We start from the raw sequence: 72,089 nt of genomic DNA, 5'->3' as shown, positions 1-72,089 counted from the left end.
ATTTATCATTATGAGCTTGTTTTGCAAAAGACCATTTGGGAATTAAGCCAACCAAGTTCGATTGGCAAGAAGCACTAATGGAGTCAAGCAGAAGATAAAGCACTTGTGGAATGCTTATTGGAGCTTATTGCTTGTAAAAAGTGGGCTAGAGACAATGGCACATTCAAAGCTAGATATACCAAATAATTGGAGAAGGGGATTCACCAAAAGATGCAAGGTTGTGGCTTGATGGCATCCCTACATATTGAATCAAGAGTTAAGAATGTAACGCGCCCGGATTTTTTGGTAAAAATATTTAATTTACTATACATGGATATATATAGGTTTTCCACGTGTTTGTATGATTGATTATTGATGAGGACGTGTATTAGGTGATGGTGTAAATGCGTGAGATGATTATGGATGCGTACAAGTGTGTTTGAATATGTTTGAGACCTGATTGAAAAATTGGCTAAGTGTCAGGTGTAGGGTGTTCTTGCTGCAGCGAGAGATGTCTCGCTGGAGCGAGAGAGTTCTGGGAAGAAGGCGTGAAACCGTCGCCTTCTTGCTGTAGCGAGATGTCCTCACTGCAACAACAAAGCGACAGTTTAGGGTGCAGTCTTGTTGTAGCGAGCGTGTCACAATTAGAGGGGTATTTGAAGGGTTTAGGGTTCAGGAAACCTATATCTCCTCTTGCCCTTTGAAATCCTTTCAATTCTCTCTACTCCCAACCCATTCCTACCGATTAAATTGCTTCCAAAGCCATTTGGAAGCTAGATTAAATGTTGAAATCAAGTTTGGGATGCTTGGAGGTAAGTTTATAAGTTAGGGTTTCAGTTTCTCACCCTATCTTCTTGTATTCTCAGTTTCTCATGGGAATTTCTATGGTTTAGGGATGAAGGATCCGTGTGGGGAGCTATTCTACCACTGATTTAGTGGTGGGTCTCCATTCTAATGTAAGGGGAGTAAATTCCAAACCCTAACCTTTTTTGGGTAGCTAAAATGAGTGATTTGTAACTATTTTGTTTACTATCTAAATGTAAATTGTAATAAAGGCTGTGAATAAATCTGTTCTTGAAGGAATATTACACTTTTAATGCGAAAACATCATTTGGGAGTAGTTAGAATAATGCCCAACCTTAGGATAGATGACTTTATGGCTATTATTGAGAAATGTGAGTGATGGATTGTACGACTGGGTTGAACCCAGAGGTGTCCGACCTCCGGCACCTTGTATTGATTGTGTGACATGTGAACTTGTGTGATAAATTTATGTGTTGGATGAATATTAAATGATGATAAAGGTATGTTGAGATTGGTTGATAATGCTTGCATGATGAATGACATGATTATTGTATATGTGTTGTTTAATAATTGGAGTATGCCAAATGAGTGAACCGGTGACATAAATGCAAGTGCGTGTGAGCATGTCGATGATTGAATAAAGCAAATGGTTATAAATGGGGGTAGATGACATATTGAATGTTGTTAAAAATGAATATAGGTTGTGTGCCGTGTGCTGTGATTGAATGTGGACACTGTGTGTCGTATGCAAATATGAATGTGAATGAAATGCTGGAAAGAGTAATTGTAATACGGGAGTCAGGATAGATGAATGGATGTAATTGCAATACAGGTATTATGGTACGGTCTAAAGGATGTACTCATAATATATGTATTGTAATACTTCAAATTATTTAGTTAAGGTTTACGTATTATGACTCGTTGCTTTATAAAAGAGTGTGGAAAAAATGAGAAATGTGGTGGTAAGTTTAGATAGCTACAGTGATACAACTGGGAGTATAGAGTCCGGAGAAGATTTGAGAAATCTTGGGAAAATGAGAATGATGAATGCTTGTGTGGATAATGCACAATGATTTGCTGAAAATAAAAGCATTCACAGGCCACACACTCATTTCCTGACGAGATTCCTAATTATGCCTTTGCTAGAAGGAGCTGGATCAACACACGTGTATCCGTGTTGCTGCGGCTAACCGACGACTATCTAAACTGTGAAGTCCTCAAGGGATCCCAGGGGCATTAAATGTGAATGTGAATGTGTGATATGTATGAATTAGTATAGAAATTGTACAATCATAATATATGTATTGTAACATGTCGGTTGGTGTTGTTATGATATATGTGTTGTAATACATCGACGGGTGCTATTAAGGCACATGTGTTATGACATGCTGATTGACGTAGTATAATACGTGTAGTATGGCATGCAAATTAGTAAAAAGATGAATGATCTGAAGTGATGAGTATGATTGATGGCTTGTTCTGTGCGTGCTCTTTTGTAATAATAACTTGGATGATTTGAGTGTTATTGTTGATTTAATCCATGTCAATTGGTATATTGTTAAATATTGTATATGCATGTGAGTATTTATTTATGTTAAACCAGAGATTTAGTGGAGCGGGAGATACTCACCCTTACTAACATTTTTAGTTGATGGATGTCAAGAAAGAAAGGTATTTGCCCGTCCTAGAATCATAGTCCAAAGGTATTGAAGGGAAGGTTGCTCTATAGAGATTAAAAATGTTTGAGAAATTGTACTATTTTATTCAAATTGTAATTTGTGATAACTAAACTGTATAAAGGATTTTAAAGGCCGGATTTAGAATTTATGGTACTTGGGTCAATTTTGTTGAAATTATTTCCTTAACGTTCCTAGTAAAAATTCTAATTTTATATGTATTCGTAGTGAACTACATGTTCTGTTAAAATAAAGTTAAATTTTATACAATTATCTCAAGTTTCAAAATTTTACCCTTGGAATAATATGAAACTTTTGCAAGAAGAGATTTGTAAATTTTGTTGTTATGTTACTATGGAGTTTAAGAATGAAACTAAGTAAATTATTTTCTATTCACATAAAAATTTGTTTATTTAGATAAAAAAAAATGAAGGTGTTACAAAGAATCTTAAGAAACAATATGGTGCTATACCTAAAATGTTAAAAGCAAGTAGATTTATTTGGATAGAATGATGAAAATAAGATAGTTGTGAAGAAGTCTATCTTTGATGAATGGGTGATCATTTTGTTATTAACTTATTGTAACTTTTGCTATGTTGGACTATAGTCACATACAAATGCTAAAGGATTGTACAATAAGTCATTCCTTCACTATGATAACTTGACATTAGTTTATAGAAAAGACATGGCTAATGGAGAAGATATCGAAGATCCTTTTGATTCTGTTGAGGCAATGGATAAAGAAATGGTAGAAGAAGATTATGTAACTATGGATGATGAAATCCACATTGAAGAGACTTCTATTGGTTCTGTGGCTGGGACTCAAACTCAATCTCCAGGCCAATCTTCTACTCATAATGGTCAAAGTTCTGCCTCTACTTCAAGGGAAAAAGGAAGAGAACTACATGAGTTGATGGTGTCATTGATTAACTTGTGGAGACTATGAAAGAGTTGAGAAAAATGTATAGGGCAACCAAAGATAACATTGGTGATCTTGTGAGCTGTTTCAAGCATGAAAAGCAAATCGTTGATAAAAGGATGCAAGTGTTTCAAGAATTGAAAAAGCTAGAGGGGTTGGCTGATATCCAAAGGGTTAGAGTTTGAGCTTTAATTACAAACAACCTAAATGCTATTTATTTTCTCTTTACACCTGATAATCCTAAGTTTAAGACTCTTTATGTGAATGATCTTTCTAAAGGTATGTTTGCTAGGATTTGTATTAAACTATACCTTAGAAAACAACTTATCCCAGCAAAGAGTTTAGAGTAGAATATGAGGGACTTCATTTAATCTGTTTCAATTGGTGGAAGTATGGTCATAGATAGGAATCTTGTCTAGAGACTTATAAGGTGAATTATGACCCTAATGTCCTTTTCTAATAATGATGATAATCATGAATGACATGAAATGAGGAGGGAACTATTTCTCCTCCTTCCCCTAGTATGAAGAAAACCTACGATGATTCTGAAAAGGATCCAGTAGCTGATCAAGGAAGGTTTAGTACTTTAGATGTTGGTTAAAAGACTCCTTAGGAAGAAAATAGGTCAAGCCAAAGTAGTGGGTGATTTAAGCCTCAATAATGGTAAGATTAGAGGTGCTCAAGTAGGATCTAGATATGGTGTCCTAAGAAATTCTATTGAGGAGCTAAATCAGGGATTAGAACATATCATTAATAAAATCATAGGTATACATAAAAGGGATAAAGGGGAAAGGGTCTAGTCTATCCCAAGCGATTTAAGGATTCCTGAGAGAAGTATAGCTGTGATAGACCCCTGAGTGGATCTCTTTAAACATCCTCTAAATTTAAACACAAATCAAAGACTAAGAACCCTGGCTAGGAAAAGGGAGATAAAATAAATAAATAAAAAAACAGATCTAAACATTCATCCTAAAGCTCAAATTAATGCAAGAAATATACTAAAAGGAGTTTTATCCAAGATTTATTAGGTATAAACTCAGTTAGATAGAGGCAGGTTTCACACTCCCAATTCAGATAGAACCTTAACAGGTCTCTTGATATTAATCTCCCATGGATATAGATGGTATTAATCCCCCTAATAAGTCTGAAATAGAACTTTCTATTTCTCATGAATCTGATAAGCAAAATGTATCATTTGATTATAGTCTCCAACATCTTTTAGATACTTCTTAAAATTTTTCCTTATTTCTCTTTATGAACCGTTTGTTCTGGAACTATAAAGGAGCATGAAATGAGATATTTTTTAGACTAGTTAATGACTTAATCTCTCTCTACAAGTTAGACTTCATTGCAATTTTTAACTGATAGGATAATTAGAGCTTTTCATCTAACTAGTACTGAGAAAATAAATGTCATTAGTTTCCTAGGTGAAATTTGGTGTTGTTGGAATACTAGTAGGGTCCAAGTTTCTATTATTCTTAAAACACAATATGTCATCCATTGAAAATAAGTAATTTTGAAACTAGTGAATGAATTTTATCTTCAATATATGCTAGCCCTCATAGAAACTTAAGAACTAGTTACTGGAAGGAGTTGATTGAGTTTAGTAATTCCATTAATCTTCCCTGATGCTTGGTTGGAGATTTTAATTCCATCCTTTTTGAATATGAAAAAATATAGGGCAGACCTATTTCTAATAGTAGAATTAGGCAAATTGCTAATTGTCTTTCACATTGTAACCTCCAAGATTTGGGGTTCAAAGGGAATCCCTTCACTTGGCAGAAGAGAACTTTAAAAGAGAGGATTGACAATTGACAGAGTTGTAGTCGATGTCTCATGGAGGGTCATTTTTTTTCAATAGTAATATTATCCATATTCCTTTATTAAAATCTGACTATGCGAGTCTTTGGCTCAAAATTAGAGACATGAATCCTATAACTAGCAAACCAAAATAGTTTAAATTTTTGCCCCCTAGATTACCTATGATGATTTCCATACCCATATCAGGAATTCTTAGCTTTTATCTAGCTCTTGGTCTAAGAATGTTGAAAGATTTAGAAACAATATTTCTAACTGGAATACAACTATTTTTGGTAATATTTTCCAAAAGAAAAGAAGACTTTTTAGTATACTGAAAAGGATCTCTAATAAATTAGTTAGTGGTGATAATTTTTTTTAAAATCACTTATGAATTCTTTCTAGAAAGAATATCAGTCTTTATTTGACTAAGAAAAGTCATATTAGTACCACCAATATAGGGCTAATTGACTCTTTTTAGGCGATAGAAATATTAGGTTCTTTCACTTAGCTACCAATATTCGCAGGAATAATAATAGGGTTGAGGCTCTTAGAGACAATGATGGTAATTGGGAACTTAACCCTCTCAAAATAAAGAATATACCTTTTAAGTATTTCAAGAACATTTATTTTGACCCTACTCCTTTTAATTTTAGTCTCCATAGTCAGAGCTCCTTTCCTATTCTTAGGGACAGTAATAAATTTCATTTATATGTTGAGCTTACTATTGATGAGGTGAAAGCCTTCTTGTTTCGATTGGTAATTTTAAGTTTTTTGGTCTAGATGGATTCCATTCTTTATTATTTAAAAATTAATGGAAATTACTAGCCCCTAATATTTTTAAGTTTGTTTAGGATGTCTTTAATAATCCTTCTCTTATTTCTACTATTAATGAAAATGGTATCTCCTTTATTCTCAAGTCTAAAAACCCAGATTGAATGAAAAATTTTAAACCAGTTTCTTTATGCAATGTTAGTTACAGGATTGTTACTAAAATTAGAGCTAATAGACTTAGAGATTCTTTTCCCTTTCTAATTTTAGCTAATCAATATATTTTTATTCCTACTAGATAGAGAATAGATAATTTTATCATCTTCCATGAGTTGTTATATTCTTTCTCTAGAATGAAAGAAAAAAAGGGTTATATGATTTTAAAGTTATATTTAGAAAAAGCTTATGATAAATTTAGATAGGGCTTTATCACTAATACTTTTACTAAAGCTGGTTTTGATTCTGACTTTGTTAACTTAATCCATCACTGTGTTTCTTCCTTAATCATGTACCTAAATTGGAATTAAAAAAAAAATCTCAACTAGTTTTAAGCCCTTTAAAGGGTTCAGACAGGGGATCCTCTTTCTCCTTATATTTCTATTATGTGTATTGAAAGACTTGCTCATTTAATTAAGGATAATATTATGGAAGGTAGTTGAGAACCTTTTACTTTTAGGAATCAAGGTCCTGAGTTATTTCATTTATTCTTTACTCATGATATTCTCTTAAATATCAAATCTAATATGAAACATGCTAATACAAAAAAAAATAAAAATCTATTCTTAGAAATTTTAGCGCTGCTTTTTGTTTAACTATTAATAGTACCAAATCCTCCATTCAGTTTTCTAAAAGTACATATATATCTCTTATTCAATTTATTAATGGCTTCTTAGATATTAACCCTTCATCTTAGCTTGAAAGATACTTAAGTATTCCTGCTTCCCATTTAAAACCTTCTAGACAACAATTTAATTTTCTTATTAATAGGAATAGGAAAAAATTGTCCCTTTGAAAAATGAAAATCTTATCCTAAGCTAGTAAAGTCACTTGCTCAATCTTGTATTATGATCATTCTTGTTTATGTTATGCTAACTCAACTAATCTCTATTGCTGTTTGCAATGAAAGTAATAGCATATGTAAAAAATTATTTGGAGCTCTCTTGGGGGCAAGAAATATCACCTAATTGGGTGACAAAGAATTTGCAAACCAAAAAAGAAAAAGGATCTTGGTTTTAAGGACTTATACATGTTGAATAAGACCTATCTAAAGAAACTTTATTAGAGGCTTATAGATTTTCCTAATGATCTGTGAGGACATGTTATCGGGCATAAATATAGATTCATCTTAAGGTAGCAGCCTAGTACTAGTAATAGTCAACACCATTCCTTTTTATGGAAAAATCTTACTTCTGTTTTGCCTTTATTTTATCAAGGCCTTAGTTGGGTTATAAGGGATGGAATGACTACTCAATTTTGGATTGATAATTGTGTTTCTCAGTTTGAAAACCTAAATAAATTTGTTGTTAATCCTTTTTTGAGTGAGAATCTTAATATTCTTGTTAGTTCATTTTTTGTTAGGGACAATTGGAACTGGAATAGAATCAAATCTCTACTCCCTGGATGTGTTTGGTAGTATATAGCTCAGATTAATCTTCCCAATAATGATAGAGGTCATGACTTATTTTATTGGCATCTAACTAACAATAGAGTGTTCTATGTTTAGACGACCTAGAATATGATCACTAATTCCCAGCCTTCTAATCCAGCTAATGACATCTTTAATTTAGTCTAGAAATGGGAGGACCTCCTAAAATAATTTTTATTTTTTATTTTTTATAGAAATTAGCTAATGATAAATTATTGACCAATGATGAAAGATTCAAGAGAGGAATGTTTGACTCCTTTACTTGTCCTAGATGTGAGGCTCTTGAAACTATCATGCATGTTATTGGAGACTAGTTTTATGCCAATAATGTTTAGAATCAATTGTTTCTTTTTTCATTAATGGTTATTTGATTGGTTGATATTGAATTTATCTTCCCATGCTCTTAATAAGATTTATGACTTGAGTAGGCTTTTTGGCATATTTAGAAGGATAAAAATACATTCATTTTTCAAAACTGCTTTATCTAGCCAAATAATTTGGTTCAAAAAAATCATTCTGACTTTGACTTTTACAATTCTTGCTGCAAGAACATCTCCAAAAATGTCTTAAGGCTTGCTTTTGATCAACATCACATAAAGTAAATCCCTCCTAGTTATGGTTAGGTCAAACTTAATGTGAATAGGGCTATCTCCATTGCATCTGGAATTGCTGCGTGTAGTGGTCTTATAAGAGATTGTCATGACCATTACATAGTTAGCTTCTACTCGGCCATTGATTTCTGCACTCCCCTAGTTGCTGAGTTAAAGGGTATTTTGATGGAAGTCTAACTAGCTTTGCAAAAAGATTTCCATTTTGTGTAGATTGAGAGGGATTCAAAAGAGATCATCTCATTAATTGTTAATGTCTAAGTGTGTTCCCATTCTTTGTTTGATTTGATCAATAATATTAGGAAATTGCTAAAATCTATTCAATGTGTTAAGTTTTCTCATGTTTGTAGAGAAGTTAACCATTTTGCTGATAAATTAGCAAAATTAGAATTAGAGGAACTTGTTCTTTATTTACTTTTGCGGAAGCTCCTTTGTTTTTTTATCCTTTTTTAAGTCTTGATGTCATTGATAGTTAGGCTCTTAGAGGAGCTCAATAACTTGTGTTATTTAGGCTTTTAACTCCCTTAATTAAAAAAAACTTAAAAAATAAAAACTAAATCAAATAAGCGCTTAATTTTTTGATCATTTCAATACTTTCTTTCTTGAATTTAAAAACTTCTAAAAATGCTACATTTTTTACAAGAAATATGTTTGGATATCCATTCTTACAAAAATTTATTGAAATTTTATCCTCTCAACCAAAAATTCCATATTTATATTTCTTTCATACTTTGCAACTACTAAAAATGTCTTTCATTTATTAAAAAAAGAAAAACTATTTTGAGAAGAGGTCTTAAATCTCTTTGTGAAAAAAAAAAGAACTTGTTTATCCATTGTAAATTTTGTTAAAGATAATGTTTTATAATTTTAAGAAAAATTTTCTTTTTCCAAACAAAATATGATGATAAAATATATTGCAAGTTATATATTGTTTGGATGTGTTTGATGCATAGCCATGATAGAGAGTCAACCAGCATGATGCGCTAGTAGTGTAGTATAACCGTTGGGGGGTTTTAGTATGTGATTATAGACGTAACTCATGGTTATTATTCTGTAATCTTTACAATGTTTACTATATTTGTGATTATAGACGTTATTTATGGTTATGATTTCCAATGAGTAACGTGTATGTAGGGATGGAAACAGGTCAGGCCGCTTGACAGGGGCCTGTGGCCTGGCCTTTTTAATAAACAAACCAGGCTCAAGCCTTTTTTAAGGCCTGTTTAAGTAAATAAGTTAGGTCTGAGCTGTTTATAAAGACTGTTAAGTCTGCTAGGCCGGCCTGTATAAATATAAATATATATATATATATATATATATATATATATATATATAATATAATTTAAAAATAGAGTTATCAAAATATATTTAAATAATAAAGTTATTTAATAATATATTTTTTATATTCTTAATTATGTTATTATTAAATTAATATATTATGTTATAATTTTATTTATTTATAATTATAATAAACAGAAATTATATTTTATTAAAAATTAAAAATACTTATACATGATTATACTTTTTAAATAATAAATTTATTTAATAATAAATTATTATATTTAAACAATTTAAAAAATAGTTAAGCCTTTGAACAGAAATAAGACGTAATCAAAATTAAACGAAATAAAATTTAAAAATAAAATAATAAAATTATATTAACATATATTTTATACTCTTATGTTTATTATTATTAATTAAATAAATATAATGTTATAATTATTTTTATTTATAATAAATAGAAATTGTTTAAATCTAAATTATATTTTATTTGAAAGTAAACATTTATTAAAAAAATGATAACAAAATAAAATAAAAATTTATTATAATATATATTAATATATATATATATATATATATATAATCAGACCATGTAGCAAATAATATAAATAATATAATTATAAATAAATTATATAATAATATATATTTTTGTAACGTGCACATATTTTAATTAAATTATTAGTTAATTCATTAATTTATATGTAATATATAAGTATGTGTTTTAATTTATTATATCAGTAATATTTTCTATATTACATTAATATTATAGTTTAGTTAATTTTACATTTATTTGTTAATTTAAAATAACAAATTAATGAAACAAATAAAATTAAATATTTTGTAATCATTTTTTTTAATTTAATAGTTATTATTATTTTTATTTTATATATATAGTACATTAAGTTTAAATTTTTATATTAAGTTTTATCATATATTTTTTAATTAAGATAAAAATTTAGAAATATAAGCTATTTTAATTTAAATATAAATTTTAATAATTCTTTCTATGCTCATATGTTATTTTTCTGTATCTATGAATTTTATAATATAAGTATTTATCATATATAATTTTTATAATGACGATATTTATTTACTTTTTAAAATATAATAATTTTTTAGTTGATTCAATAAATTTTATAAGTGTTATTTTTTGTAATTATTTTTTTAATTTAATAGTTATTATTATTGTCATTATATATATATATATATATATATATATTGCATTAGGTTTAAATTTATTTTTTTAAAACATAATAATAATTTTTTAATTGATTCAACAAACTGTGTGAATGTTAATTTTTTTTATCAGTTTTATGTAGTTACTATAACTTTATTTGTTGAATATAGGATGTCTTTAAATAAATAAAATATGTTTCTAAAATAAAACTAAAATATTTACTATTTATATAATTTTAAAAAATAAATCAAAAAAAATATAAATATAAATTTTATTAATATAAAATATTTATAATTAATACTTAAATAATATTTTAAAAATTATTTATAAAATTATATAAATATTATTAAAATTATTTAATAATTATTAAGAACATAGATAAAAATTAAAAAAAATGTATAAACTAATTTGATAATAAAATATTTATATTTTTATTAATATTTTTTTTTTTGTAACAGACTTTGTTAACAGGCTTCCGTGTAGGTCAGACCACTTAAACAAGTTAGGCCAGACCTAAAATAAAGCCTTTAACAAGTAACAGGTTAAACGCAGACCTAATAATTATGTTACAGGCCAGGTCTGTTTAGAGTAAAACCTGACCTGACCTGGTCTGTTTCTATCCCTACATGTATGGACTAAACATAAATACTTACTGATACAAGTTGAAATTTGATAAGTGAAGTCATAAAATAACTTCACAAAAATGAGTTCACAGGTTTCCGAGATCAAATGGTAAATCACTCAAGCTATTATAATATATTTAATTTGGAGTTTTGAAAAATTTGTTTTAATTAGTGAGTCATTGTTTTTTTAATTAGTTTTCCTAATTTTGTATTAATTCATTGTATTTATTGTTACAGTAGTGTTTTCAACTTTTTTTGAGTTTAAACATGTGGCCAATTATTTTTTTTTATCATAATAGTATAAATTTAGAAAGTACTTTAATAACCAATTACCGCAATAGGTTAATTCAACAATGAAATTATAATGCAAAGTAAAGATAAAATGCACTATACATCAAAACGTGGCATAAGATATTTATTTAATTCTTTACCTTAAATTCAAATATAACAATAAAAACAAAAAAAGAAAAAGTCCAAAATAATAATAATAATAATAATAATGCTTTGCTATGTTATCTATTTTCTTGCAGTTGGATCTCTAAGTTTATGGATTCTCCGAATTCTACTTTGAATATCCAAATCACGTTTCATTTTTCTTTTGTTCTGATATTTAATTTTCTCTTCAACAAGAGTGTGGATATCAAGCCTTTCTCTTGATCTACAGCAATAACAAAAGTGTGGTGGTTACGAAGCCGCACTCCACCATTTTTTAAGATAAGTGTTCTCCTAATTTATTTTATTTTATTTATATTATATTATGAGAAAGTATTATATATTTGATACTAACATGGGAGAAAAAAACAATGTAATTGCAAATAATAAAAATAAAAAATCAGTGTAATTTATCATGGAGGAAAGACGCAATGTTTATATAACATTGTGTTATGTAATGAAAAAATAATTTAAAAGATATAATTAAGCACAATGAAAATTTGTTACATATCACGTATGTCACATTTTACTACAGGACTTTAAGCAAAAAAAAAAAAAAACGTCACAATAGTTATATGATACATGTTCATTGCCTACTTATAACATTTTTTTAAGCTATTTCACACACTAAAAATTATAACGTATCATATTTTAGTGTAAAGTGTTTTTTATCTTTTATTTCACGCAATAATTAATTTGTAAACTACATTAATCCAGTGTATACTCTTGAAAGTTGCATTATCTATTCAATTAGCTTATGTCCAACTCACCAAAAACTCCCTGGTCTAACGCGAGTAGAATTTTTATTGTTTATATATTTTTTATCTGAAAACAAATTATCCATGTAAGTGTTGTTTGGAAAAGTACTCTAAATTTTTTATTTCACTACACTAGATTAGTTAATTACTAATTTAATTTTAACAACAGTTTACTAAGTCAAGCCCAATTTAACATCTTAAAATGATAAAATAAAAGGTTCGGCTACTGGGGCACAAGAGTATGATTAACAATTTAACATCATTACCAGTATTAGCAACGTAAGCACGTGTGGCATCTTTTTGGTTGCCTTCATGCAAGGCAAATGACTAATATAAGCATCTGTAGTAAGCTTTAAACAATTTTTATTTTATCATTTCCGTTCAGTTACTGACCTTCTAATGATTTTTCAGGTTTGTCTTTAATTATTTTTTAAAAAATGATTAAAGTATGTCTTTTTTATAAAATAAAAAATTTAAATAATTGATGCTTGTAATCTTAAAGATTATTTGCATAACTCACCGCCTAAAGTGTTTCTTTATCTTTATTGCTGCCTCATTACTCTTCATTTTCTATTATTATTCTACCTCAATAATTAATATATATAATAATAATTTATACCATAAGTATTCTCTATTAAAAATATTTAATATATTAAATCATATAAAATATAATATATTTTATACAAATTATACGATTGATATTTTGAATTGTATAAAAAAAAAAAACCAGAAAGTCGTATTTGTTTAGACATATACCGATATGATGTTTAAAACAAAATATCATTTTCAACGTATAAAAATCCTGTGATAATCCAATGAAATTATAAATAAGTGATCAAATAACGTTAAGGCATAATATATTGATACAGGAGAAAACTAATTGATAGTTGAATTTGAGTACAGAAACACGATATACTAATAAAATAGAACCAGCAAAATTAATAGCATAAATAAGTTATATATATATATATATATATATATATATATATACATATATATATCAAGTTTCAAACCGAGATTTGTGGATATATTATTTAAATTTTAAAATTTATTATATATTTAAAAATATATTATTATAAAATTAAATAATACAATAAAATATTTATTAATTTTATTTTTATATAAAATTTTATAAAGTTAATATATTTAATAATAAATTTTAAATTAAAAGTTGAATTAATTAATTTTATATTTTATAAAAAATATTAAATATTATAAGTATTAAAGTTTGAAACTTAATAGATATGAAAATTTTAAAATTTTTATTTTCATTAAAGATAAAAAGTGTATATTTTAAACAAAAATATATTCCGGTTCAATAAAGTTAGTGGAGGCCTTAACAAAATATCTCTTGATAATTTAGGTGTATAATTTAGAATTTGACTTAAGGTATATCTGGAAGAGGAATTTTGGAAGAGAAAGGAAGGGAGGGTTTATTTTTTAATTTTAAATTAAAAGAATTATATATTATTTATAATAATAAATATATTTTTAATACATTAAATTTTTTTAATATATTAATTTATATATTTTATTTTTAAAAATGTTAATTTTAAATATATTTACTTAAAATATAAATTTATCTTCTCTTCTGCTTTAAAACCCTCCTTTCCAAACAACCTCCTAAAAAAATTTATGTAATTTACTTGTACTTAGAATCATGTTAATTTTGGTAGTATAACAATTTATAATATAACTCTGCAAAATTAAATGTCAAGAAGAACATGATTGGTTACTAAAAGAGTCTAATTGGAGAACTAGTAATCAATCTAAATTGATGAACTCAATAGAATCTAAAATAATGGGAAAAAAAATGAAATTTGATCACAGTATTCAACAAGTTTAATTTGATTTATATTTGGCTCAGAATTTTGTTAAATGATTAAATATTTTTAGTTTTTCTTTTCATAAATAACCCAATTAAACATATTATTTAGCACATATATTTTGAAGAATAATAATCGAATAGATAACATTATTTTAGTTTAATTTATAATTTTAAATTAAAATATTTAATAATGTTAAATATTTAAAGAAAATTTATCACTCATGATAATCACTAATACAAGTAAAATTTTTTCTAATTAAATATATAATTTTGAGTTTCACTCTCTAATATTAATTTTAATCATAAATTTAATAACATATCTGTTATGGATAATTTTCTCTTTTTTTTTTATCATATCATTTTTTAATTATTATAAAAATTAAATAAAAAAGCATTGCTCTGGCCGTAAATACTAAATACGAATAGATAGGTAAATTAACATATATTTATAATAAATCATTTTTGACGCTTATTATATGTACGAGTCACACACAGCTGTCAGTAGGGGAAAGACCGAGAGAGAAAGAGAGAGAGTGAGAGAGAGAGGAGAGAGAAAGTAGTTGCACAGAGAGAAGAGAAGAGGAGAGAAAAGTAGACTTGGGAGGGGGAAGAGCGCAGGCAAACAGAAAGCGGTTATCTGTTTGTTTTTCTTCTCCGATCTGCACCGTTCACCACCATGCCTTCCCGTAGAAGAACTCTCTTGAAGGTCATCATTCTCGGTGACAGCGGGTTCGCTCTCCCTCTTTTCGCTTTCTAGGGTTTTTCTTTTTCTCAGATCTCTCTTCTCTCCGTGTTTTCCAACCTCTTATTCGCTTATTACGTTCCTTTTATTCCATTTCTTCCAACTATTTCCTCTTTATCTTCCTGTTCTGAACTTGTCATTCCATGATATTATGAAAAATTCTATGCATCTGTCAGGATCAGAAGAAGCATAGATTCGGTTACTTAAATCTATTCGACATTTGCTATCATGCTTAGTTGATTTACGAGTTACGAATATTTACGGTTTTTACTGGTTCTTTTTTTTTCTTTGATGATTTGCAGGGTGGGGAAGACGTCTTTGATGAATCAGTATCCTTCGGAACTCCATGTTTTTTACTTATTTTAATTTTCAATGCAATAGGTTTCTTATTGTTCAGTACAGTGTTGGGTTATGTATTTAGTATATATAAGTATTTCCCCTAACTTATATATTTTAGATATGTGAATAAGAAGTTTAGTAATCAGTACAAGGCAACCATTGGAGCGGATTTTTTAACCAAAGAAGTGCAATTTGAGGATAGGCTTTTCACCTTACAGGTTTGTGAATTGTGTTAGCTTGTTCTTGCGATGCATGAAAGTCATTATTATTGGGCCTTAACATCAGGTAAGACGGCAGATACTTGCGATGCTAGGAAAGGGAGAAAAGTAGCACATACTGATGTTATTGGAGTCTTATGTATCTGATATTATCTAGATGTCCCTATCTCATGTGTTGTGTTACGTGCTGATTTTGCGGAAGATTTCTTATGTTGCATCTTCCTCAACGATTGAGGTTGAACTTGATGTTCCTTGGTATAAGCCTGCACAACAAAGCATGTAATTGCCAAGGCATCAGATTTATGTGCACATCAAACTTTTCCCGTGTCTAGTAGTTCCTTAGATTTAGTTTCTCTACTCATTGCTTCTTTGGATGTTAGAATGTATCAATGTATATATTGCCTTCAAACACCTGTAATTAGTGACGTTGCTGAAAACGGGATGTAGGTAGTGCTCGTTCATTTTGTTTCTTTTGTTTCCAGGAAATCAACTACTCCTTCATTGTTGATTTCATACTAATATAGTATATCTTGGACATGTAACAACTTTGACATCTTTCTGATGAAGTATCTTCACCACTTGTGAGTTGTGATCTGTATGGAACTTCATATTGTACAAAAGAAGAAGTGGTTTTTATTAGTTTTACCTTTGACCATCAGTGGTGTGGATGTAGATTTCATTTAGTGAAAAAGAAATATAAATCTATTTAAATGATGACTAGATTTCTGTCGATTAATGGATCATCTTTCTGTTGCCCTCTTAAGATCCTTTACGGAGTGTTTCTGGTAGAAGATTTGTGAGTGACATGTGTCGGCATATTAAAGTCATACTCTTGCAGTGTGTGAGACATCATGTTACTCTGTTCCCTGTGTAAATCATGTTTGACCTATTCTAAATCTCATATTTACATTTCTGTCTTTATTTAAAGTTGTAAACTATAGCAGTTAAATTTTCTTCTCTTTCTTTTTAATTTTTAATATTCTTAACTTCACAGATTTGGGATACAGCTGGCCAAGAAAGATTCCAAAGCCTTGGAGTTGCTTTCTATCGTGGTGCTGATTGCTGTGTTCTTGTATATGATGTCAATTCAATGAAATCCTTCGACAACCTTAACAACTGGAGGGAGGAATTTCTGATTCAAGTATGCCTTTATTCCTCTCTTTGCAAAATTTCTCAATTCTATCTATTATCACAATCAATGTTGTAGAGATTTTATAACCTTTAATATTTGTGATCACTTTGGCAGGCAAGTCCTTCCGATCCAGAGAATTTTCCTTTTGTTGTTATAGGAAACAAGATAGATATTGATGGTGGGAACAGTAGAGTGGTATTTTCCCCCCCTTAAGTTTGCTATCTTCAATGTTTTTTTCCCTTTTTCCAAAACTGGTGCACCAGGCACAGTCATACTCAAAAAATACCTAAACACATTCTGCTACACATATGAACACAAATAAGGTTTTGTACACAGGTCTCAGAAAAGAAGGCTCGGGCTTGGTGTGCATCGAAAGGAAATATCCCATATTTTGAGACGTCTGCCAAAGAAGGTATTAATGTTGAAGAAGCATTCCAATGCATAGCAAAGAATGCCCTGAAAAGTGGAGAAGAGGAAGAATTGTAAGTTCTTAAACCTGGGCATCTCTTTCATATTTGTGAACTGATCAAGATCAACTGAGCATCTTTGTGTATTTGTTCGCAATGTAAATGCTGTCTCTTGAAATCAGAGAGATCTATATGATTAATTTTTTACTATGGAGACAAAACATTTGCTTTGATATAACAAAAAAATGGATTATGAGCATTCATGTTATTAATTGCAAGCTGATATAGTTTGTAAAATGATGTATGTTTCTATTTTTAATTTTAATTATTGGCATCATAAACTTTGGTTGTCATTGAGCAGCTTTCTCAAACCTTATATATACACCAATGTAAATTTACTTATAAATAATAAGAGTACTAAAATGGGACAAGCTTTTAAAATTTTATTGGATGTGCTGTGCTCAATATGACACTATTACTGTTGCTCAGAAATAATATTCGAAATGTTGGTTTCTATATCACTGTGCCCTGCAATTGATTATCGATTTTTAGTTCAATTGCACTATTTCTTGATAGTTACCCATAGGCTATGCATACATTTTATTATTTGAAAATTGATTTCGTCCAATGTTATTGATATCGTGTTTTTGGGTTTTTTTCCGCCGCGTGGTAATTGTGCTTATTGAAGATACCTGCCAGACACAATTGATGTTGGAAACAACAATCAGCAACGGGCAACCGGATGTGAGTGCTGAATATATAGATTTTCTTTCCAATACAAATAAAGTATATTACTTAAAATGATTTCGCCGTGTTTAGCCGAGGTTTCATTGTACATTAGTGTTTGTTTGCTCAAGAAACAAATTGGTCCAATGCTATATGTTGGGTACTTGTTTGGTTTGTGTTAATCGATCATATCAGTTGTTCTACTTGTATGCTATTACGATATTGTGAAAGAAACAGGGTAAGATCATTCTGAAGTTATTTGTTTCATTGTTTATCTTTCATGCTCGTACATCAATATTTTGCCCGTCTATTTTCATTTCTACAAATCTGTGAGCAACCATGATTGCAACGATCATGCTTAGAGATCAAGTGATCAACTCTCTGTCTCTCTCTCTCTCAACACGGTAGATAGAGATCACAATGAAATAAATTCTTCGAGCTTTGATACCAGTAACCTCTTGAAGTATTGCTGATTCCTCGTGAGATGGTGATTTTCTATGAAATAAATTTGAACCACTAACCCTTGGTGGCTGGCTGTGGACCACCGAATAGTTCATATTCTTGGTTCGTGTTAAAAGTCATAGAGTGGAATTTTGCCAATCGTTGTAATATAGACAATACTTCATTAGTCCCTTTCACTTTCGTTCTGTGAACTTCATTTAGGAAATGAGTATTTATTTCTAGTATCAAATCATAACTTTATTTTCGTGTTCGTACATCAATACGAGAAGAAATTAACCCCGTATTGATTCTGCGATAGATAATCGTAATTATTAACTTTTCTAATTTTACATTTAAACTCCTTCTAAAGAAACAATTTTTTAACTTCAATTTCTAATATTGGTAAATAAAATGAAAAAATTAGAATACTTTTTCATATTAAAGATTAAATAGCAGTTTAGGAAAACCAAGAATAAAATAACCGACAAGGTAAATTTGAGGGGTTTACTCCAGGAGAAACACAAACAAAATGATCCTCTAAAAGTCCACCGAAAATGGAGACCGAGGGCCAAAGGGCGAAAACTAGGATGAGACGCGAATAAAAAAGACATGAGGGAGAATAAAAGCAGGCATACCCTAGCCAATTCATACTGTGAGCATTGCCAGACAGCTATATATTCTTTATGTAGTCATCCAAATTTCAATATGCTCTTATCCAAGAATGTGGTGAATAGCATTGAAATTAGAGGATTGAACGCGCACATTTTGCACAACTATCCACTTGTTTTAAGTTAAACACGTCAAAAATATATATATATATATAAATAAAATTGCTCTACAACCTCAAATATATCGGTAAAAACTTCCGTCCTCTCATCTCCTGCTGCTCCTTATATCGGGAAAAGATGAGCTTCCAATGCACTATTCTGGTCACTGAATTCCCAATAGTTGTCAATTTGGAGTTAGTCCTAACCAGCACTTGACCTTTGAAAGAATTGACTGGGTAAAATGACCATGGGTTAATAATAATGCAAGCAACAAGTGTATATAACAAGAATTAGCAATAGTAGAACCAAACAAGCATTTGAAGTGGAACTAAATAAATTTTTGGACTTTACATGTGATACTCATGTTCAACTCGGTGCTTAAATAAAAGAAGTATACAATCTAGTAGTACCCATGCACAATCACACCGTACTCTGCAGTTCTAATACAGAGAAGTGTAGAAACCAAATTGAAAGCATGGAAGCTATCTTGAACAACAAAATTATTTCACAATACTCGTCGGTATTATCTGGTACAAAAACAATAAAGATGGAAGAGGCATCCATTTTATTTTAACCCAAGAAACTCTCCTATTAGCCTCCATAAAATAGATTAGCTTCTCAACAAAACAACTCTCAAATTCCTTTGCCACAAAGGATTCGACTCTTCTCTAAAACGTGCAGTTTTGATAAAAACATGCATATCGCAACGGGAAAATAAGAATGTGTCAAGTCTGTTTCTACACATAAGAAAAAATAGTGCTGTACAGCGCTAGTTTATCCATTTATTCATTTCAGTTCTAACATATCATACTTGATCAAGTGTATTAAATGAATGATATTTGTGTACAAATAGGGTGTTGGGAGCAATGTTGGGACAAAAAGAAAAAGAAGGAATGGAAACAAACTCCCAATATAGGAAAAAACATAAACCACTTAAAAATAAAGGAAGTACAAAAATCATGACTTTTTCATGCAAATTGGACTGTCATACTTTCTCAAGTTGAAATATTTCAAGTTTTCATCAACATAAACTTGTAAATATTCTCAAGTTGAATTCTATATGTTCCTTTAACTTTAGCATTTCCTAATTCTTGTCCTTCTGCATAATTTATTTTCTACTTAGTTTGTCTAAAAAGTACCAGCCATTAATTAAACTATTCAATAATATTCAATTGTGTAATAAGGAGTAAACTATCTTGACTACCAACTAACAAAAAATCCACAACAAAATGAGAATGCACACTCACATTGTCAAAATGATGGCGAGTGATCAGTAAGTACGAAGACATGAACTTTTTCCATATGAACTTGATATCTATTTTGTCCCAACAGAAGAAAGATTTTCCTGGCTGGATGGCCTAACTGAATTTCCTGCTGCAGTTGCAGATGCTAATGGGTTTTGAAGAGTATTAGCTACAGTGCCTACAGGTCTAGAAATCAGTGGCCTTTGCGGATTCATCATGATTTGTGGTCTTGGGAGTGAGTTTGCAACATTCATGGGAATTCTGTTGGTTGGTACAGATGGTGCACCTCTAGATGAGGAAGCTGGTAAACCAAGCCGGGATGCAATAATCAGAGCACGCTCATGATAAAGCTTATGTCGTGACCGCTCCACATGCTCCCTTGCCCTCATCACCACATTCTCCGCATCATTGAAAAAAGCCAGCTTTGTTTCCAACTTATGCAACTGCAAGTAGACAGAATTTACCAAGAAAATCAGAGGAACAGACACATGAACATAATGTAATGAGAGCTTTACCAGGTCATGAGATTACCTGCTTTTCTATCAATAAAGAAGTAAGCTGTCGGATTTGGTCTTCTTCCTGACTTGCTAGAAGTTTTGCTTTAACCGCTGCAGCAGCGAGGGTAGAAACAGCAGCACGTTTCACTTTCTCAAAATTGCTATCCTGTTTAGTCTTTGTACCATCATCTTTCACTTTTGTGCCATTCTCTGCATGATCTCCACCTGCCCCTGTAGGGAGATTTTATTCATTTTAGCGGACTAAAATTGAAATACAACAAAGAATCTTCAATTACTGAGACCTTTATTGCTCCAGTACATCTCTAATTACATTTCGTGAATAACTACTGCATTTCTTCCTTTTCTTTTCTTTTTCGTGTATGTGTGTGGATGAGAGAGAGAAAGTGACCTGTGTTTGCACCATTTTCAGGACCATAACTTGATCTAACAGGAGGTGACACCATGTCTACATCCTTTTCAGTCCCATTACATTGGGATCCTTTTGGTGTAATTAGTGGCTGAGAGTCAATCTTTTCAGATTGCAAGGAATTCGTAACTCCATCAACATCCATAACTGAGTCTGTTGATTCCAGAGACCCACCGACTGGATTTATAGATTGCAAATTTTGCGGCTTGTTTTTAGCTGAGGGAATCGAATCAGAAACCATCGCAGCACTTTTCGGGGTCTCCACTGGCTTTGGATGCTCTCCTGGTATGTTAGATTTAATTGACTGATGAAGTTCTTTCTTCTCTGATAGAAGAGGATCAGACACACATCTATCCTTTAGTTCCTCAACAGAACGGCTAGGTTCTTCAATTAAAGTTCCCTCCTGAACCTCGTCAGAACTAGGTGGAATTTCAGCCTTGGATGTTGAACCACCTGAACTATGCAGAGTGCCTGGTGCTTGATCATTGGGTAGCTTTGCACTGTTGGGATCATTACAATTATCAAGCCCAGATTCATGATTAATCATTGCTTGCTCCTTTGAAGAAATTGGCTTTCCTGAGGCTCCATCATCTGTAGAAGCCAGCTGTCCCTTGTCTTCTAAAGCATTACTCTCAATTTTCATGTTATCATGATCATTTGGTAAATCTTTATCATCCAACACTGGTTTATCCTGTTTTACATTTACTTCATCCTGATCTCCCTCACTTTTAGAATCCCTACAGTCCATTCAGACACAACACTGTAAGTTCCAATCAACAACAACTGGACTAATTATGGAACTACCAAAATGCAAACTCTCCATATAAACCACATACCTCTCAGAACTAGTTGATTCCTTCTTATTATCAGGTGGATCTTCTAAAAGAAAGCAATACCTTGCAGCAAGCTCGGTGCCAGAAGAATTTCCTGACATGGATTTTATGGAGCTATGAGCTGAAGCAACAGCCACATCAGAACCCACCAAGTGTGCAAGGAATGCTGCCTGTAGAAGAAAGCAACATGATGTTACCCAGCAAGAGGGAATGCGTAGGCTGAAAACATATACATGAATGACACAAGGAAAGAAAAATTGCATATAATGTAGTAAACATTATTTAACAGCATAATGAACACTAAAAATTTTGCAAGGCTTATCATCTGCAAGCAACAGACATGACACTGTGCACAAACAAGAGGGTGGTCAGCACTGGCAGTTACAGCTAAATATAATAATTAATTCAAAACTATGGTTCTAAAGATAGGATACTTACTTGTAGCCATACCCTGAAAATGCACAAAATCAAGAATGCTATTGTGCCTGAGTTTTTAACTTACCAGTGCCATGACAGGATTACCCACTTCAGCAAATGAAGAAGGGCCTTCAGGAGAATAACCAACAGCTGTGAATGCTTCCTTAAGAGCATTTAGAGCACAGTCATTGCCTGCTTCCTGATCAGACTTTACTATAACAGCATCTTCTGATTTAGTAGTTCCCTCACTAGTTTTCTCATCACCACCATGTAACTTTGGAATCTCCTCATGATTAACATTGGCTTTAACATCTTCAGCCTTGGAAGTTTCATCATGGCCTTTAATGCCATCACTAGAGTCATTCTCAACAATTTCTGTAGCATCTTTGTCCATAGATGAGTTATTGTTTGCTGAAGCTGGATCTGCAGTTTCTTTGCAATCAGCATCAACATTATCATCACAGTCAACAAAGGCATCCTCAATTGGCATTTGAACAAAGTGCAATATGCACTGAGTTTTTGATTTTGTTCCAACATGTTCTGCAATTTCATTCCAATTTTCTTTATATAGTTCTAATGCTTCAAGGAGCAGGAGGGTCTCTTGATCAGTCCACTTTCCACCATTAACCCCTGCAACTTCAGCTGGTTCCATGAGTATAAAATCCAATGAAGACATGCCAGAGCCAAATCTTCTATTACTAAAGCAGTCGGTACATAGATCAAAATCTGCCTGTCAGACACATCACAGAATTGATAAAATATACAACAGGAGGTCAAGAAGCAGAGAAAATAATCATGAACACCCACATCCCAACAATAATACACAAGTGATAATTCAACAAACAGTTAAGTAGTTAACCAGATTGTTCCTAACTAAACTAAAGAAACCGTTACACCCACAACAACAAGCAAAACAAACAATGACCTTTTAAATCAGTAAGCACTTCACCTCTCTTGATGAATGATTCTTTTGTAAGGTCACTAGTGTTTGAAAAGGTTTAAAAAATTGACTTCGTTGTTCCATGACTCTAGATATGTTCCTTTATGGTTGGCATTTAAGATTTAACAGTTTTTTTTTTTTGAAAAATCTACCTCAATTCAGATAAGATTGTAAACTGATTCCATACTATAAACTACAAAGGCAATTAACATATGATATTTTTGCTGACATCATAAAAATGTGCTGATAAATTAATTCTTCACTATGGAGCCAAACTGCAAACATACCAATTAATGGAAATAATGCTATAACTTTCATAAGAACATGAAGTTTGGGATGAGATTTCATTTGAGTAGTGGGCAAGGAATAATAATTTAACTAAATATATTTAAGCTTAAGCCATATCTTCACCACATCACTAAATTATGCATTTCAATGACTTATTCAGTTATAGGTCACAACCTGCTTCTGGCAATGGTAACGTTTGCGAGAACAATCAGCAGAACAAGAGTTGCAATGGTACTCGAGCATCTCAACTGCTGGGCCCTCTTGTTTAACCAACTCCTCAGCAATTGCAGACTCTGGAAACAAGCCAGAGGACACAGATGATGTCATTTGGCTAGACTTCTGAACAACAGGCGGACATAACTGGAGAGTTTCAAAGCGATATAATTTTTCAAGCAAGGAAATTTTTTCTGCTTCCCCATCCTCACTGGCACTGGCCACAGCAGAATCCATTGAAGGGAATGGGTGGAAGTTAATTAAACCCCAGTAGTCCAAAAACTCCATTATCTCTTGCCTAGCATCCAAGTCTCCGACATTAAGCTCTGATATGTCTTTTAATTCAATTTGTACATTTGGATTTGAATGAAACTTCTTCATTATCCAATTCCGTATCTCCATGTAGACATCAGGAGTTCGATTTTCAGTTTTTCCATTAAAGAAAGAAGGCAACGCTTGCTTCTCAATTGGATGGATACATGACCATGAAAACCAACCTGAAATTCAATTCCAAAAATAAAATGGGTAATTTAAGAATAACAATTTTAAACTTTGAATCAAAACTTAAAATTCTCTACTACAATTAAAAATTGAACCGATGGAAAATCATCAAGTTTTAAGTTCAATTATCCTTTTTAAGATTTAAGAGATATCTAAAGGGACACCATAATGGCATTACTAGTATATAGTTGGACAACAGAAAACTACATGAGAAATAAGTACTTATACTATTCCCTTATTTCGGTTATGCAATATACTTTATTCCCAGTGGTTTGCAGTGCTTCTTGTTTAGACTTAGCCCTTGCTTGTTTTATGGTTGAAAAACCAATTCATGCACTTTTCAATGAAACACACCTGTTCCAATGCAATATATGGCTGAGATTAAGTTGAACACACATCCCAATTATGTTCAACAGTTCAAAAGTGATTATATCAAAATCAATTCTACTCAACTTTAAGACAAGTGGACCCTTAAGAAAGTTCAGACAAACTAAACAGAAACAGTTATCGACAAAAGACTACCATTGATAAACCATTCCAGTCAAAAGCCCAACGTAAGTATTACACCCACAAATAATCTTGTGACTATAGCTCAGTTATTAAGGTGGAAAAAACAATATGAAAAGATAATTCACAAGCAAACCCAAACAGGTTGCAAGCAAGGAGTCACATTGTCATCAGTTATTTTTGCTAAGTAACATTGGGTGAAGATCAGCCTGCCATAATCAAATTTCTGAGTTTATAACAAGGACACACAATTTCCCGCATCAACCCTCCTTTATCCACATTCTTAGGGTAACCAAAGTTAAATTGTGAGTACCAGTAGAACTAGAAACAAGAACATCTACAAACGGCGAAAGCATAACCTGAAAGAATCTATCATACTCCAGTTTAGCCGAATCACTTATTTGCAGAACATCAAGTCAACAATAACAGCACAACCACATAAAATCAAATACATAATGAGTTTTACACTATTCTTTGCAATTCAAGTCCCAAAACGAAAGGCAAGCAAATTAGGGTTTCGTAACAGGCACGAAGTCTCACCGCAATGAGTGGGAACGACATGAGCATTGGTACCACGAGATCTGATAGCTTCGAATTCAGCTTCAATCGCAGCTTCGAGAGTCTCCCACTCGCTCTCCTTCTTGAGTTGCTCCGCGAGCGCCACCGAGTCTGCGCCTGAAGCCTGGATGAGGGCAGCGCGTTCGGAGTGTTTGACGGCGGCGGGAGCAGAAGCGGAACCGGCGACGGCGGCGGCGGAGAGGTTGTTAGGGGTTTGGCGAGCCCTGGTCAAGGGGCCATTGTGGAGCGGAGGAGGGTGAAGAGGCGAGGCCTTGTCGCGAGAAGTGCGTTTGGAGGGCGTGGAGGAGGAATTGGAGGCGTTGAGAGCACTGGCCTTCCTTTTGTTACCTCCGGCACGGCGGCGAGACGATGCGGGCTCCGATGCCGGCGAATCGACGGCGGAGGAAGGGGCGTCGCGGCGTTTCTCCTCCATGGAGATGAGTAAGGAGAAAGTGTTAGGGAAAATAGAAAAATGGTTGAGTGCAACTGTACTTCCCTTCCAAACATATACGTCATCACATCCCTCTTTTTGCTATTTCCAGCTACGCCTTTTGCTGCTTCCCCACTTTTTTATTATTAAATAATATTATAAAATTTATGTGAAATTTAATTTTAAATTAATAAATTTTACTCGTATTTTTATAATAATTTTAAATAAATTTTACTTATATTTTTATAATAATTTTTAATAAAAGTTAACTATAATTAAAATAATATACCAATCTATTCTTACTTCATAGAACTATTTTTTATATTTAAAAAAATAAAATTACTTTACTGTCATTAACTTTTAAAAGATGAAAATATTTTTAAATTTTTTTAAAATCAAATTCATCCTAATTTTTTTGTATCTTTTAAGAACGAAAAGTTATATAAATTTTATCTTTTAAATTTTAATATGATCGTAATATTACATTGTTAAAAAATTTAAAATGATATTTCACTTCATTTATAATTTATATCGAAGCTTGAATCACTGCAAAAATGTTCATTTAATGATATTTGAGAAATAAATAAAATACTAAAGCATGTATTATATCAAAATAGTATATAACTAGTTAACAAATAAATATATTAATTTTTTAATTAAAAATATTCTTTTTTTATTTTATTCTTTTACTTATTTGACTAAATCAATTGATAGATAAGATCAAATTAAATTTAAATAAAATATAAAATTAAATAATAATAAATTAAAATAATAAAATTACCTTTTAAATATTAATAGATTAATGAATTTTTTAAAATAAAAATTTTATTAAAAATATCATTTAACTACTTTTAATATTTTGTTCATTTAATTACATAATATAATCACACACTTTAACTATTAACTGTTATTTTATTTTTCTACTATTTTATTATTTTTATTTCTCTTTTTTTATTACACTTTTTCAGAAATGTAAAAAAAAACTATAACTTACATAAATTAATTTTAATAATTATGATTTATTTTAAAAATATATTAACAATTATATATTTTATACCATAATTCTTATGTTTATCATATTTTTTATTATTTATCACATATTTTATTTTATTTATTTATTGTCTTCTCCTAAGATATATATTATTGGAGAATTTTTAAAAAATAAATAAATACTCAAAAAAATCTCATAAATTATATTAGAGTAATCTTAGGAATAAACTAAAGTTATAGGAAATTTTTAACAAAAATAGTGAGCTAACTCTAATAGCTTAATTTATCATTCAAATATTTTTTATTATGGAACCTAGTCCCACTACTATCAATTGTGGATTACACTTCTCAATTTCGAGCAAAATGTTGGGCAATCAGTGAATGATTTTTTTATTCAATTCAACCAATTTGGAATTAATATCTCAAGATAAAATTAGTGACAACCATCTTCATCTCATTTAGGTTCTAATAGCTCTTCAACCAGAATATAAGGCTATCCCTACCTTTCTACTACATCAATATCCCTTCCCATCATTGGATGATGTCATTCAAGAAATATTTTTGAAGAAACTCTCCTTAAGTATGGATAAAACTCCTTAATTAGATAGAGCTCTTGCAATCAATGTTGTTAAAATCACAATTTTAATCTCAAGATCATATGATCTTACAATCTTTCCCCTGCCTTATGATCTTGATCAAAACTAAGATCGGAAAATAGCAAGATTAGGTAATGCAGGTTTCTAGGTCATTGTGGTGCATCCTTAGGATCGTAGGATTGACTATCCGATCCGATCTTGGCATGCAAGTTTCTAGGTCATATTTTGCGATCCAATTTTTAAGAACATTTCTAGGGCATTTTTATCCTATTTTGGAGCTCTCTCCTCTTGCAACAACATTCATTCAACTAGGTCATAGTTTCTTTCATATTCTCTTTCTTTTGAATTGTGCGATGACGACTGTTTGTGGGTTTGAATTCTAATTCTGCGACTTTTACAGTGTGGGTTTTTGTTGTTTTTTCCTTTCTTCTTTCCAGTGATTTTGTATTGGTGGGCATTTGCTATTTTGGTTCGCTGCTCTGGTTCACGGTTCTACATGGGTGTAGGTGGTTTTACATGGATGGTCGTGGTTCTACATGGATGTGGTCTCAGTTGTATGGCTGTGGGTGGGTCTTAGTTCTTCATTTGTCACTTTGATTTTGTTCTTTCATTGCTGCATGACGACCAATATTAGAAATAAAGTTGGTGGCAGTGAAAAAGGAAAAGAGATTCAATCAAGTGAAGTTGCAAGATGTGAAATTATTGATGAAAGTGAAACTTTGAGATCAAAATCAAATAATACTGTTGGAACAAGAAATGACGTGGCGTGAAATCTTATGTTTCTATTTTTGGAGATGCTAGAAGAATTAAATATAAATATTATGAGAATGAATATATTAGAAGAGTTTATCATTTCAAACATCATTTGGTAAAAACAAAGCAAAATGTTTGAGCTTGTATGGTTGTCCCTGATGATATTCAAAAGTAAATGTGGGACATTGTTGTTAAATTTCAAGAAAAATTTATAAAAAAATAAAATAAACATACAGTAAGATCTTGAAGGAAAGACAATAGAAGATGATGTTGGTGAATTTGAAAATGTGAGCAAAAGAAAAATACAAGGTAATGTTGAGAGTCCAACAATTCTTTTCAAGAAAAGGGAAGTGACCACTCAAGCTACAATCAATTCAATTTTTAAGCAAGGTTTAAGAGAGGATGCATGTTTAAAAATTACTTCATTTTATTACAATAATGCAATATCTTTCAATTTTGTGAAGAGTGAATAATTTAAAAAGATGTGTGAGGAGATGGGTCAACATAATATTGGATTTAAGCCACCATCCTACTATGAGATTCAAGTAAAATATTTTAAGCAAAAAGTTAAGGAGACAAATATCATTTTGAAAGAGCACAAAGCTACATGAAAAAAAATAGGATGCACCACAATGACTAATAGATGAACTGACAAAAGGAGGAAGACTATATTTAATTTTTTGGTAAATAGTCCTACAGGAATTGTGTTTTTGAAGTCTATTGATGCATTTGATATATGCAAAATAGTTGATAAAATTTTTAAGATGATAGATGATGTTGTTAAAGAAGTTGGAGAAGTATATGTGGTACAAATTGTGACGAATAATGTTGTAAATTATAAGGCAGCAGAAGAAATGTTGATAGAGAAGAGGAAAAGGCTTTATTGGACACCTTGTGTTGTGCATTGTATTGATCTTATGTTGGAGGATTTTGAGAAGAAGATACTATTACATAAAGTGCAAATAGGAAAAAATTCACAACTTACATCTATTGTAGAAACTAGTCTTATATCTTTGTTGTATTGCTTTATTCAATGTACATATTTATTTAGACCTGCAGCTACAAGTTTTGCAACTTCTTACTTGACTTTGAAATGCTTAAATATGATAATCAAGGATCATTATTGAGAATGTTTACATCCAAAGAATAAAAGGATAGTAAGTTTACCAAAACTAAGAATGAAATAGTTATTGAAAATCTAGTTATAAATAAAAAGTTTTGAAAAGATATCTTGAATTGTGTAAGGGGTATTTATCCCTCAATTAGAGTGTTGCATATGATGGATTCAAAGGACAAGCCAGTCATGGCTTTTATTTATGAGGAAATAGATCTAGCCATGGAGAAAATTCAAACCAACTTCAATGGTGTTAAAAAAATATATATTAGACTCTAGTTTAATTTGATAATTATAACTTTGATTTGAAAACTCATTTTTTTCATTCTTTAATCTCTAATTTCATGCCACTATGGGAGATAATTGATAAAATGTGGGGCAACCAATTACATAAACCTTTGCATGCTGCAGGCTACTACCTTAACCCAATTTTGCATTATTTTCTAGATTTTGAAGTTAATTTTGAAGTTAAGCATTGATTATATGAGTGTTTAAAAAGAATGGTAAAAGACATGGATGAAGTGAATAAAAGTGATGGTCAACTAAAGTATTTCAAAGCTAAAAAAGGGTATTTTTGTACAAAACTAGCAATTACTGCAATGAAAGTAAAAACTCCAGCACAGTAGTAGGAATCTTATAGTCGAGAACATTGAGAGTTGTAAAGATTTGTCAGTCATGTATTGAACTTGACATATAGCTCATCTGGTTGTGAGTGTAATTGCAATGCTTTTGAAATGGTAAGTAAATTATTTCTTAAAACTACTAAGTGAACTACTTTAATTATTGCATTAAATTATTAATTAATGTTGTTGATATTTAGGTTCACACCAAGAAAAGAAATTGTTTGAAGGAAAAAACGGTAAATGATGTTGTATTTGTCATGGAAAACTCAAAATTGGGCAATAGTATCAAGAGGAGGAAAGAGTTTAACTTTAACATTGAGGATATTGCTTATGATGATGATTGGATTATAGAGGAGGAGAATGAGCTAAGATCAAATATGAATTTATACGAGAACTTAATTCAAGATGGAGAAGCAAGTAGTAGTTTTGGTAGTGCAAGTAAACATATGGATGTTTTAGACCTTGTACCTACTGATGATGATGATGAGGCCAATGTGGATGATATTGATAAAGATGATTATTTGGAAGACGATTATCCTGATTGTGACTTGCAAAATTTATTGTAATAAATTAGTGCTAGTTTAAATAATTATATATTATATTGGATCTAAAATCTATGACTTTTAAGTTATGTTTAATTAAATTATGTGATTTAGATGTTAATTTCCTTATGTATGTTATTTTTTATGCTTATATATGTGTATGTGTGTGTGTGTGTGTTTAAGTATAGTTTTACATGTTTTGTAGGTTCTTAAATCTCACAATTTATGATTTTCTATCTCCCTCCTGATCCTAGGTAAGATCTTGATCTTGAGAATATTGCTTGTAACTACTAGATCCTCATAACTTAAACCCAACAATGTATTTTTGTAAGAATTGTCATAAAATTGACCACAACTTTTTCACTTATTCTATTGTACAATGTAAATATTGTCATAGTTTTACTCACATTCTTGAAGATTGTCCTATACGCCCTTTAAGATCAAAAAGTGAATCCTCAAAATACAAGAGTGTATTTTCATTCATCACTACTATAGTTATAGGAAACTCTAGTACTATCACTTTGAATAATCTTAAGACTATACCAAAAACAAGTTATATCTTCCAATACCTCTATTGTCGTGTCTACTTCTTTAGTTAACTTGTATTGGTTCTTTGTTTATGCATGCACAACCATATGACTCATAAGATTAAAATATTCCCTTCTACAATGCCTATTTATTTCCTACCACCAATACATGCTATAATAATAAAATGAACATCACCCATCCTAGTTATATATCTACCTCCAATCTCAGTCATCCTGATATCTACTATATTCCCAAGTTGACATTAAATCTTATATCTGTTGGTCAATTGTGTGAAAAAAAAAAGATTAAATGTTATTTTTTTTCTTCTATTGTCCATGTATAGGATTTACAAATGAAACAAATTATTGGGACGGGTCACAAAGTAGGTCAATTTTTTGAGCTTTAATCACTCCATCTTCCTCAAACATGTATATTTGCAATGACCATTACCTCGTTCATTCACCAATGACATCTTCAATTTGGTCATGCCTTTACTAACAAAAGTCAACCTTTAATTTCTCATGGTTTGTTAGGATCCATAAAATTTGAGTCTTTTGAATTTTTAAAATGTAAACTTGTCAAACAACTTATAATATCTTTTGCAAATAGTAATTATACTTTAGACATTTCATTTGATCTAATTCATTATGATATTTGAGTCTTTCTCCTATTTCTTCAATAAATGGTTTTTGTTATTTTGTCTTATTTATTGGTTATTATTCATGGTATACATCATACATGGATATATTTCTTAAAACATCAATTTGACTTATCTCAAATATATCAATTTTAAAAATAATGTTAAAACTTAGTTCTCTTGTATTATTAAAATTCTTTGTATGGACAATGCAATGAAATTTCAAGATTCTACTTTACTTCAACTTCTAAATCAATAAGATACTATTGTTCAATATTCTTGTCCTCACACCTCTCATCAGAATGGTCAGATTGAACGAAAGTATCGTCACATTCTTGATTTTGTGCGTCCTTTTCTCCTTTCTTTCTTGTGTCTAGAAAAAATTTGGGGGGAAGTTACTCTTCATGTTGTTCGTAGTGTTAATTGTCTTTCAACCTTGGTCTTTCAAAATTTGTCTTCTTTTAAAAAATTGTTTGATACGTCTCCTAGCTATTATATCCTTAAAACAATTTGAATGTGCTTGTTTTGTTCTCTTATACTCTTATAAACATACAAAATTAGAACCTTGTGTCCGTTTATGTTTCTTTCTCGGTTACGATATTGAACACAAAAGAATTATTGATGGGATCCTATTTCAAATATTATGCATATCTTGACATGTTACTTTTTGGAAAAATACATTGTTTTTCCCACTATCTAAATTTCAAAATTACATCTTTATTTTTACCTATTCTTCTGTTGAATTGTTTCTAAGTTTTGAAATATTTAAGTTTAAAGAGCTCCAAATTGATCATCTCCCACCTACTCTTGTTGAATCTATTACAACTATTCATCTCACCTTTATTCTATGTCGTTTTACTCGAATAAGAGAAAGTCTTAGTGATTACCATTGTTACTTTGCTATTACAACTCTATGAGCCTACAACTTATTGTATGACTAGTATTAACCCCCTTCAATAGCAAGCTATGGATGAAGAAATTAAAACTTTGGAGAAAACCCATACCTAGGACTTAGTTGATCATCCTCCTAACAAGACCCCTATTAGTTGTAAGTGGATCTATAAAATCAAGACTCGTTTTGACAGGATTGTTAAGTGTTACAAAACCCACTTAATGGCTAAAGGGTATACTCAAAAACATGGGATAAACTATGAAGAAACATTTACACTAGTGGCTTGAGTAACATTTGTTCGTAGTCTCCCAACCATAGTTGCAATTTGTAAATGAAATTTTTATCACAGGAATGTAAAAAATGACTCCTACATGGTGATTTGATAGAAGAAGTCTACATGCATCCTCTCCTTAGTTATCATTCTCCTCATAAGGTTTGTAAGTTTTGACAGGTCTTATACGAATTAAAGCAAACTCACCAAACTTAATATGTTAAATTTAGTTCCACTCTTACACAATTTGGCTTTGTTTTTAGTTCACATGATTTTGCATTATTTACTCACCTAACTAAGGATGAAATTATACTTCTACTACTTTATGTTGATGATATAATCATAATTGGTGATGATGAGTTTGAAATTTTAACACTAACACTTTGTCAATCAACATTTTGAAATAAAAAATCTTAATTTTTTTAATCTATTACTCTGGTCTTGAATTTTTTCAAAATTCTAACAGTTATCATCTATCAAAAGTCAAGTATACATGTGACTTACTTTCTCAAGTCAAAATCACAGATAGTAAAATTAAATCCACCTCCTTAAAACTCAAATGTAAGCTTACACCACTTGAAGGAACTATACTTGATAACCCTACTTTGTACCAAAAACTTGTTGATAGTCTTGTTTACCTTACTATTACTCGAGTTTGAAAAAGGGTGTTAGTGTAATTATATGGATAGACCAAAGTTATAGAAGATTTTCAATAGAAATATTGAGTTGATTCTAATAGCTTAACCTTATGTCTCACACATTTTTTATTAACAATTTTCAAACATCTAACGATGTATTATACTTTTGTAATTTTATTTAATTATGCATTTTTTCTTTATATTTTAGTTTATGTATATTTTTTTTCTAGTTATTTATGTTTGGTCTTCATAATCTGTCAAATGTTAATTAAGTTATGGATTTCTATTTCTTCCCAATAATAAATTAAAGTAGAATAATCAAGTTACGGTGTTTTTGTCCTCTAACTTTAAGGTAAATTTCAATTTTATCTTCTAACTTGGAAAAATTTTCAAATAGGTCATTTTCTGTTAAAAAAGCTAAGTTTAGTTCAAAAAAATTTATCATTTTTTGTCACTTATATTATGCAAGTACTGTTAATCATCTTTCTCATATCTTTGATTGTGTATCTTCCATCTCATTCTCTTCTTCCTCCTTTACATTTTATATTCATTTCTTATTCTTCCTTCATTATTCTTTGTCTTAAATTTTTTTACTAAATGTTAGTTGAGGAACTAATATAATGACATATTTTGTGGCAGGTGTTTAGGAGTTTCCCTTGCAATAACATCTAAACCTACTTTTTTTCATGTTCTACAACGGTCCTTTCTTGACCTAAGACTATTAAAACGGGTAAAAACAAAAGGGGTCACTCAACTGGCTCTTGTTGGAATCATAAAGAGGCTTTTTATGTATTTTGCATACTTCATCTTAAAACAAAAGACTCAAAATTATTGGAGTCACAATTGAGGTCAAAAGAGACAAATATTCAAATAAAGTACAGTTTTTTAAGGAAAATTGTCGGGGTTGCAATCAAGTTTCGGTACAAAGAGCTTGAAGAAACAACAAATGATTTTCAAGCACTTCTAGGAAGAGGATCATTTACTTGGTTTTCAAAGGCGTTCTCAACTATGATACTTTAGTAGTTGTATAGGTGCCTTATGAATGGGTGAATTGGAAAGGAGAGAAAAAAAAAGAGAAAGAAAAAGAAAAAGTGAAGGAGATCCGGTCAAAAATATGTGGAAGATGACGAATAGTATCTACACAATACACATGATAAAAAAACAACAAATATTTTTAACAAAGTTAATGTTTTAAATGGAAAATGACATCTTGAAATATTTTTACAAGTTAAAAGATTAAAATAAACTAAAAATATTAGAGGATAAAATAAAATTTTATCTTAAAATTGAAGTATGAAAATAATAATTTTACAAATAAAAAAGTATAATTTTTGTAGTATTTTATAATGTTATATATTGTATTAATTTATTGAAAAGAATTTGAAGAATAGGTGCTGTGATGTAAGGCTGTTACATTTAGAACACTGCTATTTGGTACCAAAAATATGAGTGCAAATTTTAAGAAAGAAAGGATAACTAATAATGTAGGATGGTTGAATGTAATTAATAAATACTATGTTCCCATTCCTAACATTTTGTGTTTAATTTTTTTTTTTTTTGGGTACCAAAAAGTATTTTTCTTACATTTATACGTGTAGATTTATCTATTTGTTTCGTAAAAAAAAAATTTGTATTTGAATTTGACTGCATATAAATTTTTTCAGATGATCTTAGAAAAAAAAAATGCCTCAAAGGCTGAAAAACATTTATAGAGTGTAGATTTTGGTTATAGCATATTTCACAGCGAGAATTGAATTTGATCTGTTATTTTGTGAAAAATCAATCCCCATTTTATTATACCCTATTGACTTTGGTATACAAAATCAGAATATGCAAGTTGAAAAATGAAACAGCAGCAAATATAAATAGATAATAAAATTATACAGATAATGAGAAAGAGTGGTTACTGTGAGTGATGTGGACAGGCAAAAGAAAAGGGTAAGACGATAATCAGAAGGCAAAATCAAAAACAGTGTTAAAATGAAATCCGAAGCACAAACATGTGTTGTCATGGGCAAACACATTCCTTTGCTACGAGATAATGATTTCACGTGGGTAATGTAGTTGAAAAACTACACTTTGGATTCAAGTTCCACTCAAACCAAGTTCAGTCAAAGATTCTCTATTTAATTACATTGTCAGTTGCCACCTTTTGCAACTGAAACTTCACAGTGGAGTGTGTTATAGTTTATTGTCAAATCCGAACTGTCCTTCGAAATGTATGGTTCCCGCAAATAACAATGATAATGGGTCAAATTTATTACAAGTACCCCTATTATTCTCAAGTGGTTGATTACTTGATTTACGTGTTTATTCTTCTTCGTACCCCTATAATTGATGGTAACTATTGGAATGGATATCTTAAAGTAGAATTTATTATTATATGTTATTAAAAAATTAAAACGGTAAAAAAATTTACTTGAAATTTGACATGAGAGTGTCGAAAGAACAAATTACAATTATAATCCAAAAAAATTCTTATTTTATTTTATTTATGGTTGTTTTCTCTTGATCATTTTTTAGTGGGTCTGGTTTTTTGTTAGCATAAATTTCCAAACATGCATAAATGGATTTAGCTTGTCACCATTTGCTTACAAATAAATGTGTGTTAGACTCTCATTTTAACAGAATATCAAACACACATTTCATAATTTCATCTATGTCATAAACTCTTCTCCTTGTTTTATGTTATATCTCTTTGCTTATTTTTTTCATCATTCTCTTGATTTTTTCCCTTCTCCTCTGACTCATGTTCATGATATTGATCTTTAAGGATATGTGTTGTCGGTCGATGTATATTGTTCTCTGTTCATTGAGTGGATTCAGCACTGGCAACCGTTGCTCTAAACTGGATCATCAAATTACTATATCAACAAGTTCAAGCCACTGGAAATTATTCAAGCAGTGAATATCATCTCAAATTTTGAACTTTTACCATCGGTTTTATAATTCAAGTAAAATTTTTAATAATATTACATCTAGACCTTAAATCATTATTGCTTTTTGCAAGGACAAATATTAGGGTCAGAGTGGACCCCTCTCAAAATATTTTATAAAGGGTTGCCTATAAAACTTTTGCTGTGCAAAATAATCTCAGAAAATATGTTGAAAGAAACTTTGTGTCCGTTTAATTTAAAATTAAGTAAAATTAATCAGAAAGGATTAATTCTTTTAAGATATCGATACATATAAATTAATTCAAACCACACATTTTTATTATAACGTATATTTTGCATCGAAGGTAGTTTTTTTCTATAATCTATTTATCTCCTAAATTTGTATTTACTTAATTAAAAATATCTGTAAAGGACAAAAAGCTATAAAATCATCAGGCAAAGTTTAGAGTATTAAATACTATATATAAACAATTTTAAAAAATCACTAAAATAATTAAATATCAATAAAACTACTTTCTTAAAAAAAAAAAAAAACATGTAAAGATAGCATAGAGTTTGAAATGAACTATAAAATAGCATGAATTTCATACATCACAGGTTAATTAAAAAAATCAAAAGTAATTTAAGTGGGATAAAATTATTATAGATATCAATTTTTTTTAAAAAATATTTAATACAATTAAATTTATTGAGACTCTAACTTAAAATCACACAATAAACTAAAATAATTTCAGTAAGTCGATTACATGATTTCATTTATTCCTTATATATAAGTAATCTATTTCTAACTTAAAATAGAGATGTTCACAGTTTGTGACCCACGTTTTAATACACGTTAAATAATAATAACGATAATGGTTTAGCATAATCAGTTAATTCGGCTAGATATACAGACAATCATAATCGCCTACTAAATTTTTTAATGGTTTTTAAAATCCAAATCTCTGTTAATCGACGCCATTATATTGCTGTTTTTACTCACAAAAAGGGCACTATTATTATTATTATTATTGTTATTATTATTATTATTATTATATATCCTGGCTACTTTCTTTTCCGATTTAAAAATAAAATAAATAAATTAAAATCGATAAGCAATATACCTAACCATATTCGGGGAAATATATATATATATATATATATATATATATATTGACAAGCCAAGATTTAGGGAAATCATCGGATCCAAGAGGGCCATTGAGTCAGCCATATAATTAAGCAATGAGCAACTGAACACAGTAAAAAAAGAATAAATTTAGTTAAATTTTGTAAGATTTTGAGTTTCATTTAATAATTGAATTTAAGGTTTGAAGTTGTTTATTATTTATTTTATATGGATTATTTTTAAAGTTTTAGTCTAATTTTTTTAAAAGTTTGGAAAAAGAAAAAGAAAACAATTGAGCCAGGGTTAGTTATAAATATGTAAATATTAAATAATTAATGGCCGGAAAGTTTCGTTCATTAAAATAATTGTAAATGAAAGAAATTTGTCACTAAAATAAAAAAAATAAAAATGATAAACATATGTAAGGGAATGTGAATCCTTTTTGGTTAGATAGTACGGTGGTGTTCAAGAAATTAAGATATTTTATTAAAAATGTAACTGAGTAAATCTTGCAATCAATAATGAAAAAGTCATTGCATGATACTTTTTTTTTTCTTTTTTTTAGTTTCATATCTTATTTTTTTAACTATATTCAAACCTATGTCAAGTACGTTAATAAAATTAATCGAGGAAAGAAATTAATAATATCATTAATGCAGTTAAATTCTATGGTATACACTTAAAAATTTAGAGGAATGCTGGCAATAATATATTCTTAATTATTAATTAAAATTTATTAAAAATTATGAGTTTTATTTTTTAAAATTTAATATTTTTTATATTTTTATAATTTTTAAGGTTGGTCAATAATTAAAAATGTGTGTTAAAAAGAGTGCAATATGTTGTTAGCATTCTTTTTAAGTTGTGCTATTAAAGGTTTTTTTTTCCTCTAATTATTAGAAAGGTGAATAAAAGTGTTGAGAGCATAACACAAGTGAAAAGTATATCTCTTGGATGATGAAATTTCGTGCATCCGTAAATTTAGTAGTTGATATTATAAAAAAGAAAATAGTTCTTAATTCCTACATTAAATGATTTATTCCTAAAAAAGTCGATATGATAAATTGGTTTTTTTTTTTAAATAAACTGAATCAAATGTACTGGTGTTTTTTTTTGTATGAAACTCTATAAGATTTTTTTAATGAACAATATGATAGGAATAATTAATTTATAGATAATGTAAATTATTTTGACCTTTCTTTTCTTTAAATCATTCAGCTTTTGCAGGGTTACTAAGGAAGTAGAGTAAGTGTTTGAAAACATGTTAAAAAACTTATCAATAAAAATTTAATAAAAAACGTATGATTAATAGCATTGAAATAAGTGTAGATGCAAATTCATTTTACAGTGAATATAAAGATGCCAAAGGTTATCCGAATATGCATCCTATAGACCTTGCTTTATTAAAAATAATTAATAAAATAAAAATAAATCAAACTATTCATACTTTCAAAAACCTCGTCAATAAGAAAACACACCCATTATTAATTATTATTATTATTTTGGCTGTCATAGCCATTATTTTACATATAACTTCTAAGTTATTTTTAATACATCACATTACAGTAATTCCATGGATGCCCTGATACAGAACACAATTTCCTTTAGTTGCATTATACAACTGCATTCTTCTTCTTCACTCAATCATTATACTGGGTAGTACTTGGCCTTGGCTCAAAATCATTATACTTGGTAGTACTTGGCCTTGGTTCAAAGTCATTATATTTGGTAGTACTTGACCTTGGTTCAAAATCATTATACTTGGTAGTACTTGGCCTTGGTTCAAAGTCATTATACTTGGAAACACTTGATCTTGGTTCAAAATCATTATACTTGGTAGTACTTGGCCTTGGTTCAAAGTCATTATACTTGGAAACACTTGATCTTGGTTCAAAATCATTGTACTTGGTAGTACTTGGCCTTGGTTTAAAGTCATTGTACTTGGTAGTACTTGGCCTTGGTTCAAAGTCATCGTAGTTAGTAACACTTGGCCTTGGTTCGAACTCACTGTTTGCTTGTGGCTCCTCATTTTTATATCCAAGCTTGGTATCAACATTTTCTGTGAACCCTTTTTCTTCTATGGTAATTTGCGTGTTTGTAACAAGAGGCTCCTCACATTTTAGCTTAGAACCTTCAACAAGTTGCTCTGGAGTCATCTTGGGCTTATTTTCAGATGTCAATTGGAGAAGGCCTTGAATTCCTTGTGGCATTTCCTCATCTTTCATGACCATTTTCCAATATTTCTCTGGATCTTTCCTTGATTCTGCAGTAGCAGCAAACTTCTCCACAAAAATTATGCGGAGAGAAGAAATTAAGAACTAGTTAGGCAACATTTTCAACCCATTTGACGAAGAATCATGATTTTTAAATTAGCATATTTAGTTTAACTTAATTAAAAAAAACAATTGCTTTTTTTTAAAAAAAAAAAATACATCGTTAACAAAAAAACTTACCTAATAATCATTAAGGAAAATATGTGAGTGAGAGATAAATGGTTAATAATGTTTGAGCGTAACAATTAGTGTCATAAAAATGAAGTGTGGTATGCAAATATTGAAGTACAATTCCATGTTTCATACATGTATTGATCATTTAGAAGTAGGGAAGAAAATACCAAAAATGCTGCCTTTTTCTCATATTTTGTCAAACTTATTTAAATTCATCCACTCCAAATTACTTGAGTATCGAGCGATGTTATTATAACCGATTCATTGAATCCTAATTATTATTGTTTGGATAGATAAGGTAATAAACATATTAATGTTAAAACAGGGGCAATTAATAGAAATTGTAAAAGTACGAAAGGTAAACGTACCAAGAAAACAAATAGAAGGGGAAGAAAAGCAAGAGCAGGCCTCATTTTCAATGTTTTTGGTTTGTATGAAAGTACTAAATTGTGGGTGTATGATGAAAGCACGCTTACTATTTATAGCGGGAAAATCTACATAAGACAGCATAACTATATATTAATGTACAATGGTTGGAAAATTATTGAAACCACAGATAATTGATCCACACCGGGGTTATAAAAATAGGATTTTTCTCTTCTATAATTAAAACGTGTGTTATAAACTTACCCAATACAGTTTCAGTGCCTTACTTTTTGCTTTTCTTCTCTTTAGACAATGCTGCTATTATTAGTAGGCCCTTCAATATTTTAGTTATTTGTGTTCCCTATATAATATTGTGTACAGAACATATTTAGACAAAAACGATAACCCAGATAGATAAATATAGCATTAGTCTTTTGTGATTCTTGAATAGAAATGTACATGAATATGTTTAATCTGTGCACTTAACCAGTTGAAATATAAAATTGCTTTGATTTTTTCTTTTTCAAAATCTAACAATATCAAAACAGTTTCGGGATTTGTCATGATATCTATGGGTAAATTAATGTTTGTCAAAATAATCTCATACCAATTTTCCCACCCATAGCACAAAACTGGTACCTTTATTCAAATATGAATTTTCCAATTTAAAAGATACTGATTTCCAATTGCTTACCCATATTAAAGTCAGTGAAATTAAACATTGTATTATATAATTAAACAGTATTTTTAAGTTTATTAACTTATGTATCCTTGATCCTCCATATTGAAGGTTGTACAGTGAGAGACTATAAACATATATTGATGAAAAAAAAAAAAGAAATTGGAAGGAATGGGTATCCACGAAGTGGGAATAATATTCAATTGTTATTTTTTTGTATTTTTTATTTTAAAGATTCTTTATTTTCTATTTTAAGTTAAAGAAAATTTATTGTTATAAAAGATGTTAATTTTGTTAAAATATGTTATATTTATTATTATTATTATTATTATTATTATTATATTTTAATTTGTGATCATTAAATTGCTTGCTTGATTTAAAGTCGTTATGACATTATTTTTTTAAAATAAATTATTATTTTTCCTTCACTATAAAATAAATAGCAACATAATAGCATAAAAAAAATCAAAAAATAAATAGCAACATAAGTATTTAAAATACTAATAAAAAATCTCTCTTTCACATTTTTCCTCTTCGACTTTTAACTTTGTTTTCTTATACTCATTTTTTATTGAATAATTGTTTGTAAGGCTTCATTGTGCTTCTAGCATTGAGTGCAAAGTCTAAGCATACAATTGTACACTAATCTTATAAAATAAATTGAGTATTAGATTATATTAAAGTTCTGTAAAAATTTACTTTCAAAATAATGACAATGACCATGTTACAACCTCTCACTTTTCTATTTCTCAACAATCCAATTACTTGTATCTTAGAAAAATTTAAAATTTCTTGTTTTCTCATTGACTAATATAATCATCTACCTAATTGCCTTAATATATTTGGATGTTGAATGATGAAATTTTAAAAATTGTTTGTTCTACGCATACAAGTTGTAGTTAAAGGAAATAAATTGACATTAATTATGAATTTGTTGTTTGTACTTATGTCAGACATACCAAATCTTAACGTATATCACAAAATTTTTAATTTCATAAATTTATTCTATCCCCTGCTAACCCTTAATTTTGGAGGAAAGAAAAAAAAAGAGTATTAAATGAAAATGTGTAATTCAAAAATGTACTATCATTTAATTTGTTTATAATTCATTAATACGATATTTTGGTATTTTAACACTTGTACTTCAAGATTATATCTCTACCTTAAATATTTTTATTTTTTTAATGCATAAGCTTGTATTTCTTTTTTTATTTTTTTAATGTCACGGACTTTTTAATTTAACCTTTTTTTTTATTATTTTAGACCTTTATTTTATTTTGTTTTTAGACATCAATATTATATTATGATTTTGGATGTACAAGTTTAATCTAAGATTGAGGGAAATTCTTTGATATATGGACTTTTTTTATATGGGTTTTGCTTTTGAAATTACAGAAATATGAAATTTTTGATAAAAATATAAAAATATACTTTAAAAAAAAATTATTATTAGCTATTTTTGGCCAAAAATTATCAATCGTGATTATTAATTATATTTTATTTTTTTAAATATTTTATTATTGCTTTAAAAATTTTTAGAGGCAATTTTTAGTTTTTTTTGAATTTTTTAATAAATAAAATTTACGATACCTTTTATAATTGAAAGAATTTAGTAATTTTTCTATCGTTAATTTTAAATTAATAAATAATAAAATTAATTAAAAAATATTAATATTTTTTTATTTTTAAGATATTAAAGAAATATGTTAATCTGAATATAGAGTTTACAGATGTCATATAAACACCTTTCTAATAATTGTACTACATGATTGGGGCAAATTCTGTGTTACATGATTGTATCATAGGCTGCTTTTGCTGGTTTTGTTTTTAATTATCAATTGAAAAAAAAACGATTAAAATATATATTCTATAGGAGAAAAAGCAAACTATATCTATTTCTATATTTGTGTAGATAACCAGACAAGATTTGATGAACCCTCGTATCAAAGTGGGTCATTCATTTAACAGATAAAGCAAAGAGCTTTATGACAAAAAGTGATTACATATAATGGCGAATTTCCATATACACTACTTCAAATTTGGTATATCATACACTTATAATTAATAATAACAGATTATAAATATTTTTTATTATTTATAATAATTGTTTAGAGTTGTTAAGTTTATCATTTAATTATTGTTTATCACAAATTAATTCTTTACATAAAAATTTAAAGGAAAGTTAAACTTAACCTGTTAATTTCAAATCATTAGTGTTTTATTTTTATCAAGCATTTTAAATTGATTCTTTTTATTTGTAGTATTCATTTATTGATATATCACTTCTTTACTTAAACATTAAAATAATTTTTTTAAAATTAAAGTATCATTTTTTTAGTAACAACAAATAATATTGTTTTATTAATATAATAAATTATGATAAATAATCAAGAATTAATGGGAGCAGTTATGTAAATGAAATGACGTGATAACACTTTATCATAATTTATATTTATAGATAAATTGTTAACGTCTAAACCATTTTCAACGTTTCCACTTACTATTGTTTATAATATAGGCTTGTACTATGCTCCTGCTAGCCAAATGCCTTCGATATTTTGCACAAATGGATATGAACTTGTTGGCTCAAAACCGATCAACAACGTTGAATCTGCCATGCCTTCAATTTAGAATTTAGTATCAACATTTTAAGATAATCAATGTCGAATGTTAGAAAAGAAAAACTAATTTCGTAGCTTAAAATTGCGATATTTAAATAAAAAAAGTTAAAGCATTATTACTTTAAGTAATGACACTTTTTTTCAGTGCTTTATTGTATTCTCTACTACGTTTCTAGTTATTTTGATTTGATTAACATTGCTCTAGATTTCTAAGAGTATTTGGCATGGTGGCGGGGAGTGAGAGAGAACAGCGTTAACAAGAGCAGAAGTGTAGATTGCTAAGCTCAAGGTTGTGCTTGAAGAAGAACTTTGAAACAAGATGAAGTAATTGTTAAATAAATAAAAAGATAATAATGAGTTAATAATTACCGACACTCGTTTATTATTGTTTTTTTTAAACTTTGTTAAATAATAATACTAATAATAATGACACTTATTTTTTTATTATTATCTTTTTAAGTGTTGTTACTCGCAGTTACGAAACTAGTTTTGTATTTTTTTTTTATTGATACCTAACAGCTACTTCTCACATGAATTTTGATTTACGACTTGTTTAAAAGAACTTAAAAATATTTTATAAAAAATAACTTTTGACACTCAAAAGCTATTTTTTATTTATTTCTATAAGCTTCTCAGGATATGTTATGAAAATAAGCTGTTTATACTATAAGCCATCAACAATTTTTTATTAATTAAATAAGTAATCAATAAGTTGTGTATTTAAACATGCTCTTGGGTAGGAATATTTTATAAAAAAATTATTGTTTAAACATTAAATTATATCAATATGATGTGCAATTATTTTAATTTTAATTTTTTTTATGCATTCATAATAATAAAAAAAAAAGTCCAAAAAGAGTACTTTTTGTTCTCTTACCTTGAAGTTCATGCATTTTCCTAGTCTAAATTTACATCTGTATGGTATTTTCTGTCGTTTTTTCCCCCTACTGTCAGTGTTAGCAGCACAGCAATTCGGATGAGAATAACCTTTTTAACTCTTTTGTGGTCTAGTGGGCGAACATAATCGAACACTAATTTGAACTTTCGAGGCTCATTTTTGGTCCAAAGTTTGAACTTTCTGGTTGAAGAATCCAACTCATCAAAAAAGTGAATCCAATTGGAGAATTTAACTAAGAATAAGAAACCGTGAAGCCCAATAGGTTGGGCTTGGATCCAGACAAAAATGGTCTGATTCAACTACTTTGTTCTGACTAAAACAACTTGTAAAATTAAAAAAGAAACTGTGTCATCTTAGCTTTAAGATATCCTGCAAGTACACAAACCGTACCGATTCAACTGGCCCCCAAAAGATAAAATAAATATGAACACGTTTTGCTTATATTATTACACAAATTTCTCTGATTAGGATTACTATCAATAGTTAATAGCATTTCTAAATCAACATTTTCATCGGTGATTGCAATCATATTTTAAATCAGCCCATAGTATGTATTACATATTGTCAATGACATCCCAAAATAAATTGTGCTCATTTTCTCTTCTGCTAAAAGTAGTTAACTGATTTGAGGAAAGGAAGGACTAAGGATTTTGAGTTATGAGATTAAGCACCAAGCCTATCACTGAAGAGAAAGACTCATTTAAGAGGGAAATTAGAACTATGAAAACATATCACCTACCTTCATACACATGGAAGATTAAATTGTATCCTAAATATTGATCTAAATTAATAGGTTTCCTTTCCTTTGAAACTCCGAAGGAAATAGGTAAAACTAAAATTGTTACCAGAAAGATCAAAACCATCCATGGTTCACCAAGTAGATCTTTTTGAGGACTAAACAGAAATTTTGGGAGCAAAAGTTGTGTAAGAATTCATGAAGAGCAATCCTGACAAGTTATATTGATTATAAAAATTCTGCAGGATCCAAAGATATATGTAGCTAAAGGAGGATAACCATAAAGATACATCTAAATAAAGGGTTCAAGTGTTCTACAAAAAGAAGGTTTAGAAACATCAATAGCCCTCCTTCAAAATAAACCTTAAATACTGATCCCTTTCCCAATACAATATACTAAACACATGATCTTTATGGATCATATTCTATCTAGAGATATATATGTGTCTGCCATCTCTAATAATTAGCAAAGGATTGAGCTTCAACCCATTTGGATATTTTCTTCAACCATGTCTTTCTGTTCCTTGAAAATCTGGTTCTAATTTCTTGACTATTGCCTTCTGCTTCTGCTTTTGCCTCTTGGAAACAACATGTTTGTGATATAATATGATATTAGGCCTTATATCAAAGTCCCGAACAAAATGATCCTTCCTTGCATCTGACACTTGTGGATCTTGAACTAGGAGGTCTTTGATTGCTTCAGGCATAGGTTGGCCATTCATCATATTCTTCCAATAGTCTCCCATGTCTTTTCTTGCATAACTGAGGTTGACAACCTATTTCATAAGAAAGAAAATAGAAAGGGTCATCAACACCATATGATAAAGAGGACTCAAAAGGGATAAAACAAATTTTCATCGAGCTGCTTCATAAAAGCTTACCAAGAGAAGAGAGAAAACAATGAAAAAAGGAATGATGGACTTCATTTCTTTGCTAAGATATGGATTTCTCATTAGATTTGTCAGTTTGAAGGCAGGATCTTCAGTCTCTGACTATCCCTTTTTATAGGCCAGAAGTGCCCCACAATGTGTATGTGCGTGTGTAAAACTGGTATGAAAAAGAAGAGTAAGTAAACTGGCTAAGCTTTCCCATTAAGGAAAAAAGAAAAGAAAAGAAAAAAAAAATCACTGTTAATATATATAAACCACGAAAATTAATGCTGTGCTTTTACAACTTCTAGTCTCACCATGTAGGTTCATTTGAGTTCCAAAAATTTCTAATGACTTTTCCTGTGAATAAGTTGTAAATATTTTATTTTGCAAAGTAATGATGCTTCCGAAGAATGCAAGGTCTGTGAAAACATGTGTATTATTCGCTCTTGAATTTGAGTTGGGCCTATCTCAACCTCAAAAAGCTATCTATATATATTCCATGTGCCATCTTTAATACCCTATTAAATTTGAGTTTTAACTCAATTCCAAAAACTAACTTATATATTAAGGATTGCTTTAGCTTTTATTATTTTTAGTTTAGCCTTATCTGTAACCGGAGTGGGATGTTAACATTAAGCCAACCATGTAGGTTCGGTGGTTTTTTCTCTACCAGTTGCGTATGTTTGCAGATGTCACGGAACTTCTTCACTAGTGTTATATTGTATTTATTCTAATCATTTCAACTCCATTTAAGTTAAACATGTGAGAGACCAAGTGCTGCACTTATTGAGCATTGGTTAACAATTCTCTTCTTTCAGCTGAACAATTGTAAAAGCCATACCAAAATATTTGAATGCACAGAAACAATTATTTTCTCTGTTCTGCCATGCAAAACAATCAACCTCAACACCATTATACACAACAAGTTCTGGCTTGTGCAAACTTCATAACAAATCAACAAAAAAATTTATTACGAATTACATGTAAATATGGTCGTCTAAGAAATAAAGCCAAATTTGTGTTACCAATATTTGGGTTGTCTTTAGAACAGTTATTGACTGTGACCTATAAAAACCAGTTCATTGAAATATTCTAATTTTGACACGTTTTATGTGATTCAGAAAGGTGTGAGTGATATATGATAAGTAAATTTTGCAGTGAAAAGTTCTTGTTTCATCGTAGTTGCAAGTCCACGATTTACTATGGGATACATGCAGTGTATATGTGACCCTTGTATCTAATATTCTTAGTTCATAGATAGAAGCACAAAATATTTAAAGCTAACACTGTCTTTCTCTTGAAGACTCTAGTTAGTTTTAATTCCTTATAAATGAGACAAACCAAGCCTCGCATAAACCTGAATTGGGAAAACATTTTCTGCAGTAATCAAGGGGCATAACATGGGTTGTTATGGTGACATACCAGAAGGCAATTCTGAATATTGGTTCATTATTTATTATTGAAAGGGTTGACACTGTGTCACACACCAAGCATAAAGCTTATATATTCTATTTTGTATAACAAAAAGGTCTAGATGACTAATTTCATGACCACCTACACGTATAAAAAGAAAAAAGGTTCAAGTCAACCTTATCACTATTTTATGTACTCCTAGTAAGTAAATGTTACTAGCAAAAGATGGTCATATTAAAAAACTGTTAGAAGATTTAATCAATGATTTCATGAAAGGTGGAATTCTGTGGGATTAGCCAGAGTATGTGGTAATCAGAGGGTGTATCGGGACCAATAAGATAAAGTTCACAAAAAGACAAGCCCAGATTAAATCTGAGCTAGCCGAAAATGCCCCGTTGGCTTTTTCTTTAAAAAGTCAACTTAATTGTGCATCACTAAAAAAATGATTATGATGCCTATAAAATAATGGAATCAAAATTCAGATGCACTTTATTTTGTTTCCTATAGGTTCATGGGTAGCATGTAATCACTATTTAAGTATAGATTGTCTTCTGTTTTTTTGTGCCCTGTGGGGATGGGTTGTGATCTATCTGGATATGCCAAAGTCAACTTAGTTTCTGCATCAGAATGCCTACTTGTCTTTTTTATAACATATCATTTTTCTTTTCATAAGGAGTTTCAATCAGTTTATATTCTTAATTGATTAATGTGTTACATGGTTGAAGACAAAGCATTCCATTTCTTTTTGCTTTGTTTTTTAATGTTTGCTGTCAACAATGTGATGCTATTTGATCACAACAATTAAATGGTACTTGACTTGAGTATCTAATCAATTTAGAAATAAACCTTCCAAGTTATTTAATTACGACACCAAAAGTTGCGTGAGTCTAATTAAACAATGTTTGTTCAACTCATTGAAAAGTATATGCGGGAAAGGAGAATTAACTTTTGAAGGAAGCTACTGGCTAAGTGCTTTTCTGCATTCAACTAGTTAAAGAAAGTTTAGCCATATCTTCCCATTCCACACACACACCCCAATATTTATATTGGGAAATCAGTGCCTTATTTGGGTAGGCATTAGAGCATCCTTGGTTAGGTTCTAGACCCTAAATTGGGTTGTTGTCATGTGATTTTGATATAATAATGATGTTAAAATTTCAGAGCAATGGGGTACCCCACGATTGTGTACGGTGAAAAAGGAATATGGACTGAAACTTGGAGAAGAAAACTGGATTATCTTTATCAGCACATATTTAAGAAAAGCATAATTATATCGTGTTTGACCCAATTTGGTTTGGCCGTTAACTTGAATAACTTCTACAAGAATTTGGGATATATTAAAAAGACTTTACAGAAAGTTTACGAAAATAGTTTATACTTTTTTTTTTAAAATTATGTCATAAAGTCTCATATAGAATAGTTTATTGAATAAGTTTTTATTTAGACTATTTACCTAAGTGCACTCTTAATTCTTAACTTATAAAAAAAATCTTTATAACTTTATAATTGCTTATAAAAAATAAGATAGCCGAGAGAAATTCCATAAAAGTTGAGATATATTAAATTGATTTTAATTTACGTAAAAGAATAATTCATTTTACTTTATTGATTTATTTGAACTAACTCTTTTCCTTATCCTTGGTGGACTTGGTCCGCAGATGTGACACTAATAGCTTATGGTGCAAATCACTAAATGGGAGAAGCATGGTTGTGAGCTGTCACTATAATTGGTTTCTAACAGCTTAGAAGTTCCATTTGAGATCTTTACTCAAGGTTCAAGCACAGCCTTTAATCAAGGCTTTAGTGGGTTGTTTGGAAACTTTTGGGTGGACTTGTGGGATGAGCTAAGCCTTGAGGTTCATGACAGCTGCTGCAGATTCAACAGTTTTGCCAACACACTCAGTTTCCCACTACATGGGACGCACAAAGAGTCAAAGAAATTTTTATTAAGACACACCATACACCTGATAATTAGTCAAATTGTGAGGGATCTATATGAATCAAGAAAAGTGATATGATCTGTTGCCACTATTCCTTTAGTCAAAATTCAACCAAAGGAATGTGGCTCCTTTTTCTTCTTCTAATTTTTTTTTTCTTTTGATCTTTTTCATGACACTGTGGATATGAGAATGATAGCTAGCTTTTGTAACCAAGTTTGTCCAAGATCCCTTCCCATAATTTTTCCACTCTTTCTTTTGCCTTTATGAATCACTACAGTTTGCACAAGGAAGTGGTGCTAAATAATGATAGCCACAATTAATATCGTAGTATCATGATTTGCAATAGCTTGCTCTAGATGGTCATATACTGAATAATGTATCACACATCCATATGCTGAAGGTTCTGATGTAAAAATTAAAACCAAGAAGAATGTAAAAAAATGTAAAAGAAGATGATAATCATATGAAGACATGACAACATGGTGATAAAGATCATGATGAGTTCCATGAGGATGACGACAAAGATGAAAATAAAGGGATGATAGAAAAAGATGTGCTTGCCCTTAAGCCATTCTAATGCATCACAATCACATGGACCCCTGAATGTGTTTTTCATCCCAAGTATCTGAAGATTATTGTGCCAAGATAGATTGTCCAATCTCTCCAGACTTTCTGTCTAGAGAAGAAGTTGAATATCAAATTCCATTTAATCAAAACAACTATAGGTTATAAAAGTGACTTTGAATATATGGAAGGAGAGACCAATGTCTATGCTACTTCCTTGTAGTCTTTGCTTTATTTTGCATTATCTTGTCCAATTAATTCCAAGTTTTGAAGATTACCCATCTCTCTCTCTGGGAGGGAGCAGTATGCTTTCCACCTCATCATTACTTCGTTGAATAATACTAAAATCTTTTTTTACAAATGCAGGAATATGTCATAGTATTCAGCAATCAGGAGTTCGGATCCTGTGTACATGTGTTAGCTCCATTCCTGCATCCTGCGTTGTAAAACTATACTATTTAGTACACTAAATTATATATTTATATATGTCAACAAAAATTATATAACACCAAATAGTCCACAACTTTATTTCATAGGAGCTGAGCAGAACCAAGTATTGATAGATTAAGATAATCTGTAACAAAATTTTATGTTATACACAACCAATAACGAGGAGTATGTCAGAAAGAAAGAATGTGTTATTTAATTGTCTCCGCTATTTTTTTAATTTTTTGAACAAAACATATCACAATTTAATTGTTACAAAAGTCACAATTTGACATAGGATTCAAAAAGGACAAACAAACAGAGTCTAGTCAGAGTCCTATTTCCAGAATACTCAGAAGGTTTTTCTTAACACAGAGGCTAATAACGTTAAGCTCATGAGGCATTTTCATGGAGGATGAGAGAACTCCTAAACCGGTTAAACAAGACCCATGTTGTTCTTACTGAAAAAAACCCACGCTGTTACTCCTCACATCATTCTTGGCTCAAGTCATTATTGAATCATTCAAAGGGTCCCCTAGGAAAATACTTTGATGCTTATAGTAAAATAGTATAACATATAACTATCCACAGTTAAAGTTCCTTCCAATATTAAAAAATATAACATAAATTCAATCCTAACGACGATACTAAAATATTTTAAATAACTTAAAATTCTCTGAAAAGAAAAATCTTTAAACTCAGTTCAGCCATCAAACAAATGATTAGCTAAAAAGAAAAGATTGCATTAATTATCATTTATATATAACTTGTAAAACTGTTAAAATGTATGAGAATTTTACTACAATTTTCTCCTCCCACTTCATTTCTCTTCTTAAAGAAAATAGTTATGCTGTTTATTTTCCTAGGATGATTATGTAATTGTGTTTTGATTCTTTTTAAGCCTTTTAGCCCTATTTAATAATAATAAAAAAGACACAACAATTATTTTTTATAATTATATTAGACATTTTATTAAGTTAACAAGCCATAAAGTATAAGAAAACAAAAATTTAAGAGAGATAAATTAAGATACATTAGATTATTCTAAGATATAATTAAATATTTTTCATATATCCTAACAAAAAAATAAAATTTAAAATGTGTGTGAATTACACTTTTTTTAAATATTTAGTAGTAGCGATTATCATTGTTGTTGGTGGTTTGATTAAGTTTAAGGAACTTCGAAAAAACATTATAATTTTTTATTGGATCTGTAATTTTAAAATTTTTCTACAAAGTCCTATATAAATATTTTATTTATCAAATAATTTTTTTTTGTTTTTTTATTAAATGGAATAATTAAACATCACAATTTTTTCATTTATATCTTTTAAATACTATAATTTTTTATCATTTATGTTCTTAAAATTATTAAGGAAAGAAAGAGGTAAGAAAATGAACATAAATATATTTTATGAAGAATTCATTAAAAAAAAATGCAAATTATTTATATAAAAGATAGCTATTAAAAAATAAAACATTTTTTTGGCCAGAAATATATTGTCCTTAGATTTCTATGGGTCAATTTTCTTTGTTAATAAGTCGTGCATCGCTTTTTACACCTAGTTTTTAACTAATTGCATCACCCATATATTTTTTTAAAAAAATGATGTTCTAAAAATACCCATATACTTAAAATTTAGAGAAATAAACGGTTTTCATAAACTGAATTTTTTACGTAAGAACACCACCATCCTTTCTACATGTCAACACTCAATATGTGCCGGAGAAATATTTTTAATTTTAATTTTAAATTTCATAATTTAAACACTCCTTGAATTTTAAATTCTATAACGACCAAAATTTGCTTTGTCCGACGAAATTATATTTCAGATTTTAAAATTAATTTCCATAATTTGAAACTAGTTTTCAAATTTTTTTATTACAAGATTTAATTTCCAAATTTATTCTAAAGTTGTGTCCTGAAATCTAATTTTGTACTGATTATTTTTGTATTTTATAATTCTTTTTTTAGTAAATAATTTTTTTGTTATGTTTTTTTTTAATTTAAAATTCTGGGAGTGTTTAAATTATGAAGTTTAAAATAAATCTCCACCCATGTACAGTGTTGATATGTAGAATGGATGGTAGTGTTCATATGCAAAAAATAAAATTCATGAAAACACCTTTTTTTCTAAAATTTAAATATAAGGATATGTTTAGAACATAAATTTACTATAAAAATAGGATCAATTGATATTAAGACACTTATATCGAATCTTAATCGTATAAATTAATCTAACAGTTAAAAAATTATTATTTTTTATATTATTTTTATACTTTTTAGTCTAACTTTTGGACTTATACCTTGTGTCTATAAATTTTATAAAAAATTATTTTTTTACACAGATATAAATTTTAAAATTTTTATACTTAATTTAAGTTTTTTATTTAGTTTATATTTAAGGGATTATAATTTATTATTCTATTAATTTTTAGATATAAATTAAATATAAAATTTTTTAAACTTAGTTAAAAAGAAATAAATTATTTTTTTTTACACGAAGAGGCTGGTGTAAAAAGCAAATCCTGTTAAGTGTAGCCTCGAAACGGGCCATTACACAATTGGCCCAGAAGAACATGAAGATCCAATGGGCTTTGAAGAACTGAGCTATGGAATTTGGTGGGATGAATAAAATGTTGGTGGTCCTCTGCACCATGATTCGGAGTTTCAACTTTCAACAATGGTAGCTCAAGCTTTGTCAGTGCCTGCGAGTGCCAGTTTCACTATCTCTTCACGCAGGAGAAGCCCTTCCCACCTCGTATTTTCTCATAGGTTCGTATTCGTATTAACCAGTGCAAGTTTCATTTTTGTCCAATTGTTTATTCGAACCTAAATTTTGAATTGAAAATTTACCAGAAACCCGTGTTCGAAAGCATCTTCCTTGCCAAACCCATATGGCCATTCATCAAAATTTGGTAACTTTCTAATTTATTAACTCTTTCTTTGGCTGCAGTTCGAAATTTGGTGGTTTTTCTATGCTGTGTTTGTTTAACTGGCTTTGGGTGCATTACTTTCTCTTTGGATGTATTGATCCTAATTTGTCTTGATTCGAGTGAAATTGATGTAGTTTATGATATGTAACTGTCTTGTGTGGTTTAAGATATCTCTAACCAAGAGTTTAATTTTGACCACAAATTAGTACATAACAGTGAGTGACTAAGGTTTTTCACTTGCAGCACAGGTTTCTAAAAAAATCGTACCTTATGATTCATTGACAAATTAAAACTCATTACATTATCAGTGGTTCAAGATTAAACCTAAACAAGTAATTGAATTTTTGTTTGCCAATTACAATAAAGCAACGAGTTATGGATACTAACTACTTTGCATTTGCACAATTAAGCATCTTATGATAAGTATATATTTTTTACCCAGGTTTATCAAGTAAAAGTAGTGGCTTTCCCTTAAAACTTGATGAGAAAAATACTCATGATGCTAGTACAAGGTACGGTTTTTGTTCACCTCCTTCAAGTGCTTCATGTATTATATGGTTGTTTGGTAGGATGCTTAGGAATGCTGAATTTTGACCATTATGCATTGTTCAAGCCTGTCTTGTCTGTGATTCTTTACTGGAAAAGGAAATGTATCCATATTGTGGTGAATTAGGTTATAAAGGAGTGCATTGTGAAACATTACTAATGCAATCAGCAGATAGATGGTGGCATGGAAATAAGCACCGTGATCTATCAATATACAGTTAGTCTTGGCAATTTTCACTCTATCTAAACTGTAGGAGTTTTTTAAAAAAAATATTTTTATATGTATGTATTTTCCTTGAAATGAAAATATTCTTAGGGGGTTTCCTCACTGACATGAATTTGTTGTAGTCTATGCAATTCTTAGTAAATAGTGAATGGAAAAACAATTTATTGATATTTCACTTTACTTGTAGTTATGGTCCAATTGAAGGCAAGAAGGGCAATCCACCACTAACCCCAGCAGTTTTGACTCCCGGAGGACCTCTTGACCTCTCGTCTGTTTTGTTCAGGAATCGTATAATATTCATAGGGCAGCCGGTTAACTCACAAGTGGCTCAGCGAGTTATGTCGCAGCTTGTGACTCTGGCTACTATTGATGAAAATGCAGATATACTGGTTTGTTATGTCTTGACATTATTATTTTACTTTCTTTTAGTCATGAAATGGGATTTATTGAGCTGCTGCTATTGACAGGTATATATAAATTGCCCTGGGGGGAGCACATATTCAGTGTTGGCAATTTATGATTGCATGTCTTGGGTAAGTTTTTGGTCATTCCTTCCAACATACACACATATTTTGAATTCTGTTACACTTCCTTCCTTTGCTAGTTACTTTAATTTATTAATAGTTGTTTAGTTTTCTACCCTGAAAGCATTTGGTGACTCCGATTTCAGATAAAGCCCAAGGTTGGTACTGTATGTTTTGGAGTAGCTGCTAGCCAAGGAGCACTTCTCCTTGCAGGTGGGGAGAAAGGAATGCGCTATGCAATGCCAAATGCTCGTATAATGATACATCAACCACAGAGTGGATGTGGGGTAGGAATCTAACTTCTGAAATTTTGTTGCAAAAGATGCACTTGAGATTTAGAAGCTAAGTAGGGACGAAACATAAAAATTATCCTCTTCCTCCCTCCAATTTACAAACTTTTATAAGACTACAGGACATGAATTTCCTGACTTAAGACTGGATCTGATATGCTAATTTTCCTGTTAAGTAGCCTTTTAATTTTATGTAGCAATGGATCACCTAAAAGTTATATTGGAAGCCTGATCTCTTCCAATATATGTTATGTTCAAAGTCACAACTTCCAAGCTAATTGCAGGACATATTCTGTAATTTGAAATTTGATATATAGATGCATATGAAAATGAAAGTAAGTTATTTTTCAATCTTACACAAGAAGTACTATAAAATAATTTTTATTGATAGGTAGCTGGATCTTTTTTTGGGGTATTATATGAACTTTGGTGAATACTCAATAGACATCATTATTTGATTTCTCTTGATCTGATTGTAGGGTCATGTTGAAGATGTGAAACGCCAAGTGAATGAAGCTGTTCAATCTCGCCATGTTAGTCCTTCTTCCTAAGTTGCACAATTCTAATAATTTCTGGACAACTTTAATGCACCTATGAACTTGATCATGCTGAAAACAGGATTTTTCATTAACTTATAACTGTGGCATTATATTTGTGACAATCACAGAACGGTATTTAAGGTGTTGAGTTTATCAATTCATTATCTTGTACTTCCTCTTGGGATACCTGTTACTGGAAAACTATATCTTATAGTTTGCCTTCTGAAGGAAGAATATTAAATTCCAATTTTCAATGTGTGTGAAACTGGAAACATTTGACATATTCTCTTCGTGCTCATGTTTGCATGGCTTCTTTTTTCCTTTTATAGTTTATTTGACAGTTTTTGGAATGCTTTGCCTAAGACCCTCATTCCTTCTATTTCAAGTACAGAAAATAGACAAGATGTATAGTGCTTTTACTGGACAGCCATTAGAGAAGGTACAACAGTACACAGAGAGGGACCGTTTTCTGTCTGTTGCGGAGGTAACGTGAACTGTTTTTCTTCCATAATAGTGAAATAAGTTTATTCAGTCGAGGTCAAATTTTCATAGAAACCAAAATTGCGGTATTTTCAATAGGAAATGAAATTTAAGAAAAGAAGATTAAGCTGATGGACATCGGACAGGAAATATATGTTTCTTAGTCTAAGAAATTAATGCTTGTGAAAGCCTCATTGTTGCTTGTAATCTGAATATATTAAGGTGGTTAGTTTCAGTGAAGATTGCTATTATGTTCTGATAATTTGATCTCAGTTTTTCTGTAAGCGGTTGATCTTACTGGATAGTTTTTGCCACTGCACTTTCTCTTTGCAGGCCTTGGAATTTGGTCTTATTGATGGTGTCCTGGAAACAGAGTATTGAACACAAGATTATTTGCAGGATATTTTCCTCAAAAGTTGAAAATGTTAATTATTGTCAAACTGATATTGTAGAATTGCATTAATTAATGATAATTTGCACATGTTGAGAGTGGTTTTTTCTTTTTATTGCCTCAACAGTTATGCAATTATTTGGAAGTTGACATTAATATAATGGTTGATCTAGTTTCAATTTACAATTATGGAGTTCAAGTTAGCTTAACCCTGTTAGTGGGCTATGATTTGAGAACCTAAGCATCCACCCTGAACTTACATTTCACATGTTTTAAGAAGTATACTATACTCCTTCCAGTTTCCTTTATTATCTACCAAGGTTTGAGCATAATGTGCAATGCAACTGAAACTGGCTTTACATGTACACATTTGTTTTCATGCTGTAAAATTATGAGAGTTTTTACATGAGATGTAAGTAGAGTATAACTCGAAAAAGAGGGTGAACACTCATTCTTTTATGCTGCTTCAACAGAAGCCTGAAGATATTATGCCTTTACAAGAGTACATCAAAACTATGTTGCATTTCATGAGTTGAGCTAATACTAAAGAGCGGCTAAAATAAGAAAAAAAGGATTAAATATGCTTTGTGTCTATATTTTTACTATTATCTGGTTTTAATTTTTTCAATTATATGTTGTGTTTTTTTTTTCTTTGTCAACGTTTTATTTTCTTTCAATCCTTCAGCATTTGTGTTATATGAAATGGGTTTGTTTGAGTTATTTTTATGGAGCAATAAATAATCTCGATTTAGATGGATTAATGAGATTTGGTTCATAAAAAATTAATATAATTTTGAATATAATGTTTTTAATTTAACTAGTTCACTTATACTTAAGTTATTTATTTTTAATATAATAGTTTCAATTTGTTAATTCTTTAACCACTATTTTTAAGAAATTAGTTTACAAGATTCTTAAGATAATTGCTAAATAAATTTAAAATAAAAGTATGTTGAAATTATAATTATAAAATTATAAGATAATTATATTTAAAAATAATTAAAAAATTTAACAAAAAAATAATTTATTTATACTTTTTACTATTTAGAAGGGCTAAAAGTTCAACAACAATAAGACATTACATAAAAAGTTTAGGAAACACTAGACCACAAGAATCCAAAATAAAAAATTCCCAAAGAAAGGAAAGGAAATCCTTAAATTGGGAAAAAAGAGAAAGAAGGTATAAATCTAATTTGTCGAAGAAGTCAACACACAATTGACCTCTCTACATATATGTAAAAATCTAACAAATTTAATGTCTTTCAAAGCTTCTCTAATTTTACAAATTAAAGCAAATAAAGGATGAGAAGTTGGTTGCATCTTCAGGATGAGAGAGATCACCTTCTTAGAATAAGATCCAATCTAAATAATAAGAAGATTAAGTTGGATTACTATCTAAATACCAAAAAATAGACTCCAAAGTTCACTAGTTAAAGGTAAGCATTAATCAATCTTGTTGTAAACCCTATAATGCACATGTCTTGAGCATTCCTTACTAGACTACCATATATAGCAACTCCACCAACTTTAGAAATAGCCCTATCAATGTTTAACTTAAGGTGATCAGTAGGGAGAGGAATCTATCTAACCTCACCATGACCTATAAATCGAGAAGAAGCCATCTTCCTACAGTATAAAGAATAGAAATCAACATCACACTAGACTTTAACAGCTAAATTAGCATGCTTAGAGGACTAGTTTTGAAAAATGAAATCATTTATGTCCTTCTAGAGTTACCAAATAACAATTCCAAAAATTATATTCCAATTCTTAAATCTACTTAGACTAGTAGAAGAAATATCGTTTAACAATCAAATAAACAACCCAAAATTGGAAAAATTTACCCAATGATCAGAAAAAATAAAATTGCTCTAGACAACTTTGGCATAAAAATGATCCCAAAAAATATGCATCACAGTTTCTTGAGTTGCCCTACACCTATGACATATAGGAGAATATATCTGTCATCTTTCTCTGAACTCTTTCTTCATTTGTGAGTAATTTTTCATGAGCCGTTTTCGAGAGAAGAAAAGCAATTTTGGAAAAGTCATCCCAATTCTAAATAGATTTAAACAAAGTCTGGTCTATCATATCATTCCTTATGTTACAGCTTAGGAATTGGTAAGCAATTTTAATAAAAACAAATTTCATTACTGGTCAAAGACCAATACACAAAATCCTGGAGATCAGAATTAATAGAAAGTTGAATAAGGTTAATGGATTGGCAAGTTTTACCAGAAAGAACAGAACAAGTTTTATTCCAATCCTACTCTCCATTCACAGTGAACATGGCAACAAAGTAGTCCTAATCTGAGTCAAGAATTTGAAAATCAGTATAATCTGAGAGTTTACTAAAACTAGGAATCCATGTATTAGTCCAAAACTTTGTAGACATCCCATCTTTTACAATATAACACAACTTTGGAAAAGTGAGGCCAAACCAAGAGTAGGTTTTTTCATGTGTGAGAAACTTTACTACTTTTTCTAAGATTCATATCACTATCCAGTTTACTGGCCTCACATATCATCAAGTGCGGAAGTTATTAACCTCTACCACAGTTTCATCATATAAAATTTATTGGATATTGAGATTCTTGAAACCTAGTCCTCCTTTATTACGAATATTATTTCATAATTGTACTGGATAAGACACCACTCGGTCTTACTTATAGAAAAAGGAAACTAAGTACTCATTCAGCTTAAATAGCTGAGTACCCTCTCAGTCAGGTTAAAAGGTAATTAACCCAATTAAGGGGTGATAATTCACTACGCCAGAAATTGGCTTTTGGAGCGCCAACTTAGAAAGCGATTAGTAAAAACTGCTTTCTATAAAACACAGAGAGCGGTTCCGCCTGAACTGCTCTTCATATTTAAGTTCTTAGAGCGGTTCCTTTGGAACTGCTCTCTAATATATACTAACGAGAGCGGTTCATATGGAACCGCTCTCTAATATGTACTTCTTAGAGCAGTTCAAATGGAACCGCTCTCGTAATTCTATTTTGGAGAGCGGTTTAAAAATAACTACTCTCTAATCTTGTATTTTTAACTAAAACCCTAATCCCTAATGTGGTTATCCCTGTCGCCCCGTCAAGATTCTGTACTTCAAATTTGTCTGTGTTCAGCGTTTTGTGAGAAAATTTTGCTGAAGAACAAGCACAGTTGACATCGCAGGGTCAATTTTAAGGTATATTCATAATCGTTTCTTTGTTTTCTGGCAATGTTTGGACATTTTCACTCTCTCTCATTCTCTCTGTTCACTGAAATGCAATTGTAATATTGTTGTTGAACAGTCCGTCCTCCATACTTGCTTCAGCTGAACTGCGACTTAGTGGAACTTTGTTCAATCCAGGTTAGTGATGTTGTGTTTGTTTGAACATAAAATTAGTTTTTTATTTTGTAAAAGTTGATCATTGTTGCTTGACAGAGCATGAAATTAAGACATATCAGATAGTTATAATGCAAGTTATAATTGGTCGAAGGAAGTGAAAAACCAAATAGGAAAAAAAAAATCAACTGTGCTTTTATCACAGGATATTAAAATTTTTCAGAAATTATAATTTTTTGCCATTCCAATATAAATAGAAAGAAAGGAACATGCTGTTATATATGTTGTTCTGGGAATTGAAATAAGTTTATGTATTGAACAAGATATTGTTGTTTATTTTGTCCTCGTAATGTATATTTCATCTGTCTATGAATGAAATTGATGTTGTCTTAATGAATGTTATGAATGCATGATTATTGTTAGTGATGAAACTTTGTAGGATATGATTTGAATCTAAAATTGAGTGAAACCATAGTTTCCCGTTTGAGATTGAAAATAATGATTTAATATATCATTATTTTCAATCTCAAATTGTCCAAGTTGGATAGTTTGTGAACAAACTTATTCAGTCATTGGTTAGCATTTGCTTCCCATAATGTTGTATTTAATACTTGAAAAAAATTTGAGTTTGAAACATTTCTCATTGTCTCTTAATGCATGCTTGATTGAGATAAATCATCTCATATTCAAGTTGTGTACTAAGAGACTAATGCGAAATGCTGCTCAAATTTTGTCAAGTAAAAAATACAACATTTAAGTAGCATTTGTTAATTAAGGTTGGAAAAAGTTTGTTCTCAAATGGGATAGGGCCCTACCATGTGAGAGTTAATAAGACATTCACATTTATAATGATTGTAACCATAATTGGAGCAAACATGGATCGAAGTTGGATGGTAGCTGATCGTTTAAGTGAAGAATACGAAGATGGAGTCAAAGAGTTTATGAGATTTGTGATTAAGCATGCAACTGATGTCAACCTTATTCTGTGTCCTTGTTGGTGTTGTTTGAATATGTTACAAGTAAATGTGAAAGAATTGGAAGAACATCTAATGTGCAATGGGATAGATGAAAAATATAATTGTTGGACAAAGCACGGTGAGATACAAGGTGGAAGTACATCAACTAATATGGAATTAAGGGTCAATTATTCATGGACATTTAGAACAAATGACAGTGATCATGTTGAACAAATTTCAAATGTTGTTGAAGAAGATCTTAGAAATTGTTCAAAGATGTTTGAGAGGCTGAAAGATGATGTAGAGACACCATTGTATAATGGATGTACAAAGTTCACAAGATTGAGTTCTGTTTTAAAGATGTATAACTTAAAAGCCTTGAATGGATGGACTGATAAGAGCTTCACAGACTTGCTAAGTTTATTACATGAGATGCTATCGGAGGATAATGTGCTACCAAAGAGAACATATGATGCTAAACAAGTACTTGCTTCAATTAGATTGACCCATGAAAAGATACATGTATGTCCTAATGATTGCATTTTGTTTCGAAATGAGTATGCATTACTAAGGAATTGTCCAAAGTGTAATGTATCATGATACCTAAGGAAAGAATCAACACCTGGGAAGATTGTGTGGTATTTTCCAGTAATACCCAAGTTAAGATGTCTATTTTGCAGTTCAAAAATTGCAAAGCAGATGACTTGACATGCTGAAGGCAGAATTAAAGATGGAAAGCTTAGGCATTCTGCAGATTCTCCACAGTGGAAAAAATTTGATGACGACCATGAAGAGTTTGCAACTGAAGCAAGAAATATACGTTTTGCATTAGCAATTGATGGAATGAATCCCCATGGCATGCAAAGTAGTACCCATAGTACATGGCCTGTGATCTTAATAATGTATAACTTACCTCCATGGCTTTGCATGAAGCAAAAATATATGATGCTTTCTTTGTTAATCTCTGGTCCTAAACAACTTGGAAATGATATTGATGTGTACTTGTCTTCTTTAATTGAATATTTGAAGTTGTTGTGGGATAATGGCATAGAAGTATATGACGAATTTAGGGAAGAGACTTTCACGGTCAAGGCAATGTTGTTCAGAACAATTAATGACTTTCCTGCATATGAAAATCTTTTTGGTTACAACCTCAAAGGTCAATATGCATGTCCAATATGTCAGGAAAAAACAGATTACATAAGACTAGAGCATTGTTACAAGAATGTTTTCATGGGTCATCGTAGGTGGTTGTAAAAAAATCAACCATTCAGAAAAATGAAAAAAAGTATTTAATGGAAGTTGTGAAGAACGACGATGTCCTTATTTGAAGAGTGGGGAAGAAATCTTTGATGAGGTTAAATATATGCAAACAACATTTGGAAAACCTTTTGCCAAACAAATTCCAACTGTAAGTTGGAAAAAAATGTCAATTTTCTTTCAGTTACCGTACTGGAAATCTTTATACGTAAGACACTTTGTTGATGTTATGCATGTTGAAAAAAATGTTTGTGAAAGTGCGATTGGTACATTATTGAACATGGTGGAAAAAAGGAAAGATGAAATCAATACAAGACTTGACTTGGTGAAGTATGAAATACGATATGATTTGGCTCTAATGAAGAAGGGAAAGCGGACCTTTTTACTACCAAGAACATGTACCCTGTCTAGAAATGAGAAACGTGCTTTATGTGAGACTCTTTATTCAGTTAAGGTTCCACAGGGGTATTCATCAAACATTAAAAGTCTTGTATCATTTAAGGACCTAAAGTCAAAAGGATTGAAGTCTCATGATTGCCATATTTTAATGGAGAATTTAATTCCTATTGCTATACGGTCTATTCTACCCAAAAAGGTTCGCGTGACAATCACAAAGTTGTGTTTCTTTTTCAAGGCAATATGTAGCAAAGTGATTGATCCTGGGAGATTACCATATTTGCAAAACCAAATAGCTGAAACTTTATGTGAGCTCGAAATGTATTTTTTACCGTCATTCTTTGATATCATGGTTCATTTGATTATTTACTTGGTGGAAGAGACAAAATTGTGTGACCTTGCATATATGCGATGGATGTATCCCGTTGAAAGATATATGAAGATTTTAAAAGGGTATGTTAAGAATAGAAGCAGACCAGAGGGTTGTATTGCTGAACGATATTTAGTGGAAGAAACAGTTGAATTTTGCAATGAATACCTGTCAAATGTTGAATCATGTGGTATTCCAAAGTCACGTCACACAGGAAGGACTTTAGGGGAAGGTAGTAGTGGTTGTTGTCAAATAGAAGTCCCTAGATTGTAGTGGGAACAAGCACACTTGTATGTATTACAAAACACTCATGAAATTGAATCATATATAACAATGCACAAAGATATGTTGAAGCGTAGAAATCCTACCAGAGGTGAGAATTGGATCACAAAAGAACATAACCAGCGATTCATTGGATGGCTACAAGAACATGTTGGTCAACAATTGATGCAGAAGAAAAATTCAGTTTTAGAAATGATTCGATGGTTATCAAAAGGTCCTTATATTGATGCTTTTTCATACACTTCTTACTTAGTCAATGGGTTCACATTTTACACTAAAGAGCATGACGACTAAAGCACAATACAGAACAGTGGGGTCACTCTTGTTGCTGAATCATTACATATCTCCAGTGCAAAGGATAGAAATCCAATATATGCGAATATGTCATACTTTGGAGTCATTGAACACATTTGGGAGTTGGATTACACAAAGTTTCGTGTAGCAATATTTGGATGCAAGTGGGTGGACAACAACAGCGGTGTTCAAATTGACGATATAGGTTTTATAAGGGTCAATTTTAAAAAGGTCAGTTACCAAGATGATTCGTTTATCCTTGCATCACAGGCTCGATAAGTGTTCTACGTCTCATATTCGGTTGACAAGTCATGGTCAATTATCGTAATGTCTAACAAAGTAAATGCTTTCACCGATGGAGAATTAACCGAAGACGAAGTTAATGTGGAGGACGATCCTTTTAGAAGTGTTGAACACATTTCAATTGTAGAAGGATTAACAGATGACGAGGATTTTTATGCAAGACATGATCATGAAGAGGATATTTGGTTAAATCTATCATATCATTCAATAAAAGGTCATAGGAAACCTAGTAAGGCTCCTAACAAAAGAAAAAGGTTCATCTATTACTTATATTTGAATTGAATATAATTTGTTTTTATGATTTCACTTTATCCCTGAATGAAATGTATTTATTGTTAATGTTTATATTTTTTCTTATAGAGATGACTTCTTTAGATAACATGGATGGAAGTTCCCCTCATATATCCACGGAGGCGAAAAAGAAAAAGGGTCGAGGAATTACCAAATTGAAGTCCATTAGCAAATCAAGAAAATCCGATCAAAAGCTACAGGTAAATTGCCACAATCAATCAAATCTATTGATATTCAAAGATCTATTATGCTAATATTAACATTTGTATGTCTCATAATTTATATTTGCATATAGATTGGCTGGAATGCAAAAGGCCAACCAGTTGACCCTATTAGATCAAAATTTTCACATTTCATTGGATATGTTACTAGAAGTACAGTGCCAATCAGTTTTAATGATTGGACAAATGTCCCTAGTAATGTTAAAGAACACATTTGGGAGCAAGTTGAGGCACACAAGCACACTTTCAGATATGACAAGTCATGGGATAGGGTTTATGTGGTATCTGATATGTTTTTTATTTAGAATGTAGCAAACTTTTGAGGTGGAATCTATTCACAAAGACTTTGTTCTTTCATTAGCTGGACGGGATTTCGTGTATTCCGCACACAGATGAGGAGACATATTTTCGACAAAGATGGAAATTGTGTCCCCTATCCTCTGGAGAAGTATCAGAGATTCATCACAGTCACTGATCACTAGATGGACTTTGTCAATCAAAGCTGCACAGAAACTTTTAAGGTAAATTGTCGCAAATTATTACTTCAAATTACTATCACATTTACAATTGGTTATTGATTGGGTATGTTTTTGAATGCCTAATTTCAGAAAGAAAGTGAGGTTAATGCTAAAAGGGAGAAAGGAATGTTCTACAGATATAGGAGGTTAGCTAAGGGATATGCTCAGTTAGAGCAAGATTTGGTATGCATATTTGTGTGTAATGTAATGCATTCATGCTATTTCACAACCTTATGTTAAACCTTTAACGATGGCATTTAATCTGAAATTTTACATAGATTGCTACATCTGGGTCTAATTTGACCTCTGTACCTTGACATGTCCTCTAGAAAGCTGCTAGGGTAAACAAACAAGGTGCCATTGATGATGAAGGAGTTTAAAAAATGGTCCATCAATTTGTAAGTACTTAGGTCTAATGTGTTAGTATTTTCAAATACATAAACTCGTAGGTGAATTCTCCTTTAATGACCAACGATATTTTGTTACATTTATTGTAGGAAACCCTTTCACAGGTCACTCCAGACGCTGAGACTGAATCAACAGCCCGAAATGACATACTCTCTCAAGCACTTGGTGTAAGAGAGCATCCAAGTCGTGTGAGGGTTGTAGGTTATAGGGTGACCCAAAAAGATGCATTTGGGCCAGCAGCATCATGTCCACATCCATCATCTACCGAGTGGCAAAACATTAAGCATTGGGTGACACATTTGACCAATGTAGTGACACAGCTGACAGGGGGTCAAGGGCTGCCCCTTTCATGTCAGGTCAGATGCCGTTCAACCCTACTCACTCCCCACCAACATGTATGCCACCCCCTTTCAATATTACTCCTCAAATCTAACCAATGGCGGACATTCGTCCCCAAACGCCTGTAGATGCACCTTCATCCAGCCATAGAGGCAGTTGCACACCAATTGCATATGTTGAGATTCTAGAGATATTTAAGCTACAGTAAATCATCATTTAGTTTATTGCTTTTGATTTAATTTTTGCGGAATATAACAAACTCTCATTTGTAGGGTGATCATTACTGTCTTCTGTACTTGAACTCACCTTTTCGCCTGGTTGCAAGAGGTAAAGTATATCATACAGTGGCTGGGGACTCCTTACATAATATGGCTCTCCTCAGAGCATGGTACGGTTTCTATAGAGGTAGTGCAACGACATAAGGAGGACGCTGGACTGCCTGTCCCAAATGAACAAGCAAACCTCATTTGCCTGAGAGATGCCATTGGTACTTATGTTGCTTGGCCATTGTCTCTAATCACTTTAAGACCCAAGGTATGTATATATACAAGCTTCTTTATACTTTGGAAGACTAGATGTTACAATTAAAAAATATTGCTATTTTCAGGTTGTCCCTTCATCAGGTAAAGGGTTAGGGAAAGAGACAGGCTACTCAAAAGAGTCCATTGTTAGTCCATCCAATAAAGGTAGCAAGCACTAGTTGTGTATCATCAGAGATTGTAAAGTTGGCAAAAGCCCAAGTTACTGCATGCTTGGATATGATGAAGCTATTTGTGAGAAGTGATCAAGCCATTGATACAACTATAATTCAACTGATAAGTGAGCACTGGGGTAAAGAGTTTTGTGACATTATAGGGAAGGAAAACATTATAGAGGTCATACGTCGACATTAGTTGAGTGTCTCTAGCATTAACCTTTACACACGGTAAATTAAGTTCAAATTGAAGAATTCATGGTCAATTTATAACTTCTTCAACCTTCAATATTGTTTAATGCATTTCAATTGTACTTTTACAATATAAGATATTTGTGTGAAGCTTACTTGCATGAGATAATAGCAAATAGATTCTCATTTATATCTCCGTATGAAATGGACGAAGCACTCAATCTGAACCCACATTAACATATAGCTGAAATGTTAAAGCGTCATATGGGTGAAGATCACTTGATTTTTGCACCTTATAATGTTGGGTAAGTCAATCTGATTGAGACTCTACTTTATGTTTTATAATTTAGCATATAACTTTTAATTCTTGTAAGCTTAAACATATATTTATACTCGTGGTAGGAAACATTGGGTATTGGTTGTCATCAATACTGCTGACGAGACTATGTATTATTTGGACCCTCTACGCAAGTATTTTAAGAACAGAACACAAATGCAGAACCTATTTAATAAGTAAGCATTCATTTATGTCAACCAACTATGATTAATGTTAAGTGGTTATAATGTATCTAATTTCTTTTATGCACCATTGTTAGTGCTTTTGTCACGTATCGAGCAGAGAGGGGAGTGCAGCCCTCCAGGACAAAGATGACTCAAACAAAATGGGTCATTGTACAGGTAACACTACATCTTATTTAATGTTTTTAATTTTTAGCTAAGTCTAAATTGCACTGTATATCATTCATAGTTAATGCTGATTTATTTGTTTTTATCTTCCAGACAGTGTCTAAAGCAAACAAATAACGATGACTGTGGATATTATGTGTATCTATTCATTGGGGATGCTTTGCAACATGGACAAATTGTAATCCCAGTTAATGTAAGAATCTTACAGATGCTAACTGTTTGCCATATACTTATTATTTCACTTAATTAATTAAGCTTTGTTTTTATTGTTTTGTATTCAGTACTTTCCAAAGGTGCAGATGCCAACTTTTCTTGACAACAAAATTCATTAATTGCAAAAAGAGTGGTGTGCATATCTGTACTATAGATATTTAAAGGAGACATTAAGCACAATAGATTATTAGTGTTTTTTTACAATATTTAAACAGTTTTGTTTCAATGCATTAGGCAAAAAGTGTAAATATGAGATTATTTTTCTCCTGTCAATGTAAACTTTGATTGTAATTTGTACATGTTCATTGTAATTGAATAATATAATGTGCAATTGCTTTTAAATTCTGGTATATGTGGCTCTGTTTGAATTTTATATTCTGATTGAACTGGTTTTTAATACTGTATGCTTTACAGGTATGCTAAAAATAGACATTATAATACTTTTATTAAAATATTTTAAAAAAATCTCTTAACTTTGGAGAGCGGTTGTACGCGAACCGCTCTCCAAAGTCAACTTCTAAGAGTGGTTAATCCACAACCGCTCTATTTAGTCTACATTCTTGACGTTGCATAGTGCAAAATTTTATAGCACTTATAACCACTCTCTATGTTCAAGCGGAACCGCTCTAAGATCTTATTTATGGTGTGGTGATTAGACCATTATCTACTGTAATTAAAGGGCCAAAATCAGGGCTGACTCATAAAGCTCATTAGCCCATAATAATTCTTATAAAAGGAAGGTAAGAGGTACAGGTAAAGGGTTGACTTTTGATTATAAAATAGCATTTATTGCCTAAACCGATACCTAACTTCATCATCGGAGTGCCTTTTGCAGGTATATCCCTCCACGTCAGATCGTGTCAGCAATGTCAGGAAGGACGTCGGATCATGTTAGCAGTGTCAGGAAGAGACGAGAAGATCAATGATTCCTCACTAGGAACATTTTGGCGCCTACTATGGGGCAAGATTGCCTTACTTTTTAATCATCATGGTACTAAAAAGAAGCCAACAAGATGGACAATTTCAGCATGGAGGAACTTCTCGGCGGCAGGAGGATACTACACCTAACCAACCGATCCCTGAAGTACTAGTAGAGGGGGGAGGTGATGAGAGCCTTTTTGCAGTTGTAAGGCAACTCAGAGCTGAAATGATGGAAATGAAAAGGGAGAGAGAAAAAGATGCCCTCGAGCTGTCCATGTTGAGAAGGGAAAATGCCAACTTGAGGAAAGAAATCAGAACACACATACCCTCTCAAACTACACCCCTCGCCCAAGAACAAGGAGACTATTCGGCATTACAAGAAAAACCAAGGGTAGTCCAACAACCTGGAACCCAAACTGATCGAGATGATATAGGAAGTCAAAGCCCGTTTGTCCAGCCTATCTTAGAAGCTAAGTTACCAGAGAACTGGAGAGGTCTAGCAGTAGATAAATATGACGGAACAACCGATCCCAGGGAGCACTTGGATATTTTTACAACCTAAGTCGGCCTATATACTAAGAATGATGCATTGTTATGTAGAATATTCCCTACTTCACTGCGAGGACCAGCACTCAGCTGGTTTACCAAGTTACCTCCCTCGTCCATTTATTCATTTGACACCTTAACCAGAAAATTCAGCCTACAGTTTGCCGCAAGTCGCCCCCATCCTCTAACATCCTTAGCACTTGTGAACATCCGCCAAGAGAAGAGAGAAACACTTAGAGCATTCATGGAGCTCTTTGGCAAAGTGACACTCTCAATTCACAATTTGGAGCCGGCAGTGGCCATGCATAATCTTACGACAACCTTGGAACCTGGACCTTTTATGAACAATATTTGTAAGAAACCGCCCATGGACCTCAATGAATTAAGGAGTCAGGCTGCTAAGTATATGCAGATAGAGGAATTAGCCGAGTACTGGAGCCAAGTGAGGATGGAGCAGGGAACCAATTTAAAAAAAGATGATAAAATAGAATCTTTCAAATATAGACAAAAAAACAAAGACTGAAGAAATGATGCTAAGAGGCCGCCAAGAGGACCAAAATATCCTTCATATACAACCCTCAATACCAATCGGTCCAGGGTACTTGATCAAGCCCTAGCCATAGAGATATTGACTATGCCTAGGCGTGCCAACACTCTCTCGGGCAAACAAATCCAAATCTTACCAATACCATCAAAATAGAGGACATACTATTGAGGAGTGCATGACCCTAAAAGACAAAATCGAAGACTTGATTAAAGAAGGGCATCTGCAAGGGTTTGTGCAAAAAAATTTTCCCGGTCATCTTGAAAGGGGAAGAGACTGGTACCCTGAGCCATCAAGAAGATACAATGACAAAAAGCTCAAGCGACAACGAAGCCAGTCAAGAGAGCCCCCTATCAAACGCTATGATAAACGTGAAAAGTATCCCAAAAGAGTTATTAAACCATAGTCGGTGGGTTTGCAGGAGGAGGATCCACCAATTCGGCCAGAAAGAGACATTTGAGACAAGTCCGCTCTGTTAACAACATATCACTGGGAGGTAGAATCCAAATCCCCCATCACATTCACTAACGAGGACTTTCAAAGAGTAGATCCGGTGCAAGACGATCCTATATTCATAAGTGTTGACATCCTCAATTGCACAGGGTTTAAGGAATTTAGGGAGTACATTGAGCCACTTGTCGATTTTTTCGAAGAGCGAGTGGAGACCCCGTGGATGTATCAACTTATATAACTCGTTCGGATTGGAACACGAAGGAAAACGCGTTAAGGTCACGTATCTAGTAGTACATGCGAATACTTCGTACAACATACTGCTTGGCCAACCATCTCTCAATAAGTTGAAAGCCATATTGTCCACTCCTCACTTGGCTATGAAATTTTCATCTGAGAAAGGCCAAATCGTTACTGTTCATGTCGATCAGAAGACAGCTAGAGAATACTACTTCACAAGCCTGCGTCTAAAACCATTCCATGAATACAGACGAGATGTCAATATTGTATCTCCTCGGTCAGAAGAGGACCTGGATATTGAGCTGGATCCCAGAATTGATGAGGGATATTGGGTTCAGCCCAGTGAAAATAGGCAGCTTCTTCAGCTAGGAAGGAAGTCTGAATAGGTCACTTACCTGGGAACCGGATTGTCTGGGATAGAGCAGCAGAACCTTCAAAATGTCTTAATACGAAATGATGATTTATTTGCCTAGTCGGCTTCTGACTTGCTAGGCATAGATACAGAATTCCTCTATCATCATCTGTCGGTTTATAAGGAGGCCAAACTGATATCACAAAAAAAGAGGAAGATTGGGGGAGAAAGAGCACAAGCGGTAAAAGAGGAAACAAATAAACTGCTAGAAGCCGATTTCATCCAAGAAATTCGATACTCCACCTGGCTGGCTAATGTGATTATGGTAAAGAAGGCCAACCCCCTCCCAAATATTGACACCTTAGTAGATGGTGCTGTCGACCATAAAATACTAAGTTTCTTGGATGCATATTCAGGATATAATCAGATTCGGATATATCCCCCGGATAAGGAGAAGACGGCATTTATCACAGAGTCGGCGAATTTCTGCTATAAGGTAATGCCTTTCGGTCTTAAGAATGCAGGGGCGACGTATCAAAGACTTATGAATAAAATCTTTGACAAACAAATAGGGAAGTGTATGGAGGTATATGTAGACGATATGGTGGTCAAATCCACCTCCCTTGATAAACACATTGCTTATTTGAAAGAAGTGTTTGGCGAAGCAAGACGGCATGGAATGAGGTTCGATCTAGAAAAATGTACATTTGGAGTATCCGGAGGAAAATTTATGGGGTTCATGCTTTCTAAAAGGGGGATTTAAGCTAACCCAGACAAATGTCAGGCTATCATTGAAATGGCTAGTCCCTGAAACATCAAAGAGGTCCAGAGATTAGCAAACCGAATCGCTGCCCTAGCCAGGTTCTTTCCTACAATGGTAGAAAGGTCTCAGCCTTTCATTGATCTGCTTAAAAAATCACAAAAAATTCTCTCGGTCTGATGAATGTGGGGCCGCCTTTCTCCAATACAAAAAAATACTAGCAGCTTCTCCTATTCTGACAAAGCCGAAACCGAGACAGGATATCGTCATCTATCTCATTGTGTCAGAAACCGCCATTAGCTCGGTGTTGCTACATGAAACACCAGAACCTATACCATTGTACTTTATCAGCCGAGCACTTCAAGGTGCCGAAACTCGATATCAATTGATGGAGAATGTGGTCCTAGCACTAGTTCATATAACTTGTCGGTTAAGGCATTACTTCCAAAGCCGCCGTGTCATTGTGCGTACCGACTGCTCAATGGCCAAAATTATGAGAAAACCAGAGTTAGCTGGTTGGTTAATGGCATGGATGATCGAGCTGTCTCAGTTTGATATCCGGTTCAAAAATCGACAACCTCTTAAAACTCAACTACTTGCAGACATCGTCAATGAATTCACCACCCAGAAACAGATAAACACTGATATGTGGAATTTGCATATGGACGGGTCATCAAACCAATAGGGTTGTGGAGCAGGGATTATATTAGAAGGACTAAACACTGTAATGATTGAGCAATCTATTCGATTCAGGTTTAAAGCATCAAACAATCAATTAGAATATGAGGCGCTACTGGCCGACCTCAGACTAGCAAAAGAAATTGGAGTTAAACGCATCACTTGTTTGAGCGATTCCAAGGTAGTGGCCGAACAAGTCAATCATACTTATAAGGTAAATGACTCGGTTATGCTCCAATACTACCAGAAATTCAAAAATGTTGAAGGTGAATTTGACAAAATACATGTTCGGTACACGCCGAGGACAATGAATGAACAAGCCGATAAGCTCACTAGGCTAGCTAGTCAGAGGAAACCAGGGCAATTATAAAGTGTGATTCACCAAGAGATACATAAACCCAGTGTTTTTAAGCATGTATGCATGGAGATTGAAAATATGCCTC

At 31.2% G+C, this 72,089-nt stretch overlaps 5 protein-coding genes across 8 annotated transcripts; 2 read left to right on the top strand and 3 right to left on the bottom strand.

Annotated features, from left to right (window-relative positions):
* The first annotated feature begins 14,789 nt into the window (after nucleotides 1-14,789).
* LOC113866366 (ras-related protein Rab7) lies at nucleotides 14,790-18,181 on the top strand. Of its 2 annotated transcripts, none has more exons than XM_027501257.1 (7): nucleotides 14,790-15,027; nucleotides 15,343-15,369; nucleotides 15,498-15,597; nucleotides 16,592-16,738; nucleotides 16,844-16,924; nucleotides 17,066-17,211; nucleotides 17,825-18,181. In XM_027501257.1, the coding sequence occupies exons 1-7, from the start codon at nucleotides 14,975-14,977 to the stop codon at nucleotides 17,889-17,891; spliced, it is 621 nt and encodes a 206-aa protein (XP_027357058.1). In that variant the 5' UTR covers nucleotides 14,790-14,974; the 3' UTR covers nucleotides 17,892-18,181. The 2 variants fall into 2 exon arrangements, with proteins under 2 accessions (XP_027357058.1, XP_027357059.1); XM_027501258.1 differs by having other exon boundaries at nucleotides 14,799-15,004; nucleotides 17,825-18,071.
* Nucleotides 18,182-18,920: 739 nt separating this feature from the next.
* On the bottom strand, nucleotides 18,921-25,967 carry LOC113866365 (SWI/SNF complex subunit SWI3D-like). Of its 3 annotated transcripts, none has more exons than XR_003505038.1 (8): nucleotides 25,478-25,967; nucleotides 23,891-24,426; nucleotides 22,574-23,218; nucleotides 22,075-22,241; nucleotides 21,221-21,975; nucleotides 20,846-21,042; nucleotides 20,318-20,757; nucleotides 18,921-19,302 (listed from the first exon to the last, which is right to left on the bottom strand). XR_003505038.1 is itself a non-coding variant. In XM_027501256.1 (7 exons), exons 1-7 carry the CDS (start codon nucleotides 25,926-25,928, stop codon nucleotides 20,386-20,388), a joined length of 3,123 nt encoding a protein of 1,040 aa, XP_027357057.1. In that variant the 5' UTR covers nucleotides 25,929-25,966; the 3' UTR covers nucleotides 20,224-20,385. The 3 variants fall into 3 exon arrangements, 1 of the variants encoding a protein (XP_027357057.1); XR_003505039.1 differs by having other exon boundaries at nucleotides 18,934-19,287; nucleotides 20,846-21,036; nucleotides 25,478-25,955; XM_027501256.1 differs by lacking the exon at nucleotides 18,921-19,302 and having other exon boundaries at nucleotides 20,224-20,757; nucleotides 25,478-25,966.
* Nucleotides 25,968-39,151: 13,184 nt separating this feature from the next.
* LOC113865182 (organ-specific protein P4-like) lies at nucleotides 39,152-40,371 on the bottom strand. The gene is made up of 2 exons (XM_027499577.1): nucleotides 40,327-40,371; nucleotides 39,152-39,790 (listed from the first exon to the last, which is right to left on the bottom strand). Exons 1-2 carry the CDS (start codon nucleotides 40,369-40,371, stop codon nucleotides 39,152-39,154), a joined length of 684 nt encoding a protein of 227 aa, XP_027355378.1.
* Nucleotides 40,372-45,646: 5,275 nt separating this feature from the next.
* Nucleotides 45,647-46,215, bottom strand: LOC113865835 (organ-specific protein S2-like). Its single transcript, XM_027500609.1, has 2 exons — nucleotides 46,140-46,215; nucleotides 45,647-46,034 (listed from the first exon to the last, which is right to left on the bottom strand). The coding sequence occupies exons 1-2, from the start codon at nucleotides 46,209-46,211 to the stop codon at nucleotides 45,762-45,764; spliced, it is 345 nt and encodes a 114-aa protein (XP_027356410.1). The 5' UTR covers nucleotides 46,212-46,215; the 3' UTR covers nucleotides 45,647-45,761.
* Nucleotides 46,216-53,099: 6,884 nt separating this feature from the next.
* On the top strand, nucleotides 53,100-56,587 carry LOC113865400 (ATP-dependent Clp protease proteolytic subunit 6, chloroplastic). The gene is made up of 9 exons (XM_027499908.1): nucleotides 53,100-53,249; nucleotides 53,334-53,392; nucleotides 53,853-53,922; nucleotides 54,370-54,571; nucleotides 54,650-54,715; nucleotides 54,853-54,993; nucleotides 55,476-55,529; nucleotides 55,927-56,019; nucleotides 56,349-56,587. The coding sequence occupies exons 1-9, from the start codon at nucleotides 53,158-53,160 to the stop codon at nucleotides 56,394-56,396; spliced, it is 825 nt and encodes a 274-aa protein (XP_027355709.1). The 5' UTR covers nucleotides 53,100-53,157; the 3' UTR covers nucleotides 56,397-56,587.
* The last annotated feature ends 15,502 nt before the right edge of the window (nucleotides 56,588-72,089 follow it).

This window comes from Abrus precatorius, unplaced genomic scaffold (assembly GCF_003935025.1).
Source record: "Abrus precatorius isolate BTA unplaced genomic scaffold, Abrus_2018 Scaffold4, whole genome shotgun sequence".
In the NCBI taxonomy this organism is placed as follows: Eukaryota; Viridiplantae; Streptophyta; class Magnoliopsida; order Fabales; family Fabaceae; genus Abrus; species Abrus precatorius.
This window is presented reverse-complemented; position numbering and strand designations above follow the sequence as displayed.

Bases quoted from the DNA above. Each gene is read 5' to 3' on its own strand.
- LOC113866366 (XM_027501257.1), top strand. From the start codon at position 14,975: ATGCCTTCCCGTAGAAGAACTCTCTTGAAGGTCATCATTCTCGGTGAC. The intron at 15,598-16,591 runs GTTTGTGAATTG...TTAACTTCACAG, and splicing joins ATAGGCTTTTCACCTTACAG to ATTTGGGATACAGCTGGCCA. The intron at 16,925-17,065 runs GTATTTTCCCCC...TTTTGTACACAG, and splicing joins ATGGTGGGAACAGTAGAGTG to GTCTCAGAAAAGAAGGCTCG.
- LOC113866365 (XM_027501256.1), bottom strand. From the start codon at position 25,928: ATGGAGGAGAAACGCCGCGACGCCCCTTCCTCCGCCGTCGATTCGCCG. The intron at 21,976-22,074 runs GTATGTGGTTTA...AATGGACTGTAG, and splicing joins GAATCAACTAGTTCTGAGAG to GGATTCTAAAAGTGAGGGAG. The intron at 20,758-20,845 runs GTAATCTCATGA...GTCTACTTGCAG, and splicing joins CTTTATTGATAGAAAAGCAG to TTGCATAAGTTGGAAACAAA.
- LOC113865182 (XM_027499577.1), bottom strand. From the start codon at position 40,371: ATGAGGCCTGCTCTTGCTTTTCTTCCCCTTCTATTTGTTTTCTTG. The intron at 39,791-40,326 runs GTACGTTTACCT...TTTGTGGAGAAG, and splicing joins CCCTTCTATTTGTTTTCTTG to TTTGCTGCTACTGCAGAATC.
- LOC113865835 (XM_027500609.1), bottom strand. From the start codon at position 46,211: ATGAGAAATCCATATCTTAGCAAAGAAATGAAGTCCATCATTCCTTTT. The intron at 46,035-46,139 runs GTAAGCTTTTAT...CTTATGAAATAG, and splicing joins TTGTTTTCTCTCTTCTCTTG to GTTGTCAACCTCAGTTATGC.
- LOC113865400 (XM_027499908.1), top strand. From the start codon at position 53,158: ATGGTAGCTCAAGCTTTGTCAGTGCCTGCGAGTGCCAGTTTCACTATC. The intron at 53,250-53,333 runs GTTCGTATTCGT...AAAATTTACCAG, and splicing joins CACCTCGTATTTTCTCATAG to AAACCCGTGTTCGAAAGCAT. The intron at 54,572-54,649 runs GTTTGTTATGTC...TGCTATTGACAG, and splicing joins ATGAAAATGCAGATATACTG to GTATATATAAATTGCCCTGG.